Source organism: Lycium barbarum, chromosome 10, assembly GCF_019175385.1.
Source record: "Lycium barbarum isolate Lr01 chromosome 10, ASM1917538v2, whole genome shotgun sequence".
Taxonomy (NCBI): Eukaryota; Viridiplantae; Streptophyta; class Magnoliopsida; order Solanales; family Solanaceae; genus Lycium; species Lycium barbarum.
Genome location: NC_083346.1, coordinates 121,674,982 through 121,745,520, shown reverse-complemented (window position 1 = coordinate 121,745,520; position 70,539 = coordinate 121,674,982). Strand labels below are relative to the sequence as shown.

General features: G+C 34.6%; 5 protein-coding genes across 20 annotated transcripts in view; 3 read left to right on the top strand and 2 right to left on the bottom strand.

The window, feature by feature from the left end:
• Positions 1-6,272, top strand: part of LOC132612632 (uncharacterized) — a 16,198-nt gene extending 9,926 nt beyond the window's left edge. For all 4 annotated transcript variants that reach the window (XM_060326745.1, XM_060326744.1, XM_060326747.1 and 1 more), the window contains exons 10-18: positions 394-450; positions 538-672; positions 753-818; positions 1,142-1,255; positions 1,991-2,152; positions 2,642-2,770; positions 3,533-3,634; positions 5,252-5,322; positions 5,418-6,272. In XM_060326745.1, the coding sequence (XP_060182728.1) occupies positions 394-450; positions 538-672; positions 753-818; positions 1,142-1,255; positions 1,991-2,152; positions 2,642-2,770; positions 3,533-3,634; positions 5,252-5,322; positions 5,418-5,766 (1,185 nt within the window). In that variant the 3' untranslated portion in view covers positions 5,767-6,272. The remainder of the gene's footprint in view (positions 1-393; positions 451-537; positions 673-752; positions 819-1,141; positions 1,256-1,990; positions 2,153-2,641; positions 2,771-3,532; positions 3,635-5,251; positions 5,323-5,417) is intronic.
• A 6,084-nt stretch (positions 6,273-12,356) lies between these two features.
• On the top strand, positions 12,357-21,490 carry LOC132613811 (pentatricopeptide repeat-containing protein At2g41720). Of its 9 annotated transcripts, none has more exons than XM_060328059.1 (11): positions 13,166-13,409; positions 15,242-15,414; positions 15,792-15,897; positions 16,660-17,769; positions 18,674-18,779; positions 18,883-19,087; positions 19,848-19,980; positions 20,062-20,166; positions 20,321-20,441; positions 20,880-20,967; positions 21,092-21,490. In XM_060328059.1, the coding sequence occupies exons 1-10, from the start codon at positions 13,194-13,196 to the stop codon at positions 20,933-20,935; spliced, it is 2,331 nt and encodes a 776-aa protein (XP_060184042.1). In that variant the 5' UTR covers positions 13,166-13,193; the 3' UTR covers positions 20,936-20,967; positions 21,092-21,490. The 9 variants fall into 9 exon arrangements, with proteins under 9 accessions (XP_060184045.1, XP_060184042.1, XP_060184041.1 ...); XM_060328064.1 differs by adding an exon at positions 14,491-14,549 and having other exon boundaries at positions 13,353-13,409; positions 20,880-21,490; XM_060328063.1 differs by adding an exon at positions 14,446-14,549 and having other exon boundaries at positions 13,374-13,409; positions 20,880-21,490.
• A 3,899-nt stretch (positions 21,491-25,389) lies between these two features.
• On the top strand, positions 25,390-47,531 carry LOC132615613 (ABC transporter A family member 1). Of its 3 annotated transcripts, XM_060330221.1 has the most exons (40): positions 25,399-25,675; positions 29,142-29,221; positions 29,531-29,708; positions 30,194-30,276; positions 30,546-30,762; positions 31,426-31,640; positions 31,756-31,816; positions 31,957-32,043; positions 32,505-32,737; positions 32,817-32,931; positions 33,025-33,114; positions 33,606-33,826; positions 33,920-34,032; positions 34,595-34,701; positions 34,963-35,025; positions 35,357-35,443; positions 35,889-35,987; positions 36,062-36,246; positions 36,886-36,940; positions 37,043-37,114; positions 37,339-38,046; positions 38,130-38,308; positions 39,085-39,295; positions 39,872-39,955; positions 40,360-40,401; positions 40,492-40,588; positions 41,030-41,157; positions 41,232-41,336; positions 41,616-41,762; positions 42,330-42,593; positions 42,758-42,893; positions 43,311-43,390; positions 43,552-43,659; positions 43,868-44,018; positions 44,212-44,348; positions 44,446-44,520; positions 45,028-45,331; positions 46,163-46,296; positions 46,513-46,571; positions 47,123-47,531. In XM_060330221.1, the coding sequence occupies exons 1-40, from the start codon at positions 25,559-25,561 to the stop codon at positions 47,202-47,204; spliced, it is 5,709 nt and encodes a 1,902-aa protein (XP_060186204.1). In that variant the 5' UTR covers positions 25,399-25,558; the 3' UTR covers positions 47,205-47,531. The 3 variants fall into 3 exon arrangements, with proteins under 3 accessions (XP_060186206.1, XP_060186204.1, XP_060186205.1); XM_060330222.1 differs by lacking the exons at positions 25,399-25,675; positions 29,142-29,221 and having other exon boundaries at positions 29,568-29,708; positions 30,198-30,276; XM_060330223.1 differs by lacking the exons at positions 43,868-44,018; positions 44,212-44,348; positions 44,446-44,520; ... (2 more) ...; positions 46,513-46,571; positions 47,123-47,531 and having other exon boundaries at positions 25,390-25,675; positions 43,311-43,386; positions 43,552-43,590.
• Positions 47,532-51,142: 3,611 nt separating this feature from the next.
• Positions 51,143-53,936, bottom strand: LOC132614596 (heat stress transcription factor B-3). The gene is made up of 2 exons (XM_060329081.1): positions 53,283-53,936; positions 51,143-51,852 (listed from the first exon to the last, which is right to left on the bottom strand). The coding sequence occupies exons 1-2, from the start codon at positions 53,553-53,555 to the stop codon at positions 51,358-51,360; spliced, it is 768 nt and encodes a 255-aa protein (XP_060185064.1). The 5' UTR covers positions 53,556-53,936; the 3' UTR covers positions 51,143-51,357.
• Positions 53,937-59,868: 5,932 nt separating this feature from the next.
• On the bottom strand, positions 59,869-69,018 carry LOC132614343 (short integuments 2, mitochondrial-like). 3 transcript variants are annotated; one of them, XM_060328768.1, is made up of 9 exons: positions 68,806-69,018; positions 67,021-67,125; positions 66,127-66,204; positions 65,554-65,695; positions 65,368-65,438; positions 64,468-64,564; positions 63,690-63,907; positions 60,942-61,211; positions 59,869-60,784 (listed from the first exon to the last, which is right to left on the bottom strand). In XM_060328768.1, exons 1-8 carry the CDS (start codon positions 68,938-68,940, stop codon positions 60,957-60,959), a joined length of 1,101 nt encoding a protein of 366 aa, XP_060184751.1. In that variant the 5' UTR covers positions 68,941-69,018; the 3' UTR covers positions 59,869-60,784; positions 60,942-60,956. The 3 variants fall into 3 exon arrangements, with proteins under 3 accessions (XP_060184751.1, XP_060184752.1, XP_060184753.1); XM_060328769.1 differs by having other exon boundaries at positions 59,869-60,277; positions 68,806-69,017; XM_060328770.1 differs by lacking the exon at positions 65,554-65,695 and having other exon boundaries at positions 65,368-65,433.
• Positions 69,019-70,539: the final 1,521 nt, after the last annotated feature.

The following is a 70,539-nucleotide window of genomic DNA, read 5'->3' as shown; positions in this document are numbered from 1 at the left end:
GTTATAGCCTCTGTTTGACCAAGCTTCCAAAATTTGCTTATTTAGAAAAGTGTTTTTTGTCAGAAATAATTTGGAGAGTAGCAGTTCGTGTTTGACTAATCAATTTGAAAATCACGTTTGCTTATGTTGGAGCAGTAATTTGTGGTTGGCCAAGGTTCCAAAAGTGTTTATGTGGAAAAGCTACCTTTTTATCTTCTGAATAACAGTTTCTGTTACTACTCAAAGCACTTATTTTTTACCTAAAAGCTTGGCCAAACACCTCAACTTTCTAAAATAAGCACTTTTTGACTTTACATAAGCTTGGCCATACAGGACATTAGTCTCAAGTGGCTACAGATGATCTAATTTCTATGACAACCTTTCCTCATAGTAATGTTGATTTTGTGCTTGTAGGCTACTCATGGGGCTGGTCATCTTGAAGCATATCACATTCTAAGTAGAATATTAGAGGTCTGTATTTAGTAGCCATTGGAATTTTTTCTTACCTTCTTTGTGGTGTAATTGCCTGATTGACTCGAGCTTATGTTGTTTTGGCAGAAACATTCCTGGTTTCGCTCTTCACATGTTGAGCAGCTGATGGATTTATTGGCTAGAGTGAAGCCCCCAACTGATACAAAATCACTTTCGAGTCGCTTTGCCTGCTACAAAACCTTGTTGATTGATTCAATACAGGTACGCTATCTATGACCCTTTCTTCTTCGAACAATTCATTCAGCAACTAACACGACTGTGATCCTGTATGCTATTTGCAGGGTAATGACGAGGAAAACACACAGGCCTTTCTCATACTCAATGAGATTATTCTCGCATTAAAGGATGTAAGACCTACATGATTAAGCTAAATAGTGTCCTTAGAAAAAATGATTAAGCTAAATAGTGTAGTACAAGTTGATTGGATAAATGGTTTCTCTAAGTTGCTGCGTGGTTTTAGCATTTTTGTTGCTTCCCATTTTGTTTCATGACTTCCCTTCCTCTTGACTGTCTTCTTTTTAACCAAGTTGTCATATTTTACCAGTGTTCAAATTAGAGGCCTTACTGTGGTTGCTGTATATTTTTTCTTCCTTTCCGTGGATTTTCACTTAGATATTTAGCATTAATAAGATGTTACTTCTTGATAAGGTTAATGACATTTTTGATGCAGTCCACAGAAGAAGGTAGAAAGACAGCATATGATGCCCTTATCGGTCTGTGTTCTAGCTTGAGAGATTCATCATCTGCTAAGTCGAACGAATCTTATAAGAAGTTCGTTGATATGGTTAGTAAATAAATGACTTTGCAACTATTATGTTCTTGCATTGTATGTTTACTGGCATCAAATATGGATGTTCTTGGAAATTCATGAAAGTAGTTATCTCGAGTCTATGCTTTGGTGAAAATGCAATAGACATGGATAGGGCAATAGACACCATATATTTTCTATTATAAGAAACAAAACCTCTTTAATGAAGAGCAATGTGTGAATATGTTGTGGCTTACGTATTGACATCCTGAGATGGAATGTTGATCTCCATGCGTTTCTTTTTTGAGTAAATTGTGTGTTGTTTTGTGCAATGGCTCAAGGGGTTTTGTTAAAAATGGATGCATCAGAATTTCTCTTGGTTTTTGCGCTCTGAAGTGCCCTCTGCTAATTATTGGCAAAATTTTAATGTGTGAGTTGCTTTATTTTGGTCATAGCTTGAGCCTGCCTTACTATGTATAGTGCAGTGCTACTTTATTTTCTCTCAGTTTCTGCTCTAAAATCGTTTAGACTGCTAATGATATTCTTTTCCTTTTGCATCATATCGATATCAATGATACTATCTGTGTTTCCTCCAAAGGTTCCATCTTTAATCAAAAGATGCAACCATTTAGTGGTGCCTTATATTACAGAGAGATCTGCGGGACTATCTTTCGAGCAAAATGACCTGTCTTAATTTTGCCATGTTCTTTTCCCGTGGGCTTAATAATGTTTGAATATGTTTCTGAGGTGAAAGATGCTGACATTATGCAGATTTTAGCTTACCTTTCTGGTGCATCACCGCATATAAAAAGTGGAGCAGTCTCGGCACTCTCTGTTCTGGTTTATAGTGATGCTGATATCTGTCTCTCAGTCCCTGATTTGGTCCCTTCGATTCTGACTCTGCTGCAGAGTAAAGATGTCGAAGTTACAAAAGTAAGCATGCTCTATCCATGACAAGATACTGTGGGGTGTCAAATAGGTGGGTTGGGTTGAATTTGAGCAGGATAAAACGGGTTGAGTTAATAGACCCCCCAAAAGTCACTTGGGCTGAAATGGGCTAAAAAGTGGGTCATGAGCCAACCCGCCCAAGTCTTACTAAGTTTTAATTTCTTTGTTTGTTCTTTATAATTTTTAGTACCTAATAAAACTATTTTTTTCCTTTATTATGGCTATATATAACATATCTAATATTAAAAAAAAAAATCTTTTTGAAAATCTTTTGACAAGATTTCTCATGGGTCAATTTGGGTACATTCCATCCCATTTTTTTGATGGGCTGAAATGGGTTAAGCTAATAAATGGATGGGTCAATGACCAACCCAGACTTGGGACTGGTTGGGCTGGTCGTTTTCATGGGCCAATTTTGCCACCCTTACAAGGTACTATTCTATTTTTTGATGCTTATGAACTTGCTATTTGTAGGCTGTTCTGGGATTTGTTAAAGTATTCGTATCTAGTATTCAAGCAAAGGACCTGCATAATTTGCTCTCAGACATTGTCAACGGAGTTCTACCTTGGTCATCTGTGTCACGCCATCATTTTAGATCAAAGGTTTGTGACGATTCTTTGGTTGGACGTGAGACTAGCTATGCATTTATAAAGCATGACAGCACATAATCTTGCTCAAAATATGCTGTACTTTTGAGTTCTTGCACCGGATCTGGCCCCCTTTTGTTTTGTTATTAGCTAAAGGCACCTGAAATTGACGCAATCTGCATTATTGCAGTATACAATATACACAAACCATAATTTGATACCTTATTGATTCTTCTAGTTGCAAGCTTGCTTTATATCTGCAATTTACTGATTTTCTTGTACTAGCTGTTTCTTTTCGTCTCCTGAAAAGTTTTGAAGAGGTAGAACTTGTTGAGAAACAATATCATGTTGAAGTCACATCATGGTTTTCTTTCTACAAGAGAACTAATTTGTAAGGCAACCCTATTTTTACTTAACCAAATAAAATTTGTAAGGCAACCCTATTTTTTTAATCAAAAAAGGTTGATCATTGGTTTTGGGTAAGATGCCAATAGAAAGCCAATTGACACATTATGATATTCTCACTCTTCTGGACAAATTGGGTAACTCTTTTCACTCTTGTATGCTTTGCTCCTCCAAGATACTTTACTTGTCCGCTTTAGCTCATATAAGAGAATTTGTGTCGGCTCAGATCCCTTAGGGATTGAACTAAGGTTTTGCTGACATACCTGTCAGTATCTGTTCCCTTCTTTTTACTTAAGTAAGATGTTCATATACTTTTGAAAGATGTGTTATGTCTGTTTTTGAATAAGTCAATGTTTCTGTGCCATCTGAAAGGTCATAGTCATCGTGGAGATCTTGATGAGGAAGTGTGGAGTTGCTGCAGTCAAGTCGGTTGCAGCTGAGAAGTACAAAAATTTCCTTAAGACAGTCTCAGAGGTATGTTTCTCATTTAGACATATGGCCAATGCGTAGTCAAGATTTTCAGTTATATGGATCTTTTGGCAAGCCTTGGCGGATCCACGATTTTCACTAAGGGAGTTTGAAAAATAAAAATGTAGTGCCTGGGATGTGAACCTGGAACCTCAAGGTGAATTTTGAACCCCCTAAACCACTAAGCAAACTTCTAGTCTTGTGTTCAAGGGGATTCAAAATCTATATGATCATAAAAAAAAAAATACCTTACATATACAATGTAATTTTTTGCCGAGGGGGTCCGGGTGAACACCCTCCTGCCCCCTTAGATCCGCCCCTGTTGGCAAATGCTATTAGTTTTTGGTGAGACAGACACGTATGACTGCATGATTGATCATGCGTTTGAAAGTAGGAAAAGGGCCAAATTTACCCTCCAAGTATAGTTTATAGTTTAAGTTAGCCCTCCGTCAAAGTTTAAGGTCAAATTTGCCCTTTCCGTCAGCATACTTGTTAAAATTGCCCTTATTATGGATGGAAGTGTGACTAGGACTCCTCATCCGTCCACATAGGCGCCATGTGTAAATATATTTGTTTTGTCTTTAAATCATGTGTGTTATTGTGAAAACATAAATGGGTCTCCTTAGAGAATCAGTTGCAGAGTAACACTAACTGATTGGTGTTAGAAAACAAAATTTTACTTATATCTATAAATTAAAAATAACAGGGCTTGGAAGATGTGTCCCTGAAGGCAGAAACAGCGCAGCAATTTAATTCCACTCTTCAACTTTCATTATTTTAGAACTATCTATTTTTTTTTTTGCCTTCTCTTTAATCTTGTTTTCACGCTTGTGCTGGCTGGACCTACCCTCGCCGGGAAACGTCAATGGCAACCACAAACGGCAACTCTAACGAAGCTTCACCACGATGGACCTGATCATCCCATTGTTCCTCCTTCGTCACTGCCAAGAACTCTGCAAGCGACCAGTCGCTGTGAGACCACCAAATCTCGTCGGAAATTATCACCATGCCGGCGGCCATGGACAAATCGAAGCAATGAAAGTGTGTACAGAAGGAAACTGTAGTAGTAATGTCGAAAGCGAGAACAATATTACTAGTATTAGTGGTGGTGATGGACAATTGGGTGGAAGGGTAATGGCTGTGGTGGGAGTGAAGAGTTGCTGACGTGGGCTTTGGTTAAGGTCGCTCAGCCTGAAGATCATGATATGTTCTTGATTCGTATTCTGGTAAAAATTATGCTAAAAGTTGAACAATCTGATATAAGAATTAAGAAGACCCATTATGTTTTTACACTAACACTAACATGATTTAAAGAAAAAACAAATTTATTTACACATGGCGCCTATGTGGAAGGATGAGGAGTTCTAGTCAGATGAGGAGTTCTAGTCACACTTCTATCCAAAATAAGGGCAATTTTAACAAGTATGCTGACGGAAGGGGCAAATTTGACTCCAAACTTTGACGGAGGGCAAATTTAACTATAAACCATACGTAGAGGGTAAATTTGACCCTTTTCCCTTGAAAGTATAGTGCCTGAACTATGATATCAAGTGTTCCGTTCATCATATTGAGATGTCATGTTATGCTCTAAATGTTTCCGTTCGCTGGTTTCTTTTGCCACAGAATCGCCATGGCAAATCAAGCTCTAAAGAAGATGGTACCAGTGAGACGGAATCAACTCCTTCGGATTCAAGGTTCGATCCTTGTGCTCATTTCACAGATCTTTTGCTTCTTTCAGATACTTTGTGGAGAAAGAAATTTGATTTAATCTATTAACATCTCCTTATAGGCAGCATAAAAGGAAGGATAGAGAATCTAGTGATTCACGCCGGGAAAAAGATTCCAGGGGGCCTCACAAAAGGAAGAAATATGAGGAAGAAAAAGATTCATCCTCAAATTCTGCTGGCAGGAAGCCGATTAAAAGGAGAGAATTCGGTAATCGCAAACAGGAAGGCGATAAAGCACCACCGCAGAAGAGAGATAACGGAGGCAAATTAAAGAGGGGCTTCCCGGGAAAGGGAAATATGGAAAGACGAAAATGGCCAGCTAATGATGTACGAGGTTCACGTGCTGCATCTATACCATCAAAGCACAAAGGGGGTCAGAATAGACGACAGAAAACTAACAAAAACAGCTAGCAAACATACTGACCTTGAAAAAGGAAACAGTTTGCAAGATCCCTCGCATATAGAATGGAAGAACTTGGAGATGAAGAACAAATTCTTATATCAAAAGTAGACGGAAATGATGCATGGCTTCTCCTCGGAAGATGGATTCTTGACATCGTAACAGTTGCTGCTGTCGGAAGATTTCAACAATATGTCGATGCACAAATTATACTTCATATGGTGCAATTTTGGCTTATGTACCATCTGTTCCTAAGTTCTGCTCTGAGAACTTGGTGGCAATCAAGTTTTGTATTTATTAGGCAGTTTTGGACTAACTTATAAGATGACAATCTTATATATGTACTTGTATCTCCCAGTTGTAGCTGGGAACATAATGGCTTTTTATATTAAGACATGACATAGCTATTTCACTGTCTAGAAATGATATTGAATGGGGTGAGACACTATTTTTGAAATATTGTATATTCTTGGACTTGTCACCTTTGTGTTATTGACCATATTTTAATTTCATTCCAGCTTATTTGACCCATACTTTATATCAAAGATGAAATCACTTAAGTTTTTATTTTGCCCTTAATATCAAGTGTTCTTTAAAGTAAGCAATATTGATTATATAACATAGAAAATATATATTTTAAGAGCTCAAACAAGTGATTATTGGTTGATATTATAATTGTTTAAATACCAATAACATTAGCTTTGCTTTGTTCTTAAATAGTGTGTGTATTTATTAAAGAGTGACGACGGTAAGTTAGTAAAAAACACTTTTTATTTATGAATTTTAACGGGCGTGCAAAAAGAAAACAACAACAACAACAGCCCAGTGAAATCTCACATCTTGGGGTCTGGGGAGGGTATAATGTACGCAGACCTTACTCCTACCAAGGTAGGATGGCTGTTTCCGAGAGACCCTCGGCTCAATAGAAGCATAAAAAGGGGGTCAGATAAGGTTAAAAGATTTAACACGATATTGCAATGAAATAATGCAAGCGACACAGTAAAACAGGATAATCAAGGAATTCAAAGCGATATGGAAATGCAAATCACGAAAGCGGCACAGATAAAATAGAGTAATCAAAGTACAGAAAGTAGCAAATAATAACATAAATCAAAGCACAAGAAATTATAATGCGCTAATGCGCCTACTAATAAGGAAAGATAACGAGACTTATATACTAGCCTTCTACCCTAATGTGGGTCCTCCACACCTTCCTATCTAAGGTCATGTCCTCGGTAAGCTGTAACTGCGTCATGTCCTGTCTAATCACCTCTCCCCAATATTTCTTTGGCCTACCCCTACCTCTTCTGAAACCATCCATGGCTAATTGAGATGAACTCTAGATGATAATAATTTAATTGATTTAAATACATGCTACTAATAAATACTTAAATTCGGAAATCTTTCGAATAAAAAATTTCTTGCCTTTACTACTAAATGCACTAGACATTTTTCATTCATTTCAAGTACGATAGAGTTTTTTCACCATTAATGAAGTCATAATTCTCTACTGCATGTGGTAGAAGTTGAACAACCCGTAGTACCAACTTACTGATCCGCATAGTTCTAGCTCAAATCTAAAATACCAAATCACATATATAAAACTAATCCAATATGATTGATTATAATAAAACATTTCTAACAATCAAAATGCTAAATTACCGATCTGAGATTTTCCAAACTTATATACTATGTGCTTAGGCTTGCATACACTTAACTAAAAAGGATATTGTCTCTATCCCATAATAAGTGTCACTTTAGGAAATCAAGATAAAAATTAGGTAATTTTTTTCAACTCTACTCGTACACAAATAATAACAAGTTAAAGTAAAATTTAAATATATTGAAAAAATCACATATTAACTTAGTATTATTGAATTCTTAATATAAAAAGAATATTACTTGTGCATACTCTAATCAAGAGGAAGAAGTAATATTTTTTATATAAGGTTGATTTAGTAAACTTCACTTGCATTATGAGTTTCTTAAAATACAAGGAGGGAGTATATAACAAAAATTATACTTTCATCCAAAATCCTTCACAGTCCAGGATTTATCCTCAAACAACACAAACCCCAAAAAAACAAGAACTTCCATGTCTACCATACAAAATCCTCATATCTCCACATTCCCAAAACACCCAAATCCCAAATTCAAAACCCATTTTACAACCAAAAAGAGAAGCATTACACTCTGCCAAAAACAGCAAAAACCCAAGAAAGACAACACCAATCCATTTCAAGAAAAAAAGCTAGCTTCAGTTGACTATGACAAAGGGATACACAAAGTAACTGTGAGAATTAATGGATTTCGCAAATCTGATTTTCCTAAACACCAAAGATTAAGGGTTGAAAGTGATAGGTTTCAAAAAGATTGGGCTGTTTCTGAAATTCTTGAAAAGATTATGAAACTTAATCATTGGGATGATATTCAAGGTGTCTTGAATTGTTGGGCTGGAAGGTTTTCAAGAAAGAATTATCCCATTCTTATAAAGGTAATTATTCATTTTGGTGTTTTAAAAGATTGGATTTTTACACTTTATAGCCACCCTATACATATTTTATATATTTTTTTTGTATATTTGGCTAGTGAATGTAATTATTTTTTGCTCCCCGGCCAAATGCGTAAATTTTCCTGATATGATATGAGCTTAAATGACCGAGTGAGGATTAATATAGCTGACATCACGAAAGAACTTCCCCAATTCATATAAAGGTAGGATTTTTACACTTTATAGCCATCCACCAGGATAATAGCCGACAAATGTATATGATATACAAAAGATATAAATATATAACAAAAGTGTATATTTTTTCTGTATATTTGGCTAGTGAATGTAATTATTTTTTGCTGCCCGACCAAATGTGTAACTTTCCCTTAAAATTTGATATGAAATAAGCTTAAATGAATGAGTGGGGATTCATATAGCCGACTCTAACTTATTTGGGACTGAGGCGTAGTTGAATGTTTTAAAATATAAATTATTTACTAGGAATAAAAAAGTTAGCTTCTGTTGACTATGACAAAGGGATATACAAAGTAACAGTGAAAATTAATGGATTTCGCAAATCTGATTTGCCTAAACACCAAAGATTAAGGGTTGAAAGTGATAGGTTTCAAAAAGATTGGGCTGTTTCTGAAATTCTTGAAAAGATTATGAAACTTAATCATTGGGATGATATTCAAGGTGTTTTGAATTGTTGGGCTGGAAGGTTTTCAAGAAAGAATTATCCCATTCTTATAAAGGTAATTATTCATTTTGGTGTTTCAAAAGATTGGATTTTTACACTTTATAGCCACCCTATACATATTTTATATATATATATATATATATTTTTTTTTTTTGTATATTTGGCTAGTGAATGTAATTTTTATTTGCTCCCCGGCCAAATGCGTAAATTTTCCTGATATGATATGAGCTTAAATGACCGAGTGAGGATTAATATAGCTGACATCACGAAAGAACTTCCCCAATTCATATAAAGGTAGGATTTTTACACTTTATAGCCATCCACCAGGATAATAGCCGACAAATGTATATGATATACAAAAGATATACATATATAACAAAAGTGTATATTTTTTCTGTATATTTGGCTAGTGAATGTAATTATTTTTTGCTGCCCGACCAAATGTGTAACTTTCCCTTAAAATTTGATATGAAATAAGCTTAAATGAATGAGTGGGGATTCATATAGCCGACTCTAACTTATTTGGGACTGAGGCGTAGTTGAATGTTTTAAAATATAAATTATTTACTAGGAATAAAAAAGTTAGCTTCTGTTGACTATGACAAAGGGATATACAAAGTAACAGTGAAAATTAATGGATTTCGCAAATCTGATTTGCCTAAACACCAAAGATTTTTTTTTGATTAAGCACCGGGTGTCCGGGTCTCTTTGAGCCCCGACTAATCCCGGGGGTGCACAGGCCCTCGGCAAGGAGTTTCCCGCAAGTGCACCACGGGTAATTCAGGGTTTTACCCCAGTCCGATGGCCCTCAGAAATTGTTTGCACCCAGTGGGTTTCGAACTTGAGACCTTGAAAGGGAGCAAACCCCAAGGCCCAATCTTTTTGAAACCTATCACTTTCAACCCTTAATCTTTGGTGCCTAAACACCAAAGATTAAGGGTTGAAAGTGATAGGTTTCAAAAAGATTGGGCTGTTTCTGAAATTCTTGAAAAGATTATGAAACTTAATCATTGGGATGATATTCAAGGTGTTTTGAATTGTTGGGCTGGAAGGTTTTCAAGAAAGAATTATCCCATTCTTATAAAGGTAATTATTCATTTTGGTGTTTTAAAAGATTGGATTTTTACACTTTATAGCCACCCTATACATATTTTATATATATATATATATATATATATTTTTTTTTTTGTATATTTGGCTAGTGAATGTAATTTTTATTTGCTCCCCGGCCAAATGCGTAAATTTTCCTGATATGATATGAGCTTAAATGACCGAGTGAGGATTAATATAGCTGACATCACGAAAGAACTTCCCCAATTCATATAAAGGTAGGATTTTTACACTTTATAGCCATCCACCAGGATAATAGCCGACAAATGTATATGATATACAAAAGATATACATATATAACAAAAGTGTATATTTTTTCTGTATATTTGGCTAGTGAATGTAATTATTTTTTGCTGCCCGACCAAATGTGTAACTTTCCCTTAAAATTTGATATGAAATAAGCTTAAATGAATGAGTGGGGATTCATATAGCCGACTCTAACTTATTTGGGACTGAGGCGTAGTTGAATGTTTTAAAATATAAATTATTTACTAGGAATAAAAAAGTTAGCTTCTGTTGACTATGACAAAGGGATATACAAAGTAACAGTGAAAATTAATGGATTTCGCAAATCTGATTTGCCTAAACACCAAAGATTTTTTTTTGATTAAGCACCGGGTGTCCGGGTCTCTTTGAGCCCCGACTAATCCCGGGGGTGCACAGGCCCTCGGCAAGGAGTTTCCCGCAAGTGCACCACGGGTAATTCAGGGTTTTACCCCAGTCCGATGGCCCTCAGAAATTGTTTGCACCCAGTGGGTTTCGAACTTGAGACCTTGAAAGGGAGCAAACCCCAAGGCCCAATCTTTTTGAAACCTATCACTTTCAACCCTTAATCTTTGGTGCCTAAACACCAAAGATTAAGGGTTGAAAGTGATAGGTTTCAAAAAGATTGGGCTGTTTCTGAAATTCTTGAAAAGATTATGAAACTTAATCATTGGGATGATATTCAAGGTGTTTTGAATTGTTGGGCTGGAAGGTTTTCAAGAAAGAATTATCCCATTCTTATAAAGGTAATTATTCATTTTGGTGTTTTAAAAGATTGGATTTTTACACTTTATAGCCACCCTATACATATTTTATATATATATATATATATATATTTTTTTTTTTTTGTATATTTGGCTAGTGAATGTAATTTTTATTTGCTCCCCGGCCAAATGCGTAAATTTTCCTGATATGATATGAGCTTAAATGACCGAGTGAGGATTAATATAGCTGACATCACGAAAGAACTTCCCCAATTCATATAAAGGTAGGATTTTTACACTTTATAGCCATCCACCAGGATAATAGCCGACAAATGTATATGATATACAAAAGATATACATATATAACAAAAGTGTATATTTTTTCTGTATATTTGGCTAGTGAATGTAATTATTTTTTGCTGCCCGACCAAATGTGTAACTTTCCCTTAAAATTTGATATGAAATAAGCTTAAATGAATGAGTGGGGATTCATATAGCCGACTCTAACTTATTTGGGACTGAGGCGTAGTTGAATGTTTTAAAATATAAATTATTTACTAGGAATAAAAAAGTTAGCTTCTGTTGACTATGACAAAGGGATATACAAAGTAACAGTGAAAATTAATGGATTTCGCAAATCTGATTTGCCTAAACACCAAAGATTAAGGGTTGAAAGTGATAGGTTTCAAAAAGATTGGGCTGTTTCTGAAATTCTTGAAAAGATTATGAAACTTAATCATTGGGATGATATTCAAGGTGTCTTGAATTGTTGGGCTGGAAGGTTTTCAAGAAAGAATTATCCCATTCTTATAAAGGTAATTATTCATTTTGGTGTTTAAAAAGATTGGATTTTTACACTTTATAGCCACCATATACATATTTAATATTTTTTTTTGTATATTTGGCTAGTGAATGTAATTATTTTTTGCTGCCCTGCCAAATGCGTAAATTTTCCTGATATGATATGAGCTTAAATGACCAAGTGAGGATTAATATAGCTGACCCCAAGAAAGAACTTCCCCATTCTTATAAAGGTAGGATTTTTACACTTTATAGCCATCCACCAAGATAATAGCCGACAAATGTATATGATATACAAAAGATATACATATATAACAAAAGTGTATATTTTTTCTGTATATTTGGCTAGTGAATGTAATTATTTTTTGCTGCCCGACCAAATGTGTAACTTTCCCTTAAAATTTGATATGAAATAAGCTTAAATGAATGAGTGGGGATTCATATAGCCGACTCTAACTTGTTTGGGACTGAGGCGTAGTTGAATGTTTTAAAATATAAATTATTTACTAGGAATAAAAAAGTTAGCTTCTGTTGACTATGACAAAGGGATATACAAAGTAACAGTGAAAATTAATGGATTTCGCAAATCTGATTTGCCTAAACACCAAAGATTAAGGGTTGAAAGTGATAGGTTTCAAAAAGATTGGGCTGTTTCTGAAATTCTTGAAAAGATTATGAAACTTAATCATTGGGATGATATTCAAGGTGTCTTGAATTGTTGGGCTGGAAGGTTTTCAAGAAAGAATTATCCCATTCTTATAAAGGTAATTATTCATTTTGGTGTTTAAAAAGATTGGATTTTTACACTTTATAGCCACCCTATACATATTTTTTATATATTTTTTTTTGTATATTTGGCTAGTGAATGTAATTATTTTTTGCTCCCCGGCCAAATGCGTAAATTTTCCTGATATGATATGAGCTTAAATGACCAAGTGAGGATTAATATAGCTGACCCCAAGAAAGAACTTCCCCATTCTTATAAAGGTAGGATTTTTACACTTTATAGCCATCCACCAAGATAATAGCCGACAAATGTATATGATATACAAAAGATATACATATTCTATACATACTAGTGATTTTTTTTTATATATATATTTGGCTAGCGAATATAATTATTTTTGCTGCCTGGCCATATGTGTAACTTTGCCTTAAAATTTTGATAATGAAATGAGCTTAAATGAACGAGTGGGGATTTATATAGCCGACCTCAACTTATTTGGGACTGAGTTGATGTTGTTGTTGTTTTTGGGTGTTTTTAAAAGATAAATTATTTACTAGGAATAAATGGTTATGATTAGAATGGAATAAGAAATGGATATAAGTAAAGAAAAAAAGTTAGCTTCTGTTGACTATGACAAAGGAATGCACAAATTAACTGTGAGAATTAATGGATTTCGCAAATCTGATTTGCCTAAACACCAAAGATTAAGGGTTGAAAGTGATAGGTTTCAAAAAGATTGGGCTATTTCTGAAATTCTTGAAAAGATTATGAAACTTAATCATTGGGATGATATTCAAGGTGTTTTGAATTGTTGGGCTGGAAGGTTTTCAAGAAAGAATTATCCCATTCTTATAAAGGTAATTATTCATTTTGGTGTTTTAAAAGATTGGATTTTTACTCTTTATAGCCACCATATACATATTTAATATTTTTTTTGTATACTTGGCTAGTGAATGTAATTATTTTTTGCTCCCCGGCCAAATGTGTAAATTTTCCTGATATGATATGAGCTTAAATGACCGAGTGAGGATTAATATAGCTGACCCCAAGAAAGAACTTCCCCATTCTTATAAAGGTAGGATTTTTACACTTTATAGCCATCCACCAAAATAATAGCAGACAATTGTATATAATATACAAAAAATATACATATATAACAAAAGTGTATATTTTTTCTGTATATTTGGCTAGTGAATGTAATTATTTTTTGCTGCCCGACCAAATGTGTAACTTTCCCTTAAAATTTGATATGAAATAAGCTTAAATGAATGAGTGGGGATTCATATAGCCGACTCTAACTTGTTTGGGACTGAGGCGTAGTTGAATGTTTTAAAATATAAATTATTTACTAGGAATAAAAAAGTTAGCTTCTGTTGACTATGACAAAGGGATACACAAAGTAACAGTGAGAATTAATGGATTTCGCAAATCTGATTTCCCTAAACACCAAAGATTAAGGGTTGAAAGTGATAGGTTTCAAAAAGATTGGGCTATTTCTGAAATTCTTGAAAAGATTATGAAACTTAATCATTGGGATGATATTCAAGGTGTTTTGAATTGTTGGGCTGGAAGGGTTTCGAGAAAGAATTACCCCATTCTTATAAAGGTAAGATTTTTACACTTTATAGCCAACCACCAAAATAATAGCCGACAAATGTATATAATATACAAAAGATATACATATTTTATACATAATAGTGTATATTTTTTTATTTTTTTTGTATATTTGGCTAGTGATGTAATTATTTTTTGCTGCCCGGCCAAAATCTGTTAGTTTCCCTACAAAGATTGATATGAAATGAGCTTAAATGAACACGTGAGGATTAATATAGCTGACCCCAACTTGTTTTGCACTGAGGCGTATTAATAGTTGTTGTTGGGCTTTTTGTGAAGTTGTGGATAAGATTATGAAGCTTAATCATTGGGATGATATTGAAGGTGTATTGAATCGTTGGGCTGGACGTTTTGCAAGAAAGAACTTCCTCATTCTTATAAAGGTGATTATTTTTAAAAGATTTTTTTGGGCAAACTTAGTCTCATTTTTGAATAGTTTAAGGGCAAAATTGACCCCTTTTTGCCGCTAGTAGGAAGGATAGTGTTGAGCTATTTGGCTAGTTGGATGGCATTTTTGAGCTAGTCGACTAACAGCAAGGGCATTTTTGAGCCAAAAACGTAATGGAGGGTAAAATTGACCTATTTCGAATAGTTTGCGGGTATTTTTGGCCCTTTTTCCATTTAATTATTGATAGGAAATGAGCTTAAATGGGCGAAGCAGGGATTCATATAGCCGATCCCAACTCGTTTGGGCTGAGTCGTAGTTGTTGTTGTTGGGTGTTTTAAAAGATAAGTTATTTACTAGAAATAAATGGGTATAATTAGAATCGAATGGGAAATGGATATATAGTATTCACATGACTGACCTGGATTCATTTTAGATCATGTATTAAGAAAATGATAAACGTTTAGTGTAATTGATTCTTGAAAGCTTTATATTTTTCCTGAAGAATTAACTCAAAAAGCCACCCATCTCCAAAAAAATTTCCTCTTGCTCTATGTAAGTTTTCATGGTGATGTGTTTATTTGGCGATTATAGTGTTTTGGTGGTGTTTGGAAAAGAGTACTCAATTAGGATACTGAAAGGGTAGTTTCATAGAAAGTCCTAATAGTTTCTTTGTTAAATGTGATGTAGGAAATTACTCAAACGGGTTCGATCGAGCATAGCATTCATGTTTTCAATTGGATGAAAAATCAGAAGAATTATTGTGCAAGAAGCGATATCTACAACATGATGATCAGGTTACATGCTAGACATAATCGGGTTGATCAGGCACATGGCTTGTTTTTCGAGATGCAAAAGTGGAGGTACTCTTATTCCTTTTAACTTTCTATTGATTTTTCTTTCTTTCATTGGTAATCCAAATTGACATGGTTAAGACTTTTGTCATAAGTAATCTAAATCAAGATGTCTCGCAAATTTGCATTAATACCACGATTTAAGAAATGTGACTACTACATAACAAGAAGCCATGATATAACCTATATTGGAAGGGCAATTACAGGAAGCCATGATATCAATTTGATTGCGTCTCTATCTATTTACACCAATCTGTACCTGCTAATCATGTATGTCAGACCTTTTTTTTCCCCTTGATATCATCTATGTCAGATTCATTGCATGTCCTCTCTCTCTTTTGTTTTGTCTGGTTATACATGTTCATGATGCCTGTTATTTATGGTAGGTGCCAACCTAATGTTGAGACCTATAATGCCCTTATCAGTGCACATGGTAAAGCTGGGCAATGGCGTTGGGCAAAAAATATCATGGAAGACATGCTGCGCGCTTCTGTGTGTATTTACTCCTCTTTATTACGATATCTGTGCATATTGATGTGAGTTTTTCTTTTTATTCTTTTTCAATTAGCTTCGACATTTAGATAATGTTAAAACTTTTCTTCTGTTAGATTTATTTGTTGCTTTAATAAGGCTAGCCTTGAAAGAATGTTCTTTTTCCATGTTTTAGCTTTTCTAATATCCCCATAACTTGCTCCAACTTGATTTCCCACGTAAGTTCATCTGAATTTTGGTCAAAATTTCTGGCGTTGATAGTTGGTTCATGGATGTAGAGTAATTGGGAGAGCTATAGCATTACTAATAATTTGTGGAATATCCATGTATAGATCATCTTCCCTTACTTGACGGTTGTTTCTGTCAACGTAGTAGTTTCCTTTGATGTTTTTTTCTCTATGTAACTCTGTTAGCTAGCTCGGATAGATAGATTAGGTCATAGTATCCTAACACACTTTGTAATTCCTTTTAAAGAGTGAGAAATTAATTAATAGTCAATAAGAGGGAATCTGATTGTCTATACATAGTTTTTCCTAAAAATATTTTTTTTTCCTAACAATATTTCCGGCACATTCTATTTTTATTTTGTATAATGTTCGTTTGGATGAATTTAAATGGAGAAATGTGGTCAGTGAGGATCATAACTCCTTGTTTGTGTTTTTAGTTTTCGTTTTTTGTTGTTTTAGATCTTTTTGCCCTTGTGTGCTCATGCTTTTTTGCGACATATTTATCTGAAGAAATTTGCTTGCGGAATTGCTGCAGATTCCACCAAATCGATCAACCTACAACAACTTGATAAATGCATGTGGATCTAGTGGAAATTGGAGAGAGGCTCTTAAAGTTTGCAAAGAAATGACTGAAAATGGAGTTGGACCTGACCTGGTGACTCATAATATTGTGTTATCTGCCTATAAAAATGGTTCCCAGTACGGAAAAGCCCTTTCCTATTTCGAACTAATGAAGGGAACTAAAGTCCGTCCTGACACTACGACCCTTAATATCGTGATAAACTGTCTTGTAAAGCTCGGAAAATATCAGGAAGCTGTTGAGATATTTAACTCAATGAGAGAAAAAAGAGCTGAATGTGTTCCCGACATAGTCACATTTACCACTATCATGCACATGTATTCTGTTTCTGGCCAAGTAAAAAACTGTGAGGCTGTTTTTAACACAATGCTTGCAGAAGGTCTGAAACCTAATATTGTTTCATATAATACCTTAGTAGGTGCTTATGCTTCAAATGGGATGGCTCGGGAAGCTTTGTCAATCTTCGATAAGATGAAAAGTAATGGCATCCGCCCTGATGTAGTGTCTTATACCTCTCTACTCAATGCTTATGGGAGATCGGAACAGCCTGAAAGGGCCATGGAAACATTTGGAAGGATGAAAAGGAACAATTTGAAACCAAATTTGGTTAGTTATAATGTACTTATTGATGCTTATGGATCTAATGGACTTCTAGAGAAGGCTGTCCAAGTTCTGCATGAAATGGAATCTGATGGCTTACAGCCCAATGTTGTTACTATTTCTACCTTATTGGCTGCAAGTGGCCGTTGTTGTAAAAAAGTGAACATTGATTCCATCCTACAGGCTGCGGAAATGCGTGGAATCGAGTTGAATACAGTCGCCTATAACTCTGCTATTGGGAGTTATATGAATGTTGGCGAATATGAAAAGGCTTTGACCCTATACAAGTCAATGAGGAAAAAGAAAGTTATGCCTGATTCTGTAACATATAATGTGTTGATAAGTGGTTGTTGTAGAATGTCAAATTATTTGGAGGCACTTGAATTTCTTGATGAGATGATAGATCTGAAGATTCCTTTTACGAAGGAGGTGTTTTCCTCTGCAATATGCGCTTACACTAAGCAGGCAAGTGCTTGAACAAAACTTTCCTTTTGAGTAGAGAAAATGACAAAAATAGTCCCTTGTGTTTTAGGGTAGATTCAAAATAGTCCCTTCAGTATGTTCTAACAGTTTACATTACCAGTTTTGAAAAAAAAAAAAAGTATGCACTTAAACAGTTTTGCTTCTTTAAGTTTGCCAAAAGATTTAACGCTTTTAGTTTGTCAGAAAATTACCGAACTTTGTCTATTAGATTTGATGGAAACTATGAAAAAAAAAAAAAAGATTAGCGGGAACTCACATTTAGAGGTACAAATTTTTGTAATTTCTGCTATTTTTTATTTATTTCTAGAGTTTGGTGCACAATAGCTTCCCTACCTCCCAAGGTTGGGGTAAGGTCTGCATACACAGTACCCTCCCCAGACCCCACCTTGTGGGATTATACTGGGTATGTTTTTTTTTTTTGATGAAAGATTATACTGGGTATGTTGTTATTGTTGTTGTTGTTGTTTCTAGAGTTTGGTGCAGCTTTTGAGGAGTAAGTTTTGCTATTCTTTTTATATCTTTTAGTGTCTAGTGCAGTTTTTTGTGTTGCATATTTTAGGATGATGAGACTTTGTTGATATTTATGGTTAAGTCATTTTTTTCCACCGCTTCGGTCAAATCTAACGAACATAAATTGTTAAATATTTGACAGAGACTACTACTATGCATCCACTTGATGTCAGCAATGAAATTACTTACTTCATCAAAAAAATATTTGACGGAGACTAGAACTGTTAAAATTTTTGGCGAACTTAAGGGATCAAAACTGTTTAGTGCATACTTAAGGGACTATTTTGAGCCTACGCTCAAACATGAGGGACCATTTTTTTCATTTTCTCTCGAGTACAAAACCAAAAACTGACCATGCTCCTTACCACATTCTCAGGGTCAACTTGCCGAGGCAGAATCTATGTTTTCGACGATGAAAACGGAAGGCTTTCAGCCTGATGTCATTGCCTATACAACAATGCTAAATGCATATAGTGTTGGAGGTACATCGTCCTTACTTTCCATAAGGATATGTTGGCTGCATGCACTGACCCATATAACTAGGACCAATTTTTTTTTTTTTTTTTCAACAATTTTGTCTTGCAGAGGACTGGGAGAAAGCTTTTGCAGTATTCCAAGAGATGGAATTGAATGGCGTTCTTCCTGATGCTATTGCTTGTTCAGCTCTAATGAGGTCTTTTAATAGAGGATGCCAGCCTGACAAAGTTTTGCTTGTGGCGGATTTTATGAAAGAGAGAAATATCCCTTTCACCGAGGCTGTTTTATTTGAATTGGTCTCAGCCAGTAGCATGTAAGTCCGTAGTTTTAGATATGTGTGTGTGCTTGCTTATGCATATGGACTTGTATATATAGAGAATGCTTGCATATGCCTATGGACTTGGATATATAGAGAAAGTTAATGTTGGAATTTGTGCATCTGCATAGTAGTATTTCCTAGGATTAATGGAAGAAGTTTCTATTTTTGGCTATTAAGTGCTTGCATTGGTAATATAAAATACTCCCCCCGTCCCAATTTATGTGGCACACTTTCCTTTTTAGTCTGTCCCAAAAAGAATGTCACCTTCCTATAATTAGAAACGACTTACTCCCTTTCTGTTTCCTTATTTAAAAAAAAAAAAAAAGAGGAAATTTAGAAACAACTTAACTTTAAAATTCGCCTTTTACCTTTAATGAAATGATTTATAGCCGCACAAATTTCAGAACTCTTCCTTTCTTTCTTAATCTTTGTGCCTAGTCAAATGGTGCCACATAAATTGAGACAGAGAGATGGCCAAGCATTATACTCGAAAATCGTTGAAATTCGAAATGCTGGCATATGTCTATGAAATAAAGTGAAAAAGTCAAATAGAGATTTTTAATAACTACTAAATTCTTTTCTGAAAATTATTCAACATACCACATAAAGCTCCTTTTCTGTTCGGGCTGCCATTTTACTATTTTCATTTATAGGCTATACATGTAGTTATTGTCTTGTGCCTGGTATCTCCAATTATCAGACTATATTCTGGTGTGTCATTACTCGCTGATGATAAAACTTACTCTTTTTGAAGATTACGAGATTGGAGGACGATTACAGAAATTATTACAATAATGGAGGCATCACTCCCTTATGTGTCTGTTGGAATTCTAAACCAGCTTCTGCATAGTATTGGAAAATCTGGAAAGACAGAAACCATGATAAAAGTAAGCCGTATACTTTCTTCAATTACTTGCATTTTAAGGCAATACCTGATGCATCTCTTCCTCTTTTTTTCACTTATGCAGTTTTTCTATAAGGTAGTCACATCAGGCGCAGAAGTTAACTTAGTAACCTATTCAGTTCTGCTGAAAAATCTTTTGGCTGCTGGAAATTGGAGGAAATATATTGAGGTAGTACCTTAAGAACTTCTGGTTATTAAATCTTTTATCTGTTAAGACGAACGGTCCTCTTGTAAATAATTCCTTTATCTGGTTAATAATGCAAACCCATGTGCTCTATCTTTTCTAACATTGATGGGTCACCCAACTTGACCTTCTCATGCAGGTGTTGGAATGGATGGAGGATGGAGGACTTCAGCCATCAAGTAATATGTATGACGATATACTCTTCTTTGCTCAACGTAGTGGAGGGACCGAGAATGCTGTTGTTATAAAACAAAGAGTTGGTAAGCTTTGTTTGCAGCACTTGTTAATATGCACTTTCCTTGAGGTTACCTATTTCTGTTGATAGAACATAAAAATAGCATCTCAAGCTTCTGGGAAGCCAAAAGTGTCTCTTTTGAATAAAAAAAGTGCTTATTTTAGAGTGTTGGGGTGTTTCGTGAAGTTTTTCGAAAAAACTAAGTGCTTTTGAGTTGTAGTAGAAGTTTTTCAGAAATTGGAAAAAGTTGCCTTTTGGTACCTTGGCGAAGCACAAATTGGTGCTCTAATGTTGGTAAAAGGGGTTTTCAAGTTTATTAGCCAAACATAAACTACTCTCTCTAGAAGTACTTTTTCGAAAAGCACTTTCCAAAATAGACTAATTTTGGAAGTTTGGCCAAATAGGCTATAAATCTCCTCAGAACTTCAAAAATGATCTCGATATTTTTTTTTTCATTTGACAGAATCCTTAAGAAAGAAATCGCGAGATGAAACAACAAATGAGCTGCTTTGGAGATGATCGTTCAGTTTCAGTCCTAGATATATGGCTATGTAAGTCAAACTTCGTCCAGGAGAAAACTTATGCTCTTTCTTCATCGGATCGTGCAACTAAAAGCTAACTGTTTAGAAGTTACTGATTTGGTTAATCTGATGGAACATGATCATGGCTTTGTAGTCATCTTCATCTTTGGTCGGTGGCTTTTGAACTCGTTCTGCATGCTCATATTCCTGTCGACCAGTTACATCAAGATTCAGCTGGATGAACCAATTTTCAGACCAAATATTTTAGATGAAGCAGCAAATATAGCAGCCCCCCAGCATTTGGACACGAGTGATCGAAAATCATGGACACAGCCTCAATGTTTTGCCGGCTTATATTATTTTTCCAGGTTTCTTCAACTTCCAAAAAAAAAAAGCTGTAAATTTTGTTAATGCTATAGATAATGTCAACATTATAAATCGTCTTTTATAATGTCTATTGAGGTGATGGTTAGAAGAAGCTAGGCTTGTTATGTCTAGACATAAATTTGTTATGATGAGAGTAATTGAATTTCTCATATTGCTTGATATAAAACCAAGCGACTAAAATGCTTGCTATCTTTATTAATTTGTGATCCATTGCTATGTTTGATACAAGATAAAACTCACTGCTTTATCCAGAAAATGGGAAGGATGAAAACAAAGGTAAATGGAACCAGAGTTAAAATATATCAAACTATTTCTCAATCTCATTGTCTTATATGGTAATATAATTTCTGCATAACTAGTAGAACTTTTGATTTCTAGTATTAAATTCTACATCTTAATACCAATTCAATCGATGTATAATATCGGTATAACCGATACCTGTATACATATAAATCTTTTTTTGTTTACATTTCAAGGTATGAGAAAGGTTTGCGTATACTCTACCCTTCGCGGACTTTATTTTGTGGGTTCTGTGTATGTTGTTATTGTTGTCCCCGAAACCTATATACTATTTTCATAATGATAGAATGTGAAACAAGAATTTAGTGGTAAAAACTGTTTGTAATGGACCATACAACGATCTTTCTATTATTTATAGTTTTTTTTTTTTGTTTGGTGGGTGGGTTGGGATTCTCTTTCAAACATTGTTGTTGAAATCCAATGGGGCCACAGACCACTAGAATAACCTTAACAGCGATAGGGCATATACTAGGTTCCTTTTGCAATCAAACAAATTGAACACAATTTCCAAAATAAATTGGTAGATGAAAATAATATGATTTGATGTGATTGCGACCTTTTTTTGCACACCATGATTAATTTCTTGCTTGAAGCTTCAGCAACTAAGGCACTTCGTAGAAAAGCAATAGCTAAAATTTGCTTACATCCAACTTTTCTTCATTGCAATTCTAAGTTACCTTTTAGAAAATCGATAACAGTTAGATCTCAGTATCAATGAATTTTCATTTCTTTTCTTTTGCTAGTTGCTACATGTTGCTCATTATCATTAACAAAAATTTTATTTAAGTTTATCACTAAACTATGATAAATTAATACACAGTTTATCACTAAATTATGATAAATTAGTACAGTTTAATGTAAACACTAATATGTTTTTACCTTATTCTCATCCCATTGACTTCGTCAAATAAATGCTACGACAAGATTGTAATATAAGGCTGCTATATATGAGGGGAAACTTTAGCATATTTCTGATTACCATGATTGGGAAAAAAGGAAAATATATAACTCCATAAGGACTACTATTAATCATAACTTAATTATGATTTACATATTAATCATAATACTAAATTTACTTGATGAAAGCAATTGATTGTTACTATTGATATCTCTTGCCGACGTTGATATCATATAATCATATAAATATAATATTTGCAAATCGGTCGGCCGCTTGATATTTGTTTTTTTATCCCTTTGGCACGTTCCTAGCTTGTATAAAGTATGATTGCACTAATCATATGTTTTATAAGCTGAAGATTAGGAGGATTAATTATATAGTAATCTTAGCATCCAAAAGAGGACCAATTGAAATTTATATTTGCACTAATTAAGTAATAATTTATACTTAGGTCTTGCACTATTTATTTCTGTTCGCCCGAAACGTAGTATCCAAAACAAAAACTCCTATATCCCTACTCATTTTACTTCCATCATTCATTTTTTTCATAATAAAAGCAATAGAATCCTTTTAAATTAGAAAGAGCTAACCACAAAATTAAGAAAAACATGAAGTGTATTAGCTCAATAAAATTTTACTCTCTTTTTAAAACTAAGTGAAAATATGTTGAAAATGGGTTGTTTCAATTTTTAACATTGTCATAAAGACATAAACTACAATAGAGCGGGAAAAAAAAGGGACCACTTGGTCCAAGGTAGTTGTTATTAAGGGACAAGTTGCTATAAAAAAAGGGGTGTACACTTGCCTAAAATGGTGTTCTTCTTATCCAAACAGACAACAAAATAAATTAAATGGTTAAGCTTTGATCGCTATAATAATCAAATATCTTTAGTATTATCTTTTGTAACGATTAAAGCTAAAGACAGGAACCAAAAGTATGAATTTATGGATTATACATGAATTAAAAGAAAATCAGCTAAATAAATTCTTGATAAATATTTACACGTATTAAATGAATTTCTTAACATTAATACAAGGTTTTACCTAAAGCTTTTGGATTATCCTGAATTCGTAACTATGACTCTAGCTCCGACCTTGATTAAGGCTGATAAATTCATCGGTCCATACAATTGTTCAAGTATTCGGCAATTGTTATGGCCCGTACTCCTTCAGGTGGAACTCTAAGCATCTAGTAAAATACGCGAGATAGACGTAAGTTAAAAGAGTTGTCACAAAATATTAAAAAGAATAATGAAAAAAGAATTTAAAAAAAAAAAAGACAAACAAAAACAAGGCTCGTGACAATATAGGTGCTTTGAATAATTATACTGTTTGATATTCTCAAACGATAAACTGATTGTGACATCCAAAAGCCGCCATAGACTAGGTTGGTTTCTTCCCACTTTCCTTATTTTGGATTATATTTTTTCTTCTTCTCCTTTTTGGATTTAATGTATGTGACATTTATCAAATATTCATATATTACAAGTTGGCTGGACATAGAGATTAAAATATTATTTGATCGGTATGCTTTCTCTATAAATAAGGATCATAGTATAATAAAACGTGAAATGAGAATAGAATATTTAATTTGTCAAAGAAATTATGTATAAAAGGTAGTATTTTGTTTACATTTTAGACTTGATTAAATATTTAGTGAAAAGTCAAGTATGTTGACATGAACTTAACATGAGATCTCCGAATATTTATCCACCCACCACCCTTTTTCTTTTCCTCCTGATATCTGAGACATAATTTAATCTGATTAACCTGAATTTCGGTAAAAAAAAATTCATTTTGAAAGTACATCGTTTTCAATTAAAAGGAAGTTCATTCATAATATTCGAATTCTAGACATTTAGTTAAAAATAGTACTTACTAGTTCATCATAATCATTGTATGTTTTATCTTCCATCAATTACCTAAAGAATGTATCAAATGAAAGTATTTTAAACATAAAAAAACTACATATTTCAAGTCTATGAAATTTTGAATTATCAATTTTTTTCTCCTAATTCTTGAAATAAATTAAAACAAATATATATTGTTGAACCAGTTGTTATTTATTTAGCTTTTGTCATCTTATAAAATGACATTTGGGTAGGCGACTAGGCGTTAGTTGAGATGATAACAAAAATGGTCCCCTATGTTTGAGGGTAAGTGCAAAATAGTCCCCTAAGCATGCATTGAACAATTTTTGTCCTTTAACTCTATTTATTAGATTTAACAGAACTATAAGAAAAAAAGAAGTAGGTAATTAGAGGAACTAACATTTAGAGGTACATTTTTTTTTTTTTTTAATGATTTTTGTAATTTTTAATTTATTTTTAAAGTCCGGTGCAAATTTTTGAGGAGTAATCTTTGCAATTTTTTACTCATTCCGATTCAAAAAAAGCGTTCACTTAGTTTCTTGCACACCTCTTGAGAAAAATACTAACCCCTAGAAAAAAAACAGGTATTTCGAGTTTTTCGACTACTGCTACCTTTAATTAATTACTACCCAATCAATGTAGTATCTTGATCACAAAAAAAAACGTCACTTATCTAAATAAGGATAAATTTGAAAGAGAGTAATTAATTCTTATTGATTATATAAGTTGACACTTATTTTGAACCAAAGGGAGTATATTTTTAGTGAACAGTTTTTTGTGTTGCATATTTAGGATTTCTTTTTTTCTCATAGTTTGATAAATATTTGAAAGAGACTAAAAGTGTTGATTCTTACAAACTTATAGGACCAATATTGCTCAAGGTATACTTAAAGAACCATGTTAAACCTACCTTTAAACATAAGGGACAATTTTCTCAATATAAGGTTGAGAACAGTGTTCACTGACACAAGTGAAGAGAACTCACTTCCAAATGTCCATTGCTTTAAGTGATTCTTCTTTCATTGCCACCTTTTTCACGCATACCCCACCCCCACCACTACCTACCCACCCACACCATCCCCTAACTGAAAAAAAAGAAAAAAGAGCTGATTAAAGTTGGGTTTTGTTCATTTTAAATTCTTGAAATTTTAAAGGGTTTAACAGAATGATGGAGAAAAATAAGGAAAAAGAAGATATGAGGAATTCAAGAAGACAACTCAAAGCTATGCTTAGAAAGAATTGGTTACTCAAAATTAGACACCCTTTTGTTACTTGTGCTGAGGTTAGTCAGCTCATGCAAATTCATACTTTAAAAAGAGTTTATAGATAGGAAAAAAAAAAAGATGCAATTTTTGGTGTGATTAAGGAAAAAAGAATTGAGTTTTTCTTTGTGGGGTTTGCTTGAGTTTTGCATATTTTGATCATGGATTGTTTGTTGTGCCTAAAGTTCATATCTTTATCCAAGATTATATTTTGGTGTTCATAGTTGCTTTATTTGGTGATCATTCTCTTAGGAGTTGTTATAAATGCACCCCCCCGCCCAAACCCCCCCCCCCCCCCCCCCCACCAAAAAGAGAGAGAGAGAGATTCAATTTTTCTTTTGATGAAGGAAAAAAGAACTATTTTTTTTATTTTTTATTTTGTTGGTTTTGTTTTTGAATTTTGGTATATTTTTATCATGGATTATGTGTTGCCTAAAGTTCATCCAAGATTCTTTTTTGGTGTCATGTCTTGTTAATTAGTAGTAGTACTTCTTTTATTTATATGATGGAGTGAGGAGATTATAATGCTATGTTTGATGATCATCCTCTTAGGAGTTGTTATAATCCTGGAGAGTTGTAATGTCATTGAAAAAAACAAAAAAATATTCAATTTTTCTCTTTATGAAGGAAAAAAGAATGAGTTTCTCTTTTGCGATGTTTGCTTGAATTTTGTAATTTTTATTTTTTTATATCATGGATCATTTGTTGCCTAAAGTTCATATTTTTATCCAAGATTCTATATTTGGTGTTCAAATCTTGTTGTTAATTAGTAGTAGTACTTATTTTATTTCTATGATGGAGTAAGGAGATTATAGTCTGTTTTTTTTGGTGATCATCCTCTTAGGAGTTGTTATAATCCTGTAAAATTGTAATGTCCATTGGAGAAACAAAAAATGATTCAGTTTTTCTTTTGATGAAGGAAAAAAGAATGGGTTTTTCTTTTGTGGATCTTGCTTGAATTTTGGTATATTTTATCATGGATTATTTGTTGCGTAAAGTTCTATCTTTATTCAGGATTCTATTTTTGTTGTTCATGTCTTGCTATTGATTACTTATTTTCATTATAGGATGGAGTGAAGAGATTATAGTCTGCTTTATTTGGTGATCATCCTCTTAGGAGTTGTTGTAATCATGGAAAATGATAATGTTCACTGAAAAACCAAAAAAATTGGGCCAAGTGGTAGTCAATTTTCTTTTGATGAAGGGAAAAATAATCAATTTTTCTATTTTTGGTTTTGCATGAATTTTGGTATATTTATATCATGGATGGTTTGTTGTGTCTAAAGTTCATATCTTTATGCAAGATCATATTTTTAGTGTTCATGTCTTGTTAATTACTTATTTTCTTTGTATGATGGAGTGAGGAGATTATAGTTGCTATGTTTGGTGATCCTCCTCGTAGGAATTGTTATAATCCTGGAAAATGGTAATGTTCCCTAAAAGAAAAATATTTCAATTTTCTTTTTTGATGAAGGAAAAAAGAATGAGTTCTTTTGTGAGTCTTGCTTGAATTTTGGTATATTTTTATCATGGATTTTTTGTTGCCTAAAGTTCATATCTTTATCCAAGATTCTATTTTAGTGTTTATGTTTTGTTGTCAATAACTGTTTCCTTTCGATGATGGAATGAAGAGATTATAGTTGCTTTACTAGGTGATCATCCTCAAAGGAGTTGTTATAATCTTGGAAAATGATAATGTCCCTTGAAAAACCAAAAAAATTGGGCCAAGTGGTAGTTAATGAACGCAAAAAGAATCAAGTTTTCTTTTGTTGGTTATGCTTGAATTTTGGTATATTTTTGTCATGTTGCCTAAAGTTCATATCTTTATCCAAGATTCTATTTTGGGCGTTCATGTCTTAATTAGTGCTTATTTTATTTCTATGATGGAGTGAGGAGATTATAGTTGATGATCATCCTCTTACGAATTGTTATAATCCTGGAAAATGGTAATGTTCCCTAAAAGAAAGATTTTTCTTTTTGATGAAGGAAAAAAGAATTGAGTTTCTTCTGTGCGAGTTGCTTGAATTTGGTATATGTTTGTCATCAGTTGTTTGTTGCCTAAAGTTCGTATCTTTTATCCAAGATTCTATTTTTGGTGTTCATGTCTTGTTGTTAATTACTACTTGTTTTCTTGCTATGATGGAGTGAGGAGATTATCGTTGCTTTATTTGGTGATCATCCTCTTAGGAGTTGTTATAATCCTGGAAAATTGTGATGTTCCTCCAAAAAAAAAAAAAAAAAAAAAAAAAGAAATTCAATTTTTCCATTGATGAAGGAAAAAAGAATCAATTTCTCTTTTGTGGTGTTTGCTTGAATTTTGGATTTTTTTTTAATCATGAATCATTTGTTGCCTAAAGTTCATATCTTTATCCAAGATTCTATTTTTGGTGATCATGTCTTTGTTAATTACTTATTTTCTTTCTATGATTGAGTGACGAGATTATAGTCTGCTTTATTTGGTGATCATCCCATTAGGAGTTGTTATAATCTAAGTTACTCGGACTCTTCTAAAATGTCGTGGGGTGCGTGTCGGATCCTTCAAAAGTAGTGTATTTTTGGAGGATCTGACATGGATACGGCAACACTTTCGAAGAGTCCGAGTAACTTAGGTTATAATCATGGAAAATGATAATGTCCCCCCGAAAAACCAAAAAACTATGGGCCAAGTGGTAGTCAAATTCTCAGTATTTTGTGTGTAGGGGGGGGGGGGGGGGTTGCTGGACTAAAGAGAAGGGAAACCGGATTATGTACACGACTACAAGTTGCAGTTGCTTTGGATTTTACTTACAGTTTTGCTACTATTAAGGCAATCAAGAGTTTTCAGTTAAAGTTGTCCAACCAATTAGAAAAACTAAACCTTGACAGGGGGGATCAACGAAATTCTACGTAAATGTCCTTGTAAATCAGTGTTGGAACATTACAAATCCTTGCATTATGTAAACTACTAATATAGTTCAAACTCTGTTAAATCACAGTAGGAAAAAGAACGAAAAATGAACTCCAGATTTCATGGTTTTGGTTTCTACATTACATTGGGGATGCAGATTTAAACAATTTAGTGATCGTGGCATTGCTGTAGAATCTGTTTCTTTCCCCTTCCTGTGATTATCCCTTCTTTAGTTACTTGAAAGTTTTACTCTTTTAGCAACTGTTTCTGCTTAACCATTTAAGTAATCCGTAATTGTTTCCTTTTTTTTTTTTTTTTTAATTTTTAAATAAATTAAAATTGCAAGAATGTGAGGTGAATTTGATTACAATGACAACAACTATGCCTCAGTTCCAAACAAGTTTGGTCAGCTATAACTTGTTTGGGACTGAGACGTAGTAACTTGTTTGGGACTGAGACGTAGTAGTTATTTTTAGAATCAAATTCTCTTAAATTTTATGTTCCCACTGCTGTCATAGGTGGGTTATTGAGATGCAAGGCTTGTTATTGAGAGAAGAGGGGCTAATGATTTCCTTGTTAAATAAATCTTTTAATTGCAGATTTTACTCCCCACTCTAGTAATGCTGTTGTTGATTGCTGTGAGGAGTAAATCTGATATCCGCATCCACCCAGCTCAGCCGTATGTTTTCCTCAACTTTCTTTTAACTACTCATAGTAAATTTATGTTCATGGCATTTCTCTGTTAGTTTGCATTGTACTTATGTCTTTTGTCAAGGGTGAAAATGGAGTAGGACTAAGTTTATTTAGGAAAGCATGAAGCTCTTTTTCCCTTCACTATTAGCTAAGTGAAGCAACATGATTTGTTTTCTATAATGACATTTTCCATGTGCCTCTATAAACATTGTGGGATATTGAAGAGTGGCGGATATATTCCCTGTACTCACGTCAAGATTCTTCTATTTGAAATTGTTAAACACTGATTATGCAGGTATATTCGGAAAGGGATAGGGATGCTTGTGGAAGTTGGAAAAGGTGATACTTCTCCCCCTTTCAACCAAGTTCTGGAGCTACTATTGGCCAAGGAGGAGTATTTGGCATTTGCACCTAATACAGCTGAGACAAGGACGATGATCAACATTTTGTCTCTAAAATTTCCCCTACTGAGGGTAAATTCTGTGATTTACGTCTTACTGATATTTCTTTACGTTGTTTTCACTAAATGTTGAAATCGGGTCATATTTTCTCCTCGTGAAAATTTTCAAAGTATTAAGATGATGGTACTGATCACTTGTCAATTTGATGTGTCTCTAATGTGGAAAAGGACATAATAACTTCCAAGTAAAGTTTATTCTTTTTTATTATTTTTATTTTTTTTATTTTGTGTTCTGACGTAAAAGTGTTCCATTTTAAGTCCACTGGCTCTTGGAGAGTTCTCGGTTATTAAAAAAAAAAAAGTATTCCATTGTAAAAACTGATATAAAGAGAGTGACAGATATCTGCTAGACAGGGATAAAACTGATACTGATCAACATTTTGTCAATACAAGCATGTTATGAATAACTCAATTTACTGTCTAGCCATCTCTTAGTTTGGTGAACGTCTTCTAGACTTTTTTTTTCCCACATGATGCTTAGGATTTGCTTTTTTGCAGCTAGTTACCAGAGTTTACAAAGATGAAGGAGAACTTGAATCATATCTACGTTCGGATCTTTATGCTGCATATGACCAAAATAAGTGAGTTATCTTGTCCCCTTTATTTTAGTATATCCTTTATAGAAGGACATGGCTTGAAAGTTGGTTGTGATGATTATTTTTAATTAGGTAGATAATACTATTAATGTTTTGGAAAGCTCCGCTGAATGTTGTTTTACATTTCAATGCTAAATTTGTGAAAATAAGTTTTTGATACGTACTGTCTGATGGAAAATATTTGTGTTGGAAGTTCTATGTACCTTTCTTTATGGTATATCCGAGTTATCTTTCTTTTTCTTGCTTTTTTGTAGGAACATTACAAACCCCAAAATCAAAGGAGCAGTAGTATTTCACGAGCAAGGTCCTCAGTTATTTGATTATAGCATACGCCTAAACCATACATGGGCTTTCTCAGGATTTCCTGATGTTAATTCCATAATGGACACAAATGGTCCGTTTCTGAATGACTTGGCATTAGGCGTCAACACCATACCAATTTTGCAATATGGTCTCAGTGGGTTTTTAACAGTAAGAGTTTGTTAACCTCTCTGTTATCTTTGGGATCCAATGGTTTTGTTAGTCCTTTTAATTTATTTATGTTCACATTTTATTGTTAGTCCCATGGAATATTTGGTTTGAATTTTTTAAGTGATGTACCCGATCCATGCCTATAGGGTGAAGACATGATAAGTTAGTAAATATCTCGCGAGCTAGTGGAAAAGACTGATTCAACAAGATATGCATCGCTTGCATTTAGATCTAAAACCTATTGCATTTTTTCTCTTTGGCTGCTTAATCTTTTGGATGAAGTGGATAAACTGAGTTAAATATGACCTTAGGCTTATTTCTTATCCCGGTACAATTATGTGTGATAAAAGTGACTAAAGTCCCCAAAATCAATTGGCAGGTTGTAGCTTAGGATTTTGTTTCCACCCCGATAGCCACATATAGCACTAGTTTTTTGTTGACATTATCAATCTCTTTTCTGTATTTCCTAATGGTCTTCACATAGTTACCATAGTTGGAATCGTCCGACTGCACAAGTATGAACTCGATTAAGATTACTAGGGTTGAGGAGCTATATGAATTGGTTAAGGTAGTTGGATGAGTTGTCTCGTTCTTAGGTGCAGGCCACTTGCATGATGTGAAACTGACCACATGTATAATTTTTTTTCCTTTTTCCTTTTACAGCTCCAACAAGTCATGGACTCATTCATAATATATGCTGCTCAAGAAACTATGACAAACTCACTAAGGTTGCCCAGCGAATATCTTGATTCAGATTCCCAGCTCAAGATACCATGGACTCAGTTTAGTCCTTCAGAAATAAGACTTGCTCCTTTTCCAACTCGTGAATATACAGATAATGAATTCCAGTCCATTGTCAAGAAAGTCATGGGAGTGCTGTATGTGAATTCTATAATTTCTCTTCTTCTTGAGTTCATTCTGACTTTCTGCACTTGAGTTCATTTTTCCGTGCTTTCATTATTCTTTCTCATGCTCTGTTATTCTGGTTTGTAGGTACTTGCTGGGGTTTCTTTATCCGATTTCTCGTCTAATTAGTTACTCTGTCTTAGAAAAGGTATAGCATATCTGAAAAAAAGAATTGCTTAGTTTTTTGTTTTGTTTTTTTTTCCCGAGAACTTGCTCTTCATTTGCTAACAAATTGTAGTTGTCGAAGTATTTTTCCTAACATTTATTTTTGACCGTTTTGACCTGTAGGAGCTCAAGATAAAAGAGGGTCTCTACATGATGGGTTTGAAAGATGAAATATTCCATCTCTCTTGGTTTATAACATATGCAATTCAGGTAAAAATGCTACAGTTGTCTCCCTAAAAACTAATTCCCCCAACATAAGATAGATGTAATTGCGAGTTCTCGCTCACATGACACCCATTAAAAGAGGTGGAAAAGGAACAAAAATAAAAGAGATAAGCTTTCTACTGTTGTATGAATCTATTTACTATTTACCTCTAAATCTTATGCTAACAAATGAAAATAAAAAGAATTAACTCCTTGAATTTTTTTAGACATGGTGTCTCTTTCTTGTATCGTTCATGAATGAATCACTACAGTTTCTTTTTCTCCTGTCTGATTTTAGCATCTGATTTTTTTTTCCTTACTTTCTGATAAGATGGCCCAGTCCATAAAACCCTTGTCATGAACCACGTAATGTCTGAGTTATACTGCTTTTCAGTATTGTTTGGTATATTGATCTTTCAAGACATAATAACCTGTACTGTCTGTTTACTACTCTGTTTTTTTGGCAGTTTGCTCTTTCTTCTGTGCTACTTACAGTATGCACCATGGGTACCCTCTTTGAATACAGTGATAAGACGTTGGTGTTCGTGTACTTCTTTTCCTTTGGCCTAAGTGGAATAATGCTCTCATTTATGATTTCCACGTTCTTCACGAGAGCAAAAACTGCGGTAGCTGTCGGGACCCTTACTTTCATCGGGGCATTCTTTCCCTATTATACTGTCAACGACGAAACAGTCTCCATGTTAGTCTTCATTTCATGTGATTTCGTAGTTGTTGCAATTTCTGCAGTGCATAAAACTCCTTGTTTATTTTTCGTGTAGGATAGTAAAAGTGATTGCTTCTTTTCTTTCACCTACGGCCTTTGCGTTAGGATCCATCAATTTTGCTGACTATGAACGTGCTCATGTTGGACTCCGGTGGAGTAACATGTGGCGGGTATGTTCTTTCAGATCTCTATCTGCTTTTTTTGTTCATTTCCTGTACTTTTACTTACTTTTACTGCCTTGTTTACTTATATTGAGACTACAGGAATCTTCAGGAGTGTGCTTTTTGGTCTCTCTCCTGATGATGTTACTTGACAGTATGTTATACTTTGCAGTTGGTCTGTATCTTGATAAGGTAACTCTTCTGGACTCTGTTAAAAAATCTTAAAAAAATATCTTCTCAATTCTGCTTTCTTCTCCCTTTATTTCCCAAATGATCCCAGTGTTATAGTTGCTAGCTTTTCCTTTTTCCTTGTGCTTTCTCTTAACACTTCTTTTGTTTAAAATTAAAAAAGCTTGCACCCAAGAGTGTGGCCTAGTGGTCGATGAAGTGGGTTGAGAACCATGAGGTCTCAGGTTCAATCCCATTAGAGACAAAAAACACTAGGTGGTTTCTTCCCATCTGCTGGTGGGAGGTGGCAGGTATCTCATGGAATTAGTCAAGGTGCGTGCAAGCTTAGCCTGGACCACGGTTAAAAAAAAAAAAAATTTAAAAAGCTTATCACAACTGGATAATTTTTGGTTGCTGTAGGTTTCACCTATTCTAACTGTTTGGAGTATTCAATAAAAGCTGCTATAATGGTATCATTTAGGATGAGTTTTGAGAAGTTTTACTTATCCAATCAGGTCCTCCACAAGGAGAACGGATTTTGCTACCCATTGCGTTCCCTGCTTCAGAAGTGCTTTGGGAGGAAGAAAAATAATAGAGATATTTATGCATCCACCTCAGAAGTCAAGTTCGCCGATAATTATGATGAAACAAGTGGTACTGATTTTATAAAAGATGTATCAGGACCAACTCTAGAAGCAAAGAGCTTGGACATGAAGCAGCAAGAATCGGATGGCAGGTAAATTTGCATCTTCTGAATTTCTAAGATTTTTAGTGCATACATGCAATAGGTGTGTGTTTGTCTTACAGTGTTACTTTTCAATATTTCCAGATGTATTCAAATCAGAAATCTGCGAAAGGTGTATGCTACAAACAGGGGAAGCTGTTGTGCTGTTAATTCTTTACAACTGACTTTGTACGAGAATCAGATTCTGGCACTTTTAGGTATCCATGATTGGTTGTCTCTGCCAGTTTTAGGATCATTAATCTCTAGTTTACCTACAAGAAGCTGGTCAATAGCCCTCAAAGACAAACGGGGGTTGAGAACAAGTTTTGCTGGATCAATGATCAGTTTAATTTTGTGCAAACTTATTTGATGTGCAAAAACATGTCGAACTTTTGCTTTTACCACCATCTTATAATTTCCTTATTATGACACACAGTAGAGTTGGTAGGACTGGAATGTTATGACTCATTTTTCTCTTGGTTTATAAGATCACACAATGATGTCATTCATAGAAAACCATGTACTTTTGTAAGGTTTTCTACTTTTTGCTATAGTTCTAGTATACAGGTGCATTTAATCCCTTTTTGTGATGAAATTTATTACTATGAACTTGCTCTAGCGTTTATTCTGTTGAGACTTCTGTTTTTCATTTCACAAATCCTTCAAGGAAAAATGCACCGTTTCCTAGTTCTCTTGAATTTCTCATATGCTTTTTTCCCCTTGTTTGCTCATTAATTTCTCTTGATTTTGTCGATTGAATATAACTTCTTTATTTTGAAGGACACAACGGGGCTGGTAAAAGCAGTACAATATCCATGCTTGTTGGTCTCATTTCTCCTACTTCTGGAGATGCTCTGGTGTTAGGGAAGAACATCTTAACTGACATGGTAAATCACACATCGAGATCCTCATATTATGACAAAATTTAGAGCCTTGAAATGTTGATATCAGCCACTAGGATTATCTGTGGTGTGTGTGGGCGTTTTTTAGTTCCTGTTCATCGAACCTCAAAGAAGAACTCGTTTATTGGATCATTAAGCAATGAAAATGATCGTGGTTGTTGTCATTCTCTTATTGTTCATTTTGAATCTCTTCTGTTCAGAATTTCAGATACTTTGCTTATCTGACTTAGTTTGTTGCTTTAACAGGATGAAATACGGAAGAGTCTGGGAGTCTGCCCTCAGTATGATATTCTTTTCCCAGAATTAACTGTAAGCAAGTTATTTGCAGTCTATCACTATGAAGTTTGCAGAGGAAATAGGGAGCTCTATTTATTTTATCTTTGACAACACTTTTAGATCTCACCTGATTAATATCAATTGAAAAACCATATAGAACCAAAGATTTCTGAACTCTTCTGGTGAATCTATTAGTTCTGCTACATAATGACGATATTCCTATCAAGCCTTCGATGCATGATTTTTATGTTTTTAATTTTTGTTTCATTTTTTCTTTTAGAGGTTCACATGCTCTATGCTTTTCATTCTGAGCGCATAGTGTCCCTTATTCATGACCATATTATGCTTAAATGATTTTTTCCAGGTGAAGGAACATTTAGAAATATTCGCTGATTTAAAGGGTGTTTCAGAAGACTCTAAAGAAAAGGCTGTGGCTGAAATGGTTGATGAAGTGAGTTTTTTCCTGAGCACTATTTGCTATTACGGTGCAATATCTCGTAATTAAATCATCGTTCCTGGACAAAATATTTGGTGTCCTTTTTTCGAGTAAGATGAACTAGTGGATTTTAACCTGATGGATAGAGCACCAGATACTTTTGGAAACCAAAAAGGCTGAAAGAGGTCCTATGTTGTAGAATAAATAGTTAAAATCTAAAGGTTCTTTTGTAAAGTGTATGGCAATACAAATGAACTTTGCAGCATAGAGCCTTCACATAGGATGAGTAATTATTGATTGCCTGAGAAGCTGTTTCTTGATAATTTTGACAAATGTAGCTGCTCTCTTTCCCCTTGGTCCTGTTTGTTAACTAATTTCTTCCATTACTTAATTCAGAACTCATCCTTCTGTGCTTAATAAGCTGACTATCGACAGGATTTTGTTCTTTATGTTTCATAAGGTTGGATTGGCAGACAAACTTAATACTGTTGTTAAAGCTCTTTCTGGAGGTATGAAAAGGAAGTTGTCCCTTGGGATAGCTCTTATAGGGAACAGTAAGGTTAGTACAGGTTAAGCACGTTTGTTCATTGATTGTACCTTGAAACTTAACTGAAAATTTAGTCTACTTCTTAGGTTATTATTCTCGATGAACCGACAAGTGGAATGGATCCATACTCTATGCGGTTAACTTGGCAGCTGATCAAAAGAAAAAAGAAGGGAAGAATCATATTACTTACAACACATTCCATGGATGAAGCTGATGTGCTAGGAGATCGGATTGCTATCATGGCCAATGGTTCTCTTAAGTGCTGTGGAAGGTGCTTCTCTTTGCAACTGAGAACTTCAGTTTATTTTAGAAAAGTTACACATTTGGCCAGTCGTCCAAAAATAATTACATTCGCTAGCCAAATATACATTATTATGTATAAAAATGTATATGATATGTGTATTATACATAAAATATTTTATGTATATTCCGAAGGGGAGCCTTGGTGTAACTGGTAAAGTTGCTGCCATGTAACCTGGAGGTCACAGGTTCTAGCCATGGAAACAGCCTCTTGTAAAATGCATGGTAAGGCTCCGTACAGTGGACCCTTGTGGTCTGGCCCTTCCCCAGACCCCGAGCATAGCGGGAGCTTAGTGCACCGGACTGCCCTTTTTATATGTAATGTATATTATACATTAATATACAAAAAATATACATTTGCTGGCTATTATTTTGGTCAGCGGCTATTTATGTCAATTTCTTTAAAAATTTAGCTCCAGTTTGGGGTTATAGTCTTATAGAACACATGGCGCTAGGAAAGATGTGCTCTGCTACCCTTACAGGAGTGGCCATCTTGAGACTACTTAGCCCTCGCTGTAGCCATGAGTTAACGCTGAGGAAGTTCATGCTTTTATAATTTAATATGTCCTTTGTGGAATTTCTTTAACTCAAGTTTCCATTTTCTCGACAGTTCAATCTTCTTGAAACATCAGTATGGGGTTGGTTACACTCTCACTCTGGTTAAGGTATGCTCATCTTAGCTAGATTAATATGATTCATAAGTTGGGCCCTTTCTTTCTCAAAATAATTATTTCTAAGATTCCTGGTGGTATTGCTACTTTCTTCAGACTGCGCCAGGTGCCTCAGTAGCTGCTGATATTGTTTACCGTCATGTACCTTCTGCAACATGCGTGAGCGAAGTACTTTTCTTTCTTAAGTATTTAATTTTTCCCTTCCTTTGCCCTTCTAGTTCATTCTATAATAGTTTTCATATTAGTCTGTTTTGACTATGGAATTTGATTTAGGATGCCGACTTGTGTGTTGAGCGCAATCACATAAAAAGAAAGGATGAAAAGAAATTTTTTCTTATGAAAAGAAACTTTTTGTTAATCATGCCAAACAGTTAAACTTTCTACTGTTTTAGGTTGCTGCAGAGGTTTCCTTCAAGCTTCCCCTAGCATCCTCATCTTCCTTTGAGAGCATGTTTCGGGAAATAGAGCGCTGCATGAGAAGATCCAACCCTAAATTTGAAACAACAGACTATAGAGAGGTTGGCAATTTTAGCATTGAGAGTTATGGCATATCTGTCACAACTCTAGAGGAAGTGTTTCTGAGGGTTGCTGGTGGTGACTTCGATCAAGCAGAGCTCGTTGAAGAGAAAACGGATCCAATTATATGTGATTCTGCTGATTTAAAAGTGTGCCAAACTAATGCTTCAAAGATATTCTTCCCTTCCAAATTATGTGGAAACTATTGTGGTGTCATTTGGCTCATGGTGACCTTAATTGGTTCAGCTTGTAATCTAATCTGGGCTGCAGTTTCAAGTGTCATTAGGGTTGTGACGATGCAGTGCTGTTGCTGTTGTATACTGTCAAGATCTACGTTCTGGAAACACTCAAAAGCCCTACTTATCAAGCGAGCGAAATCAGCTCAAAGAGATCGGAAAACAATTGTTTTCCAGCTGTTAATTCCTGCTTTCTTTTTGCTTCTTGGTCTGCTGTTTCTTAAGCTTAAGCCACATCCCGACCAGCAGTCGGTCTTCCTCACGACCTCGTACTTTAATCCTTTATTAAGTGGTGGTGGTGGAGGTGGTCCCATTCCTTTTGACCTCACCTTGCCTATAGCAAAGGAGGTCTGTTTAGTATTTGAGGTCGCATCTTTGCTCTTTCTGATAATATTGGAAGGTTCTTCACCTACCATGCTTTGATTGTGCAGGTTGTCGACCATGTCCATGGAGGCTGGATCCAAAAGTATCATGAGACAACATACAGATTTCCTGATTCTACTAAGGCACTGAACGATGCCATAGAAGCAGCAGGATCCACTTTAGGCCCTGTCCTACTTTCGATGAGCGAATATCTGATGTCTAGCTTTAATGAATCTTATCAGTCGAGGTGAGTTACTCTGAAAGTCATCATCAGCTTCAAAGGATTTTTGTACACTTTGTTTTTTTATTTTTGTAGACTGGGTTAGTATTTTACTAGTGTTCCCAAAGTAAAAGTATCTATAGCTCATCGCTGTTGTTGTGTTTTCCGATGTTGTAGCCCCATGTTATTCGCAGTTGATGTCTAGTCTAAGCTTGTGGAAGGTGGGGGTGTAACAGTGTCCCACATCTGTCGAGGCAATGGTCTGTTGTCTCCTTATAAGTCTCATGCAATCCCCATCATTTGCGCTAGTTTCAGAGGTTGAGTTAAGCCAAATGTCCATTTTTCCCTAACGTGGTATTAGAGATTCATTCCCATTCTCCTCCATGTTGTTGTCTTTCCTAATGGGAGTGTCTCACATTGGTTGAAGTGTGTGATTACCCAATATAGAAACAGCTTAAGCTGTTAGAGTGAGTACATTGTTATTAAATTAATAATTATGTTTTCACACGCTAACGTCAGTTGTTCACGCGCTTTAGTATCTGCGAAGAGGGCAGCTGAGGTTCAGTTTTGTATCTTTTACTCTATTACGACCCTGGGCATCTTTTATGGTCAGGAACCTCTATTGTCTCTAGACTATTTCAAATGCATGAAGTCTCATCACAGTCCAATTGTATGTGATGTTTGTACTATACATTCTACTTCTTCCTGATTTGCCTACAATGATTATTTATTTGGCTTAATGGGTCTGCCAAATGAATTAAATTTTCCTTCTTCAAATCAATTTCATGCTTATTCTATTGCAGGTATGGAGCGATAGTCATGGATAATCAGACTGGTGATGGGAGCCTTGGGTACACTGTTCTATACAACAGTTCTTGCCAGCATTCTGCTCCAACATTTATCAATTTGATGAATTCAGCAATACTCAGGCTAGCTACAAATCATGAAAATATGACAATTCGCACTCGTAACCACCCTTTGCCGCAGACAGCAAGCCAGCATCAGCAACATCATGTATGATTTGCTATCATCTTATCATTGACAAAACTGTAGCATTGTATGTCTGTCAAAGCATATCTGTTGGTTAATTGTTTCAGCTGCAACATTCTTTTACTGATTATTTCTCAAAGAGCGAGCAGTGATGAAGTCATGTTTGGTGGGCAATACATTATTTTCCTCCTGTAAATAGATTTAACATGATAATCTGTCAAAGTAAATCTTGGGTTTACTGGTGTTGCAGATTGTTTCGCGGGTTAAATTTACAGATGCTGCATGCAACTAGTAAAATATCATCTATAACATGTCTTATCTAACAATTCATTTTGATATCTTGGAGTTTTGTGACTGTATCTTTACTATACTTAGACTTTGTACTTAAATCTTGTGCGGGTTACTAATTTGTGAAGCAAGTCTTTTACCACCCACACACACTCTTTTTAACCATAAATAGTTTGGTGAGATAACAAGTTGTCAATTTCCATTTCCCAATAATTGAATATTGACTCTATTGCTTTATGATACATCTGTCAATGATGTAATTCTGAATTTGCTTCTTTTATGGTTATTCTGTAACCTTCTTTTGTGTTTTAGGATCTCGACGCCTTCTCTGCTGCAGTTGTAATCGCTATAGCCTTTTCTTTTATTCCTGCCTCATTCGCTGTAGCGATTGTCAAGGTAAATATGCTCTTTCTCCTAGCAAATTGTATTGCAATGCACATAGGGTGCTCCTTGTATCGGAGTATTAGGCTAGTAGTAACCAGTCTTTATACTGATATAGTAGTTTATATTTTATAGTTAAAGAAGGAGTATCTTTAGGTATCCTGTAGAATATTTTGTATGATTCTCTTTATTCAAGTCAATGATTTTAGACTTGTATGAATCCGAACACATATTCACTTGATATTCTGACATTTCTCACACACAACAATAGCACTCATCGATGATTGGCACGTTTGATTTGTTCTGGATGTTATTTTTTTAGTTTATCCTTGGTAGAGATTCTGTAATTTGCTTGAGTTGTCAAGTATAACTTTGCTGGCGGAAACCAATAGTATGTATATGTGTTTTCTTTTCTGCAGGAACGTGAAGTGAGAGCTAAGCATCAACAGCTAATCAGTGGGGTATAGTTGCTCTCTCTTCAACATATTTAGTCTATCGCACCTTTTAATAATTGCTTTCTAATGATGCTTTAATGCTCCTGAATTCTGCAGGTGTCTTTACTCTCATATTGGGTTTCCACATATATATGGGATTTCATCAGCTTCTTATTTCCTACATCTTTTGCATTAATCCTCTTTTGGATATTTGGTATGCTTCAGCTTTTCCATCTACATAAAGGAGTTTTCTTCGGATAATTGATAGTCAAGAATTTTTAATTAATGTCTTAGAAGTTTAAAAAGAACTTTGGAAAAGCTTTACTCTGCTTAAATTGTAACTTCGCTCTTCTTAGATTGTAAAATATCTGTTATAGGTTGTATTGTTTTTTAATGAGATATCATGTGGAAAAGTTTCAGATTTCTGCTAACATGCACATTGAAAACATTTCAAAGAGCCATTTCATTTATAAGATATCATTTTTTGATAGAAGACTTCAGGTGAAAATTTGAAATACTTGATGGGTCTAATGAAATACGGGTTGTTCCGTTCAATACCACATAAACTTGTATCATCTTTGTTTGTTCACGCTACCTTATTTTTTGAAAATCTGATTTTACGCTACCAATATCTTAAAAAGAACTGCCTCTGTAGGTCTTGAGCAATTTATTGGAAAGGATTCTCTCATCCCAACAATTCTGTTGTTTCTTGAATATGGACTAGCCATTGCTTCATCAACATACTGCCTCACATTCTTCTTTTCCGAGCACAGCATGGCTCAGGTATACGTTTTGCGGGATATCTGAAGATTTGAGCTGTTGAATATTGCTGATTCTGATATCATTTTTATGTGCAGAATGTTGTCCTCCTCGTCCAATTTTTCACCGGCCTCATTCTTATGGTTCTATCCTTCATAATGGGATTTATAAATTCTACAACACACTTAAATTCTCTGCTCAAGGTTGGAAGGCCTAAAATATTTCTTTTTCTGATATACTATATTATATTATATGCTTGGTAGTTATGGTTTTAGCTTTACACCACTGTACACTATGCTAGCACCAATGGAAATAACAAATGAAATACTCTAGTTGGATTGTCAAGTAATATATTGTTTCATTTCAAGAGACTCACTATCTAAATGCATTTAGATAACGTCTCTTCTTGTATTCACTAGCACATATGTAATTAACTCTCTCAAAATGAGTTATCCTACTAATAAGGGAAAATCTTTTTCCAGAACTTCTTTAGACTGTCACCGGGATTTTGCTTTGCTGATGGATTAGCTTCATTGGCTCTTTTAAGACAAGGGATGAAGAATGGATCTAGAGATGACGTTCTCGACTGGAATGTGACTGGTGCTTCTATATTATACTTGGCTGCTGAGGTAGCCATCTGGTCTGTTGACTCTAAATAAACTTTATTGCAGCTTGATCATCTCACAGCTATTTCTTTCTTAAGAAAAAAGTCCATGTGTGCTATATCTTCCGGTAGAGTTTTTGTTTAGACTATCCCCTCTCTTTCTCTCCTAATGTTATGAAAAGAGATGGAATTCATTGTTGACAACATGTGACTTTCAAGATCACTTACCTCCACCCGATCATATTATTTATGCTTAGATATATGCTTAGATTAGGTGCACTTTCTACCTCCACTGACACGAACAGTTAGCCCGCTGGTTGCAAGTCCGAACCCAGCCACACCGACAAAAGCCTGATATTTAAATGGAGAAGGGTAGAGGGACAGGCCCATTATCCACTGAGTTTGGATAGCCCTATGCCACTGTTCCTTGGGGATTTAGTTATCATCACATAAAGAAAAAAGAAAAAAGAGAAAAAAGTTACTCGATACAGCCATCATTTTCACCATCTTCTGTACACACCTCATTTATAGCCTTTGCTAAGATCTTTTAGGTTTAAGATAACCTTTTGATTTTTGATATCCAACAATGCAGGCCATTGTGTATTTCCTTTTAACTCTGGGGCTTGAATTCTTGCCTCAACAAAAAAGGAGTCTTTCCAGATTTCATGAGTGGTGGAAAAACTTAGGAAAATCTAGGCGTACTACTTCATTTGGATCTTCAGAACCTCTTCTGCGAGCATCCTCAGGGGATGCTACTTCTGAACTCGATGAGGACGTAGATGTTAAAGCAGAGAGAGACAGGGTTTTATCTGGCTCAACTGATAATGCTGTTATCTACCTCCGTAATCTTCGGAAGGTATGATTTTTGTCTTTCCTGTAGTTCAAAATATTTGAGTGTTAACTCTTGTCGAGAATATAATTAAGTAAATAAATGTATGCTCTATCTAACAACTTAAGCTTTTAAATGAGATGGTCACACACTTCAACAAATCTGTTCAATTATGCATGCATCTTTTTCAGGTTTATCCTGGAGGGAAGTCCCAAGTTCCAAAAGCTGCTGTTCATTCGCTGACTTTCTCTGTCCAAGAAGGAGAGTGTTTTGCGTTCTTAGGAACTAATGGAGCAGGGAAGACGACAACGCTGTCAATGCTATCTGGTAAAATTCTGATCTGCGGCATTACATAATGCTATATCTTGAGGTGATTTTGCATCCCGCTGTGAGAATATGCGTCTTTGTGATAATAGAGGAAGTTTACAGAACCATTTTGTACTTATATTCATTTAATTAACAGCCTGGCTACTGACAATCTGTCTCTCTTGGTGATTGGTTGGTTAAAGTTTCGTAAAATTCCTCAAGTACTTTAATTATGCTCTTTTTTTAACATTTCAAGTTTTTATGACGCAAACATGAAGGGAATTTCATTCTAACAAGTTATGTCTGTGCTTTAAACTACTTATCTTGTTCCTACCTGCAATTATTGTGCTTACCTCCTACTGCGCTTCTACTTTCGTCATCTTTTTGAAAAATAAACCAGCATTGGGTCAAATATTCTCTTAAAATTTACTATTGCAGGAGAAGAATACCCCAGTGATGGAACGGCATTCATTTTTGGAAAAGATATACGTTCAGATCCCAAGGTTGCTCGTAGGCACGTACGTATCATTCTTCTTGCATAATGAATCCAGTTCCATTTTTCTGTATCAGTGATTTACTTATCATAAAAATAAAATAAGAAGAAAATTAGATATTGGGTATCTTCAAAATAAAATGTCAGCTCTATAGCTAATGTACTTTGTATGTTTTCTCCATGCAGATTGGATATTGTCCTCAGTTTGATGCTTTACTAGAATTTCTGACTGTCCAAGAACATCTCGAGCTCTATGCAAGAATTAAAGGAGTATCAGAGTATGATCTGGAAGATGTATGTCTCTCTTGATTTTATATGTCCAAAAGTATACTCGAATTTGATGTTATCATAATTCAGCTAAACTTTCATGACTGCAAGTTAGTCAAAAAACAATTCTGCCGTGAATTAGTACTTGAAAGAGAGTGAAAATCTTCTTAGGTCTGTTAGCTGAAATGGTCTTTGTTGACATCAAATGGTTTTTGACTCTAGTAGATCTTGACAGGTTGTTATGCAAAAGTTGCTCGAGTTTGACCTGATGAAGCATGCAAATAAACCATCCTTTGCCTTAAGCGGAGGGAACAAGCGCAAGTTATCTGTTGCAATTGCAATGATTGGAGATCCTCCGATTGTCATTCTTGATGAGCCATCCACAGGTTGTTAGTTACTTCTAAATTGCTTTGAATTCTGGACTCTGAATTAAACTTAATAATATCTTGCATTACTAAATACTGGCAATCTATTTTTTTTTCCACATTTTCTCTCTCTTATCTCTTAGTTGATTCAAGTGATAAACTTTGTGTAGATACTTCTCTTACAAAATCTTGATCTATATTATCATTTTTCCAGGTATGGATCCTATTGCCAAACGGTTCATGTGGGAAGTTATATCTCGTCTATCAACTAGACAAGGAAAGACAGCTGTAATTTTAACTACTCACAGCATGAATGAAGCTCAAGCTCTATGTACAAGAATTGGGATAATGGTATCTGAGCGGTGTGCTTTACATTGACTACATATATCCATCTTCCAAAGGACTAAAATTTAATGATTGTTTTCCTCTTATTCCTTATGCATCCAAGGTTGGAGGCAGGTTGAGGTGTCTTGGTAGTTCTCAGCACTTGAAAACTCGCTTCGGGAATCATCTTGAACTAGAGGTACTTGTGACCCTTGTTTTTCTGCACTCATTTTTCAAACATCATTATCTGCAACTGTACATTCTTTCTAGGGCTGGCAAAATGGTCAAAAAAGAATGAGTAACCACCCAATCTGACCCATTAGATATGGGTTGGATAACTGAGTTTTTAAAAAATGGATCAAATATGGATATTTTCCACTGAAAAATGGATATCCAGATGGATAATATGGATATCCGTATTATCAATACCCATTTGTGTGCTTGTTATTTTTCATGAGTTCTTGTTTTCTGGGAGCATAAATTTATTTTGGCTTTTAGCTTGTGTTCTCACCTGACTATTCCTGAAACCATGGATAAATGGATATCCATAATATCCTTCGGTTAACCCATTTCTTATCCGTGATAAATATGAGCGGGTCGGATATTTATTTTTATCCGTTTTTGTTTTACCTGTTTTCAACCCACCCATATACGATCTGACCCGCTCGTTCGCCACTCGTAATTCTTTCTGTATCTTTATCTTCAGGTTAAACCAGTTGAAGTCAGCTCTATGGATCTGGAAAATCTCTGCTTAATAATTCAAGAAAGGCTATTCGATATTCGTCCTCACTCTAGAAGTATACTAAATGACATTGAAGTTTGCATTGGAGGTACTAACTCTATAGTCTCAGAAGACGTGTCGGCGGCAGAAATAAGCTTATCAAAGGAAATGATCATGGCTGTTGGACGGTGGTTTGGCAATGAAGAAAGGGTGAAAGCATTAGTATCGGCAACTGACGATTCTTGTAAGATTTTTGGTGACCAGTTGTCAGAGCAGTTGGCTCGTGATGGTATGTCAACCTGTATCCTTAAGTTGCCTCCAATGCATGCCTTTTGGATTTTGTTTTTCTTCCTTCATAGTGTATGGCTCAAGAAGAAAGTAAATACTAGTCGGTTTCAATTTAAGCGGCTTAGTGTGACCAGATACGGAGTTTAAGGAAATAAGGGAAACTTCTGAATCTTGTGGCCTTAAACTAAAGATGTGTATAATATACCAAAATGCCCTTTGAATCTTGTGGTCTTAAATAAGCCACGTAGAATGTCAGAATTAGACGTTACCAAATATAGAAAGAGGCATTCTTTTTGAGACAGACTTAAAAGGACATTTAGACACTTACATCGAACTGGAGGGAGTACCTTAAATTGTCCGTGTCATAGGGGAATGTTAAGCAATGAAACAACACTAAAAGAAGAATATTCAGTTTGTGATCTCTCAGAGTAATCCAATAATTGATTTCTCAAATACCCTCTGATAAATTTTGAAGGAAACTCCTCCTATTTTCAATGTTTTGTTATATCAAAATTCAGTATATGCGTATGTTTTCAGTCGGGAAAATCCTTTATGATCATCTATATTGGTTAACGCTAGTATGCTGGGAAACAATATAACAACTCCATTTACTAATCAATAGATTTTTCTGACCTGAAACTGTTTATAATTAGGAAATTAGCTAACTTGCATCACATCTTTTTGACTATTCCCGGTACACAAACTTGATTTCTCTGCTTTGGCAATGAAATATTCTGTGTCTTCTCTTTAAATGATCCTCACAAATAAGTGCATCTTATGAGAATTAATAATGTTTTATATCCTTGCTCGCCTCTTTCTGGAATCATGCCAGGTGGACTCCCGTTGCCGATATTCTGTGAGTGGTGGTTGGCTAAGGAGAAGTTCACCAAAATCCATTCATTCATTCAGTCTTCATTTCCTGATGCAACATTTCAAGGTTGCAATGGATTAAGTGTTAAGTATCAGGTAATGCCATTCGAACATGTCAGAGTTTTTTTTTTTTTTTTTTCCTTTCAATCCGTAACTCCTTGTTGGTTGACATATAAGATGATGTTGTTTCACCATCCATACAAAACTGTTGATGTGCGCTTCCTAACCAAGAGTGCTCGCAGACAACTATTACTTTAACTTTAACCTGTGGACATCATCTTCAGCAACTGATGAAATCTTAAATTATTTCAGTTGCCTTGTGGAGAAGGTCTTTCACTTGCTGATGTTTTCGGGTACATAGAGAGGAACAGGTACGCTTTCCTTTGTACATAATTTTTTACAAGGCTGAATAAATCAACAACCCCTTAAACTTGCCAGTAAATTTCATTTACACACTCGAACTATACATGTTTCAATTGAACACCTAAACATAGGATGAAGTGTTCCTATTAAGACACTTGTGGCGCCTCAAATTTTAGAAAACTTTTGCGTGTATTCTCAAGCTCTCACTACGTAGTCACGTAAAATATGCCATCTCTTTTAATTATACACATCAGCATCAAGTGGAATAGTCCTAAAGTTTTACGGCTTATTGAGGCTAATGCGTATAATTAAAGAATGTGACATGTTTTAATTGGTTAGCTTATCTACGTAATGGGGCTTGAAAACACGCGCAGAAACTTTTCCAAAATTTTAGTCGGAAGTGCCTAATAAAAACACTATTATGTGTTCAAGTGCTCAATCGGAACACGTCATAGTTTGCTGCCAAGTTTAAGGGGTTATCCATGTATTCGGCCTTTTTTACAATGTATTTTCGTACTCACCAAATGCTCATCAAGTTGCAAATTATTGGAATCAACAGAAACCAACTCGGGATATCAGAGTACAATGTCAGCCAATCTACGCTTGAATCAATATTTAATCATTTAGCAGCAAGCTCCTGAATACTACCACGTCTGATGGCATTGTTCCCCTCTTTTTTTTTTCCCGGTAGAAGAGGGTCTGCTTATTCTGAAAGATCGACATATTTTTTTCGGTACTGTCCAATAACATGGACATAAAAGGTGTAAATATGCCCCGAATGACAGACTGCTGATGGCCTAAATTTGTTCTTCTGGTTATATTCCCTACATGTAACGGTTCTTTCACTCTGTACAGTACATATGATCACATTTATCCTAAAAGCATGTAGATCATGTTATTGTACTCGAGTGTAGCACCATGAGTTGGTAATTGTGGGAAACTGGAGAGTGATTTTTTTTTTCTGGTCACATCCCTTTGCTTCAATTGTGGTTCTCTTTGCTCTCTCTCTTGCAACTAGCTAGTGTGATATGTCCATTATGATTTGTGAGTGCCACCTTTCATGACCCCTACAAGGTATATTCTAATGCCATCAAAGAAAAAAATCTCATGGAAAGTGATTTTTGGCTTTTGGTTTCCCACTTGATGTTAGGTACCCATAGGGGACTCAGACTAATCTGGATTCTCGCCATGTAAGGCCGTCTGTTAAGGGGGAAGCGCTCTCGACCAAGATCTTTTTCATTTTCAGGACTTAAACCCGAGATTTCTGGTTGAGGGTGGAGGGATCATATCTACTCACCACAACTCTTGTAAGTGTTTAAAGTGTCTTGCTTCCATGAATACATGGGTGTGGTTTAGTGATTAATGGAGTATTAAAATCTTAGCATAGGCCAAGAATATTAGATCAGTATACGATGGTAATGGAAGGTATTAGATACTCAATGAATAGTTGAGATGTGGTCAAAGTGGATGAATTGCACAACGAAATCCATTGAGATGTGGTCAAACTGGACGAATTGCGCATCGAAATGGTGGAGTAAAGTGAAGAGCATGAAAAGGCATAACACAATTTTATGTGGGATAAATCCGTAAGGTCTGTTAAGCCGAAGCGAATAATGCTAGTTACTCCCGGTATTTTTGGTTTTTAAGTATCATATTACTCTTTCGAGAGCATGTCATTAAAGATTAAACTAGAATTGCTAAAACTACAAGAGTTCTTAAACACAAAAATGTTAATGAACAGTAATATCAAACTGCAGGACAACTACTAAATTATTGGAAAATAAATTAATTAAAACAGCCGACAAAAAGATTTACGACTCGTATGCAATATCTGACAAATGCAGAGGTCAGAAGGTACAATAAATTTATGTCACGCCAAAGAAAACGTTTTTTTCTCATTTGTTATGGGTAGTGGATAAAATTTGGTCGGAGCACTATAACGAAATGTACTTTCATATTAATTTATCATGATTAAATATCAATAAAATAAAAATATATATGAAATAGTAATAATTAAGTGAAAAAAATTATGCACAAAACACATATCATTAATCGTTCATTCATTAGGTGTAAACACCACGTGTTACTCACTCGAGTGCTTACATCAACCATAATGTATACACCACTTTGCCTTGTTGTGACTAAACTTATTTAATATACATTCTGGCAACATAGTAAATTTGAAGTAAATACCAAGTGCACGTGTTTTAGCTTTCATCCTAAATAAGCATATGAAAGTAACTTTCCCTCCCAAAGTAGGTGAGGCCAATTTTCACATTTTAATCTCAGCATTGAAAAGATCCAGCTAGGCGCTAGCTATTTGAATAGCTGGTAAACACTATTCTTGGAGTATGTTACATAAGATAGAGTATTTTTGTCTTTAAAAATTGTGGAACATAATTTATTAAATAAAATGATGATCTCTCTAATAGATTAAGTTTTCAGATTAGAAAATCATACATTTTGATACAGTATCAGAGAGGTTTTAGGTTTGAATTGCACCATCACTTGTTTCTCAAAATAGAATATGATTTTCACGTGTTTGACGCATAAAAACGGATCAGAGTAGCACGTGGAGGAGCATTTAAAAATGAATGAGGATTTGAGCGTCATGAGATGAAATATTAGTTCACACGCTTTATTAAGAAAAAAAAAAAAAAGGAGTAAAATCATTTGGTTATCAATAGAGAGATCATTATGATGACTGGAACTATAATAAATTAATAAGAGATACTAAGTTCAGATAAATTAGTAACTTCTGCATAGATTTATATTTATAGTAAAAATATTCATTTAATATGACAATATAATATACATATATACCTTTTTAACTGCGAACAAAAACAATTAAAATGAGCTGCGTGTTTGATGATAAGTTCAGAACCGATAATTTTTGAATTTCGACTCCATCATTGAATAATATTTAGCCTTCACTTTCCAGCCGACTTTGAAAATTCTTGTACCTTTTTCTTAATTTCCTTCTTTTTGGTATGATCATAATAGTTAAGTCTTCAAATCAAATTTGGACTCTAATATACAATGCCTTCAAGTTTTTGCTGCTTTTGAAAGTAACTTTAAATTTCATCACGAATAAAGTGTTTTAAAAAATATTTGGACTCTAATATACAATGCCTTCAAGTTTTTGCTGCTTTTGAAAGTAACTTTAAATTTCATCACGAATAAAGTGTTTTTAAAAAATTTAGTGATTGATCTAGAAGACAACATCTTAATTATTCTATATTAAGTAATCCGTGACATCATTTTTGTTCTGTATTTCAATTTCATTGAACATTGTCTTGTCACTTTCCTCTTTCATGTCCCACATAAAGTTTGAATTTTGAAACCTTCTAATCAATGATAAAGATTTTGACCATCTCTAAATTTCCATAAAGTCATGTGATGCCACGTTTATTCAAGTTTTGAAGAAGTTTGAATATTATATCAAACAATATCAACGCGAGGGGTGAAGCTATAGCTGGCAAAGGATGATTAGCTGAGCACTATTCGTCAAAAGTTATACTTAGTAGTCGTTTGGCCATAGAAACCAATAAGAATTTCACTTTTTATGAAATTTTTGAAGTTGGAGTTGGAGTTGAAGTTGTGTTTGGCCATAGTTTTTGAAAATAATATTTAGTTGTAGAAATGTATTTTTTCTAAAAAACATACAATATGATTTATACCCCTCAATTTCTAAAAACTAGCAAAATCACCCAAAGCAATTAATAAACATGACCAATGCGAGAAATATAACAACTATACTCAAGATTAGCTCATGGAGTGCTCAAAACCGATGGTTTCTTTCCATCAAAACGCTGCAACTGGAAGATTTACTGGTGTACACAGAAAATATAACATCTCTAAACATAGCTTTGTTGTAAAATTCTCACTTGCTTCTTTTCTTTTAGAGGCTTTTTACCACATATATGTTGACGGTTGTTGGAGTGGAGAGCAACATAGCAACATAAGTTGCCTCTGACTAGTGAAAAAAGTTATATGAACTTTTAGGATGAAAATTGAGCAATATAAAAACTTTTAGGATAAAAATTGAAAATAGAAAAACAAAAGTAATGGTCCAACACAGAAAATGAAAAAAGTGAAAAACAAGGTTTTGATTGTTTTCAAATTCCAAATACAACTTGAAGTTGTATTTGAATTTTTTTTTTGGCCAAACACTATAAAGTGAAAAAAGTGAAAAAAATTCAGAAAAAAAATGAATAATTCTCAAGGCCAAACGAGTGCTATATATTCTGTATATATAAATCAAGTATTATATATACACACACATAAATATACCTACACATTAAATCTTGAACACTATTCGCAAATTCTTTTGGCTCCGTTACTGATCGGTGTTATTGTAACATGTTTGAGTAGTCGATATATCAGCTGAAACATTCGAAGATCTCATTCCCACTCATTCCCACTGCATCGGAGAAATACCTCTGCACCGATTGATCAATGATAAGAAAGATAGACTAGGGGTGAGGGTTTGCGACGTGATATTAAAGTATGAATGGGAGATATACGTTCTAACTACGGGTAGGAAGCTTAATAAAGCAAATTAATTTGGAATGTATGATAACGTTAAAAAGGTTGTATGCTGTGTTAACATTTCATGTGAAATAATAACACTTGCAAAATTTATACAACTTATGTAAACATCAAGTATATATCTCCACTAAAGTAGTCACTACATGCTAATTAAATACTAATAATTTGCATGAAATGATATGAATAACACAGTACAATTACATTTATTAATTAACCACTTGATTTTCTCTCTGAATTTCCAATTTATTTGCATAATTGAGAGAGGAAAACACTAGCTATTTCGTTAAGTTCAACTCTTTTTCTCTTCCTCTCCATCTCTTCTTGAACTTCCAATCTTACTCCAAATAACATTGGCCTCTCATCTTGTTGCTTTTCTTCTCCTTCTTTCTCTGGATTTTTAGCACATATGCTAACAATATCAATTAATTCTTTGCACTTGTTTTTCATGAGTGAAAGCTCAGAACTAAGGACTCCATTTTCCATTTTCAACCTTTTATTTTCGTCGACAAGATTTGTATATTCAGGTGATGATGAAGTTGATGATGCCGACCTTTGATCTTCTTCTATTTCTTTCATGTTACTATTTGCTCCCTGACTCAATCCGCCATTGTTGTTGTTTCGAAGTTGCCTGTTTGTCCATGCTTTTCTTCGACGAATCTCACATAGTAAATCTCTTTCGCCCTTTCTGAACTTGTCATTGCTGAACTCCCAACGACTTGTTGCAACTTTACGAAAACCCTATATCATATATACAAAATGGACGATCAGAATAAATTTCAAGAATCATAAAGAAAATAAACTTACGATTCAAAATTTGAAAATGTTATCATATGTAACTCGTCTCGAACTTAAATAACAATTTATAAATGTTGATAATTCCCTCAAAATTAAAGAAAAAAACTTTTTCACTAAATAGATGAGAAACTTTTCAATCCATATTAATAGTGTAGTTCTTAAACCATTAGTATGAGATGAGGGTATAAGGGGACATTATCGTTTCCACTTAATTATTAGTGAAAACATGAGTTATTAAAAGGTAATAAATAGCGAAAACACTATTATTACGCATGTTAATTGAAAAGTGTACAAATAAGACAAACTTAATCCAAAGTGATTAACCATTATTAGTGCTTTGCGTGTGCTTTTGACAATTAGCAATACATCTTATCTTGATAACCTATAATTATTATAACCTAAGCTCTAAGTGTGATTTATGTCAATAATATAATCATTATTTTAATGGCTAATCCAAAATCATGATCGATATAGTTCTGTTAGTTGAGCCCACAGTAGATCCTTCGTCAATTTTGTTATCACCAACAAGAATAATTCTTTTATTTTTTAAAACAAATCAATTACTATTTAATTTACGCATAATCAAACGTATTAAGCTACTCTCAAGTCTCAAGCTACACGTATCTGAATAGGATATATATATATATTTCTTATACTAATGCTTTAATTTAGTGCTATTTGATTTGCTATTAATAAATAACACTTTATCTGATATGTTATCATGAGATTAAACAGTCATTGAATAGTAGTATTGGTTTTAAATAAACCACTTTCATAGATGAGTATGTGGTTATTACAACAACAAAAATTACATACGTACTTCCGCGTCGTCTTAACCTTAAATTAAACTAATTAATGTCGGCTTTTATATCAATTATTAGTTAAAAATACTTTATTTTTGATAACAATAATAATTAAAAAAACTCTTTTGGTTGTGTGTGGATGCGCGGTGGGAGGCTGGGGTAGGAGGTGCGCGGTGGGAGGCTTGGGTAGGAGGAGGAAACTAAAAACTTTCTCGCATTTGATATTTATACTAAAATGCTAAATCAATTAAGTATTTTAGTTCTTAAGGAGTCACAAATTAAAGTGGAAAAAACGACGATGTAACTCACAACACTATTAGAAACATACAGTTTTTGACGAATGCTCCCATCAAAAATAGTTTCCGACAAACTTTCCTCGAAAAAATGCATTTTTTTCAAAGACATTGCCTTGGGAAATAATTTCCGATGAGCACATTTTTAACGAATCATTATGTCGAAAAAAACACGTGTTCCTAGTATTCTACAAGTTTAAATACTACTATTTGTATTCATCGATATGATAGTAAATTTTTAAAAGCAGTACTAAAATGATAGTAGTAATAAACTTACATAGGTATTGAGCTGCCGGACAAAGCTAGAGAAGTTGCTATGCTTAAAGAGAGTAGGAAGTAAATCCCTTGCAAATTCTGCTGGCTGCCACACAACAAACGCCGATCCATCGGAATTCCAAGAAACAACGTCGTCGGTCGCCGGATCTTCCACCAACATGTAGGTTTTCAACAAGAAAGGTGATGGTGATGACTTCCTCACAGCATACTCTAACAACAAATTACTTTTTTCATCACTTATTTGAGCTTCTTCTAATACCTCCATTACCCTCATAATAACACACACAAAAAAAAAAGAGAATTCTTTTGGTTCAGATATTCACGACCAAGAAGTACTGAATTATCTCTTTCAGATAATCCTTGAAAGGAGAAGGAAGGCTGGAATATTTTCAAGAAAATTGGTGAAATGAGTAGAGAAACACAAAATGAATCAACCCTTTTTTGGGTGTTTGAAAAAAAAAAATCTAGAAAATTTAAATGGTTTGTTAGATAGAAGAGGGGGTGGAGAAAAGAAGAAGGGCAGTTAAGAACTCCCAATCCCAACAATAGAAACCCAACACGACTCCGAAGTTCATGAGAAATGCAGGAGAGTTTTTTTTTTTTTGGGCAAATTTTGTTCTCTCTCTTCTTTCAAAGAAACTTTTGCAAGTGTATATGCTTACCTCTTCTTATATACTACTACAAGAAGAAAGAAAAGTCATATTCTAGATTTATGTAGTCATTTGTTTAACATCATCAAAAGATTGCGGTGGGATAGATGAGTTAGATCCTTATCCAGCTTTAATAAATTGGAAATTTCGGGTTCGAGCTAGCTAGGGGCGAAGTCAAGTGGGTGGAACCCCTCGACGAAAAAATTATACTATATATATATATATATATATATATATATATATATATATTTCTTAATGTATATATAGTAGATGTTGATTCTCCTAAGCTTCAATGTGTGTTTGCTTTTTTATATTTTGAATCCCCTTAATGAAAATTTTGACTCCTTTACTAATTTGAGCACATTACTAAATTACTTGGATTTTTAACGAAATGAAATTCGTCTTAAAATAGCTTGTCGGAAATGTTGTCGACTGAATCCAATATTTCCTATGGAACGGTGGTCGAAACACTACAAAAAAAATTGGTCATTTGCGGAGGTTGAAAGTTGTAAATCGCGGGGGTTTTTTCCGCTATTTGCTAAAGGAAGTTAAAACTTTCGCGAATTGTAACTTTCAATCTCCACAAATTGTAATTTTTAACCTTCGCAAATTACTCATTTATTTGTAGTGAAAATTCACACTTTTAATAGTGGCAGCCTTGATAATGAAGAAACTTTTAATAGGGAAGCTTCCCCTCAGTGGACCTTATGCGGAGGATATGCCAACAACTTTCCAGTATATATTGATTGGTTATATAAAAAATAGTTATTCTAATGACTAAGAGTTTATGTCCAAGTACGGCTTATAGATTCTTTACACTATAAAGTTCAATGGTGGAGTCGCGAATTCTAATACGAAGACTTAGAAAAGGGGAATGCAAGAATGTAACACCTAGAAGCTTTTATTATATTAAGGAGGTTCAATAATTTATATATACCAAATATTTATTTTTAAATATTTTATGTATACTGTATAAATTTTGAACAAAGAGAATTTAATTGGACTCTTCCTTGCCGTTAGCTCCAACACTGATCATGTTAGACTTATAACAACAGGTTTTTCATAACAAGTTTAATATGATCATAACCTGAAAAATAACATGCCATAACCGATTAAGTTTACTAATCGTGTAAAATTTAATTATTAGACATTGTCGCTGTATGACTTAAATTGTTATTTACTTAATTGTTTAACTTGAACCCATAGTTTGAAACTGGATAATATATTGTCTTCTTTGTGTAAAATACCTTATTGCTAGGTGTATCTTTTTGTCTATATGAAGGTGTGAACATAAACATGTTAGTTATATATTATTCAATGATTCAATCAATGTAGAGACAGTAGTTACTTGCAAAACTGGCTTAGGTTGAGAATATTATTTTAAGACTCAAATACCAACAAATTCTCAAGTTAGGAAAAGAATTTCAAATTGGGACTGTACAAGAATTGAATCATTTATGTAAATTGAATTGGAGGAATGTATGATATTCTAAAAAAATCATGCTCCAATTAATTACTCTATATGTTAGGCAACATGAAATTATTAATTCAGACTCAGCTATAATATAAAGTAAAATAACACTCGTTTGTAAGATAATTCCATGTTCTTTTCTGGCTCATTTGATGAATTTAATGTCCGCATAATTATATATTAATCTAATCTTCAAGTTTAATTTGGTATCTAATACTAACAAATATACATAACTAGCTAGGAGATAAGGCTTCAAATTCCATCAGCCCTAAAAAGATATAATAGGTGATTTTTTTTTTTTTCGAGTTACGTGTGAGTTGGCCCGACACCATCGTTATAAAAAATAATATTTTCTCAAAACAATCTAACCAAAACACGACTTTCTCCTTTATTATTTTCCAAAAATTAACTTCAAAACTAAACCAAGAACAAATAAAAAAAGTCGGTTTAGTTATCATCATTCTTAGATTTGTTGACAAAATCAGCAGTACAAGTGATTCCTTTCATATTGATGATTAATTTAGTAAATTCTGCGTAGGGCCTATACATACCCGATTTTTTTCTTTTTTCCTTTTTCCTTCAAAAGGAAGAAGATAGAACATCGAAGGTATTGACTAAAGATATATGTATATTTTTTTTTTTCAATTTAGTACAGTAAGTAATATTTTTCAACAATATTGACCAGTCAATTATAGTAGGAAACAATTTGACAATTAAGATAACTTAATGAGTTGTGTCAATGCGGATAATGTCATAATAATTTGTCTTCTTCTAAAATATATTCTTTGGCATCGTTTGTTTTGCATTTTTCATTCAACTTAGACGAGCTGAAATATACTTTCTTTCTTATTATAAAAATTTAAAATTAATATCTAATGTGCAAATTGCTTTTCCCTTTGGTTTTTTCGTTGGAACCAAATGGCTTTATTGACTTCTTGTGTTTTTTTGTCTTAAAAAGTTATATTGGAAGTCATAAACTGCTCTTCAAGTTGGGGATGTAATATCTACAGTAGAGTAGTTAAAAAGAAATGTAAAGTTCTTTAAAAATAAACTAATCATTTTCAAAATAAGAACAATACTTATGAGTGTGGCATAGTGACCATGGGAGTGGAATGACATTACAAACTAGATGGGAGTTCAAATTTCGATAAAGGTACCGGATATAATAGTTGAAGTGCATGCAATCGTTAACCGGATGTCACGACTCAAATATTTGGCACAAATTATCCACGTTGGCCCAGCATGCCTCACAGGTTGTCCCTTGGGCTACATCATTATCCAATCCAAAGCATGCATATATGAACATGTGTTATGCCTTATAAAATTCTTTACTTTCCTTTTCATTTTGATGTTGAATTCGCCTAAGATATCATGCGCACAATTTTTTCAGAAGCTTATCAACCTAGAAGTATGTCAGTCCTTACCTCCTCGTTAGCCCGCCCTCCGTCAATCGTCATGAACGTCAGACATATCTATAAAATATATGCAATATACAATTAAAGAAACTACAATAAGAACTTATCCATAATAACAGTAATTGCTAGTAAAATTTTACTATTGGAACTAAGTTTGTCTATTTTGAGTATTTATTTTTCATTTATTGTTGCCATATTATGATTTTGCATTATTACAACTTGCATGAGGCCAAGGAGAAATCCTACCAGCAAGTACCTTGCATTTGAACAAGGGTAAAGTGATTACAATTTAGGCTTTTCTATGATCAATGATATCTATTAATTGTGAATGTTAGTTGCCCCATCATTTCATTGGGAATATCAAATCTTTAAATAATTGAATTGGACCAAGTTAATTGCTAGAACGGGTAAAACTCTAGTAATAGAGGTTCGAATTAACTAGATATTCTTCAAAGGCTTCTAGATATACTTTGGCATAAGTTAAAACACACACTCTTTCTCTTTAATTACTTTCCTAGTCCGATTAATTCAAATTCGCCTCGCGCAAGATCATAAGAGGAGAAACATTTTGTACCAAGAATTTTTTTATTTCCAAAATCTAACCCAAAACTTCTAATTAAGGGGGAGAAATCCTGATGAAATGGTGCCTACTAACAAAATTTTGGTATCTCATCATAATTACTGATGTGATTAATTTTGATTTGCATCGCATAGAATCCATTAAAAAAAAAAACAATTTCTACTAAGAAATTCTCCATACCCTGTGCTCGAACCTAGTGTTGTGATCCGACATCCCATCACGTCCCCTGACGGTCAATTCATGTATAGTTTATTCCTTTGTTTGTAGTTGAGAATTTAAAACAATACAATGTTTATCATACGATACTATCTCAATTATAGAGGGTATGATCTAACTTTTCTCCACGTATAGAGTTGGAGCATAAATATTATATTGGACAAGTTATGTGTACTTTAATTACAAAAAGTTAAATCGACAAATGTGATATAAAAGTATAGCTAGATTGTACTAAATTTGCATGTCTATATATTTAAAGGAACTTAATACAAACTTGAATTACTCTAAAAGAACAATTCTCATGCTTTTACCAATGTCCTTAATTAATTAGATCAATTAATTAATACATTTTAAACATTACTCTCTTTGTCTCAAAATATTTATCGCATTTTTTATTTACACGCCCATTAAGAAAACATTTGTAAGGGCAGCATTTTGACAATTTTACCCTCTTAACATATTTCATCATGTTTTCTCTCCTTAATAAATATTTACTCCATTAATGGTGAATCCTCTTAAATATTGGTATGTGAACTCACAAAATCAGCACATTGATGTAATTAATACAAGGACAAAATGGGAAAAATCTAATTAATTTTATCTTGGGTTAATAAAACAACAAATATTTTGAGACGGAGAGAGTACTAAAAACCCACTAACTTCCAACCGAAATTTCCGAGGTAGTCCGTCGCAAATTGGCTTGAAGGAAGCTTTTCCAACGACTGATTCATTATTTGAAGTGTATAGGTCCGCACACAATCTCGAGTTAATATACTATAATAACTGAATTCACAATAAAAAATTTATAAATATTTAGCAAATTCTTAATACGTACACTGAGTAAAAAATACTAAATTTGAGTCAACTCATAGATTACATTCTGAATTCGCCACTGTTCAAACGAACACTCCGGCAAAAACGAATAAATAAACGCTTTTCAGCAAGGTATCTTATACACGAGAACCAAAAGAATAAGATGTTGAAAAATTGATTCATGGAACTTGGACGTATTGAAAGTTTCTAAAGTTTGGTTGGGTAGCTGAATTTTCTGACCCCCACACCCCACACCCCACACCTCACACCTCACACCCTATCTCTTTATTTAGTTCTATAGACTCATTTGTTTTTCTATAATTTTTTATTATTATTCCGTTAGTTTCAATTTATGTGACACTATTTGATTAGGCACAGAGTTTAAAAAAGAAAAAAAAAATCAATTTGTGGTCCAAAACAAATTTTGTATGGCTATAAATCATCTTATAAAATTAAATTGTATATAAATATATAAAAATAATATTTTTTTAACAGATTAAAAAAGAAAGTATCGCGTAAATCGGGACAAAGGGAGTCCTACATATCTACATGTTTGCTGTTTAATTTCTTAGTCTAAGTAGCTCTCCTTTCTTTCACCAACCACACAATCTCTTTAATTTCTTCTTTTCACACTTAATTCAATGCCTTCTTTCAAGGAAGGAAAGGTGTGAAAGGAGTTTTATTCTTGGACTTATCAGAAAAGAATTTGGGGGGACACATGAGGTCCCTCTATCCTTATAAAAGACTCAGTGTTCGAATTTTGCTAAGTGAAAAAATTATTGATGGGAAGTGTTCATGATCTCTAATTGGTCATACGTAATTTAAATATGAATTGATCGGGCTTGTAAATTTTAAATACCGAGTGATTATATATGTCAAAAAGAAAATGTCATTTTGTCTTGAGTGATAGATTCAGGACTTAGACGTTACGTGTTCTTATCTAAGTTGCGGCGCCTTATCTATGGGGCCCTATGCGATTGGATTAATCAGGCCAAAATATTTCAAATATAGATTTAAAAAAAAAATAAAAAAATAACCAGTATAAAAAGGGTCATTTTTCTCAGAGTGACTGATCATGAATTGAAACGTTATGGCTTTTTGATTCGAAAAAGTAGGTTCTGAATTAATATATAGTATCAATTTGCTAGGCAGGCAAATCTATTGTTAGATCCTCTTACTTTTTGTCCCAATCACTTTATATAATAACGTGCCCTCGTGATTGCTTGCTTGATTTCATCGAGAATTTCGCATATGATAGTTTATTACTTATTCGAATATATGTAATTAATTACGCAAAGTGCACTATTAATTCTTAGTTAATAATTTAACTTTGATTAGGTAAACGCATAACAGTTTAAACTATTTTTAAGAGTAAAAACTGTAAACAAAAGCCAAATATTTAAGCAGAGAAGGGTAGAGGGTCGAACCCATTATCCACCGAGTTTTAAACCGTGAACCTATGCCTCGGATATATCTCGATTATCAAAAAATTAACAGCAACCTGAATAATTCATGGAAAATAGTGTAGACATGTCTATTAAAGAGAACTTCCAAACTAGTACTACTACATTAATAAACCTAAGCTGGTGTTGATAAGGGGTGAAATATTCAAGAAAACTATGGTACAAAATTATCATATTAACATTGATGATACCTTTCAAATGGTGTTTCAAGATGCAGAATTAGATGCATCAGGAACATCATCCAGGATGAAAGGACCAAGTTTGCCTGTTCTAAATAGAGCTAGGAATTTTTTCGACACCATCTTGTGAGCCTTTGATGTCTTATAAGATATCTTCAGAGCTGCCTGCAATGCTTCAAACTGCTGATCTATCAAAGTCTCCAACTCACCTTCATTAACCAAATAATTGGCAAAATATTAGTATCAGTTATGCAATTTTCTCTTATACAGTATGTTGTTCACCAATGAGTATCATTCATCTTCAGAGTAGTGTTTACTGTGCAAAGATAATAAATTACAAATGGTGTTCGGTAGACATTTGTCAAGGTTCATAAATGGTTCGAGCAAAAATCTGATAATATCCAATAGACAAGTAAACCTTATATTCAATTTTTCAATAATATGCTCGTGTGCCCGTCTCCAAGATCAGTTAAGAGAGTTCTCAAACCAAGCATTTCTAGCTTACATATTGCATCTGCATGACTAAATAATAGCAATCTACCCTAAGGCATCAGACTAGTAATAGGAGCGTAGCACGTGATATTGGATTTAGGCACACGTCATGGATCCAAATCGTGTCATAGCCAAAAGCCTTATATTTAATTGAGAAAGGTAGAGAAGGCAGGCTCATTATCCACCGAATTTGAATTGTGCACCTATGGTCCTCGGGAATTTCTCTGTAGAAATAAACATAATAGCAACCTAAATTATACAACATGGAGTCACAGATATGTTAGTTTCAAACTAGTACTAGATTCATTAACCTGAACCGGTGTTGACAAGGGGTGAAAATTCAAGAAAATTATACTACAGAATTATCAGCATTGATGATACCTTTCAAATGGTGTTTCAAGATGCAGGATCAGATGCATCAGGGACATCATCCAGGATGAAAGGACCAAGTTTGCCTGTTCTAAATAGAGTTAGAATTTTTTTTGACACCATCGTGCGAGCCTCCAATGCCTTATAAGGTATCTTCAGAGCCGTCTGCAATGCTTCAAACTGCTGATCTATCAAAGTCTCCAACTCACCTTCATCTTCCAAGTTACCAACGAACTCCGAGAGTGTGGTGCATAGCGTGCGTTGGACTTCGCTGATCATATCCTACACACAAATAACACATGATAACAAACATAGAAGAGGAAGATGAAGACAAGGAGCTTCTTCTTGAGCTAAATGGCATGGATTACTTTGTTTCGGATTTCAAGACATGCCAAATAAATAAATGGCAAAGGATCAAATTTCCCCCCGAACTATGCGAAATTGAACCGATTTTCCCTTCGTTAATAGTTGGGTTCAAATATGCCCTCCTGTTACTAAAATGGTCTAAATACTGCCTTTATTTCAGAAAGAGGAAGCTTAGCACCCGGTGATACCACGTGTCCTGCAATAAAGGATTAATTTTTTAAAATGTAGGGCTAATTTGAACCCTCCTTCTCCCTATTTTTTAAAATGTAGGGCTAATATGCCCTCCTGTTGGGAGACTTGGAGCACTCTGATAGGCATCGCGACTTTGGATATTGTAGGAGTATAAAGGTTGAGGAGGTTAAGGGAGCTGTTCGTAGGATGCGCAGGGGAAGAGCGACCGGACCTGACGAGATTCTTGGGGAATTTTGGAAGAATGCAGGCAGGGTGGGCTTGGAGTGGCTGACTGGGTTGTTTAATGTCATTTTCAAGACAGCGAAGATGCTGGAAGAATGGAGGTGGAGTACAATGATTCCCGTGTACAAGAACAAGGGAGACATTCAAAGCTGCAACAACTATACAGGTATCAAGCTGCTAAGTCACACTATGAAAGTGTGGGAAAGGGTGGTGGAAATAAGGGTGAGGAGAGGTGTGTCAATTTCAGAGAACCAGTTTGGATTCATGCCGGAGCGCTATGACTACAGAGGCCATCCATATTGTAAGGAGATTGGTGGAGCAGTATAGGGAGCGGAAGAGAGACTTGCACATGGTATTCATTGACCTAGAAAAGGCCTACGACAAAGTGCCAAGAGAGGTCCTATGGAGATGCTTGGAAGCTAAAGGTGTACCTGTAGTGTACATTAGAGCGATAAAGGACATGTATGATGGAGCTAAGACTATTGTAAGGACGGTAGGAGGAGACTCGGAGCACTTCCCTGTTCTGATACGGTTGCATCAGGGATCAGCTCTTAGCCCGTTTCTATTCGCCTTGGTGATGGATGAATTGACGAAACAAATACAAGGTGAGGTGCCTTGGTGTATGTTGTTTGCGGATGACATAATCCTGATTGACGAGACTCGCAATGGAGTTAACGATAAGCTGGAGGACTGGAGACAGACGGTGGAGTCTAAAGGATTTAAATTGAGTAGGACCAAGACAGAATACTTGGAGTGCAGGTTCAGTGGCCTACCGCGTGAGGCTGATGAGGAAGTGAGGCTTGGTACCCAGGCCATTCAAAAGAAAGGAAGTTTCAAGTATCTTGGGTCCATTATACAGAGAGATGGGGATATCGACAACGATGTTTCACATCGTATTGGTGCAGGGTGAATGAAATGGAGGCTCGCCTCCGGAGTGCTGTGTGATAAGAAAGTGCCACCAAAACTTAAAGGAAAGTTTTACAAAGTGGTGGTTAGACCGACTTTATTGTACGGGGCGGAGTGTTGGCCAGTCAAGAAATTTCACGTTCAGAAGATGAAAGTCACGGAAATGCGAATGCTGCGGTGAATGTGTGGGCACACTAGGAGGGATAGAATTAGGAATGAAGATATCCGAGACAAAGTGAGAGTGGCATCGGTGGAGGACAAGATGCGGGAAGCGAGGCTGAGATGGTTTGGGCATGTGAAGAGGAGAGACACAGATGCTCCAGTGCGGAGGTGTGAGAGGTTGGCTATGGATTGTTTCAGGAGAGGTAAAGGGAGGCCGGAGAAGTATTAGGGAGAGGTGATTAGACAGGATATGGCACAGTTTCAGCTCACCGAGGACATGACCTTAGATAGGAGGTTGTGGAGGACTCAGATTAGGATAGAAGGTTAGGTGGCTTATCCTTTCACCATAGTAGTTGTAGTTTTGCTCATTTGTTTATTGCCATTTGATTTTTGCATTTGATTGCTGCTTATATTTGTTGGGCCGTTGTACTTTGGTTATCTTATTTATCTATAGTAGTTAATGCTCCTTTCTTTCTGGACTGTTCTACCATGACTTTCTCGCTTTTGTTATTCCTTGTTCTCGTATTGTTTTCGATATGCTTGGTCCTATTTGACCTTTTGTCTTGTTTTCCTCTCTTGAGCCGAGGGTCTTTCGGAAACAGCCGCCCTACCTTTCAAGGTGGGGGTTAGGTCTGCGTACACTCTACCCTCCCCAGACCCCACATGGTGGGATTATACTGGGCTTGTTGTTGTTGTTGTTGTAGTACTACCCTACCGCCAATCACCCTTTCCACTAGGATTAAAGTAGTTTTTTTAAAAACTTCATTTTAATAGAAGTTTTATGGTTGATTGAATTAATATTTGGTCAGATTTTATTGTGTAATCATACACTTCCCAAATTGTATACACAAGTAACTACATCTTCTTGGTACTTTATCAATAAAACTTTGACCTTATAAAAGAATATATTACCTCTATGTAGTAGATATCAGATTTGTTGGGCGGCTTCCTTCGTTTTGGTAGAAGATCCTTGAGATTATATTCAGGTTTGTCACCCAACTCATGATGAAGGCCCTCAGATTCCCTACCAATCAAGTGTCTCCAATGAAGAGGAGTTCCTCGAGTGTTTAGAACTGCCAACAGGTATTGAACAATTCGCTCTTCACCAACTACTGAATCTTTGAAGGACCCTGCCCAATCATACAGGTACTGAGTAAAGTCTATCATAAAAGGATAACCATAATTTCTTATGGGCCCTACTTCAAATATCTCCATTCTTGTCTCATTTATGGTGGGCTTATCATTTAACCTTTAGCATTCCCGAGCATACTTTAGAGCAAAAACAGATAATTAGATTTAACAAAACTAAGTTGCCTGAATTGATGCCAAGCATCTTTGCTCTCAAGAATGGAATGGACCGGAGAACTTTGAAGACCAAGGGCTAGGTTAACAGAATTACCTATTATCCCTTTTAGTTGTACTGTGGGAATTGCTGTGAGTGTGCTGGGACATTTATGTGCTAGATAAGAAAAGAAATGAAAGATGCCTATAAAAATATACAACAAACCAAATGCAGCTGGTTTGGGGCGAATATAACCCATTTATGTCTTGTGTATAAGTTTCTGCTAAAGCAAATAAAATTTGTTCGTCAGTGGCTTGAAGATTTGCCTCCCCTTAACACACACAATCTTTAATCCCAAATAAAAATTTCTCGGTAAGATAAAAGAACTCTAGATAAATAGAATTTAACCTGCTAGAGCCAGCTTTAACCCTGTTTCCATGTCTGGAATACTTGGAACCAACACTCCTGGAGTGTCCAACACATATATGCTAGGTAGATGTGCAATCTGTATACAGTGATGCATTAGCATCAGAAACAATAATACGCAACAGCAGACAATTCATTATAACATGATGCCAAATACATATACCATAAAATCAAGAAGATCATCTGAACTTGAGGACTTAAAGCACTGAATCAATGGAAATTATGGCCACGAAAAGAGGTACTTGGTTCCAGACCATCAAAGAAGAGTTGAAAATAGCTTTACTCTCATCACGGCAAACTTGATCTTGAAATTCTTTTGCCAGTTTTAAGTTCTTTCTCTCTTGTTGTTGGAATGAGATCAACTAAAATTTATTATTTATCTCGGAGAAGGGAACATCTTTGCCCATCCGACGGGAGTTGGCTGTCTGATTATGACTGCACTTCCTCAGTCTATTCTTTAATTCCAATTTTCTTGTGTATTCGGATGTAATTGGACATCTTCTATCAGGAAGGTCACTGTTTAACCAAAAATATGCATATTCTTAAGCTAGACCTTTGCAAATATCCTGGCTTCTCCTCAAAGTGCAAAAGCATAAAAGAGAGGGAAAGGAGACAGCTGCAGAGATGTAGGCTTCTGCTTAGGCATTTAATGTATCAGAGAACAACCAACTGAATTCAACTGTAATCTCTTGGGCTTCACAAAATCCTTTTTTCCGAGTCAAACAACAAAAGAGTAGAACAAATGAATGATGTATAATATGCAAAACATAACATTGCAGGATATATTCCCTACAAATTTCTTCCTGTATAATTCAACAGCATGTGGAGTCAAATACTAACAAAAGCATAATCGGACAACCTAGTTGTTTAACTATTTCTTACCTTATATCCAGCAATATCTTGAGTAACACCAGGCAAAGGCCCCACTGTAGCCCTCTTCATCTTCTCCTGTACTAAGACAAAGGTTAGAACCATCAGCGCTTGACGCAATATGGCAACATCCCTAAAGAACAATGTATACCATACAGAAGCACAAAACAGAATCACTAACAAAAACAATTGTCTCACCCGGAAATCGAGACAATGCAATTTGATGGATGGAATTGATAAAAGCTGATTTTCCGACATTAGGAACACCAACCACCATGACAAAAAGAGTAGGTTCCCTTGTAATAACTTCCTTCAATTTAAGCTCCACAAGATCGAGAAGCTTCAATACATAAATAATAAAGAACACTTCAGAAAATCTTGAAGTATAATTGGAGGTAAGGCATGTCTGAAAACCTTACTGCAAATTTAGCCTCGGGAAAATATTTTGTTCGATAGGGCCACAGTTTACAGCAACCACCGTTTTTTTTTTTTTTGGGGGGGGGGGGGGGGGGTGTGGTTTCACTAAGTGGGAACCAAATAGTTCTAAAATATAAATAATCATAGATCTTTTCAGGCTAAAATGTAAATTTAGAGCTGATGAAATCACTCTGAGAATACTAACAGAAAGATCTAGTAGCACTCATTACATCTGATAACAGCGACAAGGTGCTCAAGAATAACCGATTCTGCATCTTTGACATATAAAACGTAATACAAAGCCATGAAACGACAAGCTTCCGGCTAAATGGCATGGATAAAATGTTAGCTAACCTTTTGCACAGAACTTCTACTGTGTGCATTTATTGGAAGGCACTCTTGTTTACATGAATTGAAATATCGGATCCACCTCTGCGTAGAGTTAAAAAAGTAAATTTAACTGTTAAAATTGTAAACATCATTGAACCAATCCTTCAACAAGCACAATTTGTTAAGAAGGGGGGGTGGAGAAGGTCGGATTAGGGCAAAAGACTTGTGTCACGTAAAAAACAAAGCACTCCATCAAACACTATATCAGTTTCATAATTTTAATGAAACTAGCATGCATAAGTCTTCGCATAAATATTTTCTAGATTATTTTGTTTTATTTTATTTAGTATGATGATGATATGAAATGAGCTTAAACTAAGACGTGGGGTTCATATAGTGGACCCCAACTTGTCTGAGACTGAGGCGTAGTTGTTGTTTGGTTGATTATTAAGACAGATGACTACCGCTAAAAGTAGAATCCGGGGAATGGGCACCAGAATGGTGTTTTGATAAATATCGATTATTGAAGGACAATACTGAAATCAAATTAAAGGCCATGGTTTTTCTTGAGTGTTTCTCTTCATGCCAACTATCCTAAAATGGAATATACAACCATTTATTGTTCATTTATTATCTGTCATTGCTGAATAATTTGTAACAAACTTTATGCACACAAATCCTGTTAAGAACCTGTATTTGAGGACAACAGAACTTTCATTTTGTTTTCCAACTCAACAAAATCACTTTAAATTGTACAACATGGAATAAGGGACAAGAAAGGTTGGATATAGGTTGCTACTCTTCTAAATCTACTGAATTTAAACTGCCAAGAAGGTTATAGAAAAGAGAATTGAGAAAGGACTAGCATTTCCACTTAAACATGAAGAGATAAGGAGATACAAAAGAGAGAATAGGTACATGCATGATGTTGGGGTTGGCCAAATCTTTCTTATTAAGAGCAATCACCCGTCTTTTCCCACAAAGCATAGGCTGCAAATCTTCATTCGCTGAGGACAATGGTATCTGCATAAAGCCACAAAATTTAAATGTGTTTAGTCTGAAATTAACTTAACCACTCAGTCCCCTAAACTTGATTTCAAACTAGTCGGGGTCAGCTATAGCTATTCCGCTCTATTCGGCCCATTTCATCACAACACTAACTGATCTTTCAGGCAAATTAGGAGTTCTCTAAAACAACTTCTAACTTAACCACTACTTCATAAATAATTTTTTCTCCGGTAGTGTCCGGGTACCTTGCGGCTTGCGCGCAACTCAACTATTCCACCGGATACCTGCTACCTGCTACCTCCCACCATACTATTCCACCCGCTACCTCCTACCAGCACAAATACAGTCAAACCTCTCTATAACAACATCGTTTGTTTTGATATTTTTTGTTGTTATAGTGAAATGCTGCTATAGAGAACATATAATATAACATAAAGTGAAAGATCGATTCCACAACTATTATTAATGAAATTTTGTTATAGAGAGGGACCAGGTAACTCACCGGCCAGGACTTAGACAGATAGGAAGAAATCACCTAGTACTTTTTTATCTCACCTGGAATTTGAACCTGAGCCACTACTTTATATTATATATCAGTTATCACGTGTAAAATTCACTTTTTAGAGCTAAAATCCACATATTTTTCCAAGAAAAGAGATTAACATAAAGTTGATGATTCAAATCAATTTTATTTAGTATCAAGCCCTGTTTAGCCAAAGTTAGGTTATTGCACATGAAAAATCACTTCTTTAGCTAAAACCCACATTTTTTTTCAAGTGATTAACATGAAGTTGATTATTCAAGAATTGCTTATTTAGTACTTCTATTTACTATTATGTCCTGTTTGGTCTGAATCTTGAATAATTTCAATCAGTGTCTTTGTTATCAAGCATAAAAACCACTTCTTATTAGCTAAAACCCACATAAAAAGCACTATTCTATATCAATCACACATAAAGTTCACATTTTAAAGCTAAAATCCACATATTTATCTAAGAAAGTGATTAACATAAGTTGATTATTATTTAGTCCTCCATTCAACATCAGTTTCAGAATTTAATATTAAACCTTGTTCAACCTAAATTATTGAATAAGTATCAAACAATGTGGTTTTCACTCATAAAAAACACTTATAATTTTTTTTCTAAGAGAAGTAACTAGTATAGATAATGCTCCTTCCGTGTTTACTTTTACTTGTCCACGCACTAAAAATAAATTTTCATTTTTACTTGTCCACAACACAAACTTTTTTTTCTTATTTTACTCTTAACATTAATGGTTCTTTTCCAAATTACTCCCTCCGTTCACTTTTACTCATCTACTTTTGACTATGTCTACCTCTTAAGAAATAATAAGTAAAGTGTCTAATTTACCAATATATCCATATTAATTAATGCATATTCTTATTGAATTTAAAAAATAATTTAAAGTGAGTATTTAATATTATGAATAAAATAGAAAAAAGAAACTACCTTATCTTCATATGCTAAAAGTGACCAGTGACAAGTAAAAATCTACTTTTAAAATGCTGAACATATAAAAGTGAATGGAAGAAGTATGCTTCAAGTCCAATGAGACTATATATCAATTAAAATGGATATTGCAGTAAAATACATATTTCATTTATTAAATTTTAAGGACGTGCAAAATCAAAAGTGGAATGCAGAGAGTATAATGAAATATTCACGCACTTACACGCGCATCACGAACTTCAATAACAAGATCGACGAGTTTGACGCGCCGGTGAACGGCGCGTGTAGCAGCAACCATATGAGGAGGAGGTAACCAATTAATATTATTCAATCCCATTTTCCTTAACCATCTTTTCATCTTCAATATGCTTCTGGAAATTACGAATTTGAGTTTGAATATATGTATATTCTTTGCTTAAAGTTCAGATACCAAATGAGCCATATATATATAATACTTTCCCTTTTTTTTTTTTTTTTTTTTTTTTTGACGATTTGCACGGCTAGTGCATACACCATTTACAAATTCGCGCCCCATCCTCTTATTTTTCACTTACTTTCCTTTTTGTGTGTTCTTTCTATATTTAGTAAATTTACAATTCAAGATAAAATTTAAAATCATAAAATTTAAAAGATTACACACATTTTTTATTTAAGGTCATGAGTATATACTCTTTTTTTTGTTTGGTTGCCCGTATCCACATTGGAGCGGACTATTTCGAATTCGCGCTGCATAGGGCCCATTCGGAGAGCGCTCGCTACTAAGATTTTTTTTATATCCAGAACTCAAATTCGAAATCTTTAGATGGGAGAGTAACAGTCTCATCTACTATACATACCACATCTTTTGATGATTATATAGAGTACTCTAGAGACACTTCCATGTGGTGTTCATTTTCATAGTAAATAAGTTAGAAGATTTATCCTGTCCAAATTTATTCTGGCAAGTTGAGTCCATCAAATTTAAATTGTGGATTAACCAATGAATCTAGTTTATTATCAAAGTTATTCTTTTTTACCTACATGTATGGTTCCTCTAGTATATTCATAATTTCATTATGATCAATTATTTAAAAAGAAAGAGAGGTAGTGTTACACCTCGGAAAATCCTCCGTTGATACGCAAGTGAATGAACTAGTAAGGAGTACGAGTATGCGACATGTTCATGAGTGAGTGATGACGCTCGACGAACCCTAGAAAAGATTTCAAAGATGTCAGAGATGGGGGAAGAGGATTTCCAAGATAAGGCAAAGTATTTGATAAGTATCGGAAAAGAATTTCGAGTAACGAGTTAGCAAGGACTTAATGAAGTCTTGGAGAAGAGTAATAACGTCCCTTGGATTGGTATTGAAGTGTTGAACAAGTGTTAAGAAGGTTCCATAAGGATTGGAGATCAAACGAATCGACGAAACGAACTTCGGATTCACTGGGATTATACGGCCAAACATACTGGCTGTATAATTTATACGGTCCGTATGTCTGGACCGTATAACCAACCCAGCTTGGCCAAACTCTCTGGACCAAACATACGGCCAGGACATACGGTCCGTAGATTTTATATGGACCGTATGTTGGTCCGTATATTTGGTCGGGGCAGCTTTTGCTCAATAAATGTAAGGGACTAAGTTGATTTCATTTCATTTCCTTTTCACCCCCCTCTCTCTAAAAACATCTCTCTACATTTGTTTTACAATTTTTCAAGGATTATAAGCCATCAACAACATTAAACAAGTGAATCAAGAGTAAGAACCCATCAAAGATCATCTAAAGTCAAGAAAACCAAATGGAGGAAAACTAGGGTTTTTGCTCTAGTGGAGTATTATCAACTAAGGCTTGTTCCTACAACTTCTAAGGTAAGATTCATTATATTTACATGTTGTTTGAGGTATTTGAAAGTTGAAATGCTTGGTCATTAGAAGAGAATAGCAAAATGAGTTATAAATGATGAATAGTGACGTGT

What these genes read in the sequence shown, in the direction of transcription:
- LOC132613811 (XM_060328059.1), top strand. Translation starts at nt 13,194, where the DNA reads ATGCACAAATTAACTGTGAGAATTAATGGATTTCGCAAATCTGATTTG. An exon ending in AAGACATGCTGCGCGCTTCT is followed by an intron (nt 15,898 to 16,659) that starts GTGTGTATTTAC and finishes GAATTGCTGCAG; the next exon opens with ATTCCACCAAATCGATCAAC. An exon ending in AAATGCATATAGTGTTGGAG is followed by an intron (nt 18,780 to 18,882) that starts GTACATCGTCCT and finishes TTTGTCTTGCAG; the next exon opens with AGGACTGGGAGAAAGCTTTT.
- LOC132615613 (XM_060330221.1), top strand. Translation starts at nt 25,559, where the DNA reads ATGATGGAGAAAAATAAGGAAAAAGAAGATATGAGGAATTCAAGAAGA. An exon ending in TCAGATTCTGGCACTTTTAG is followed by an intron (nt 34,033 to 34,594) that starts GTATCCATGATT and finishes TTTATTTTGAAG; the next exon opens with GACACAACGGGGCTGGTAAA. An exon ending in AATGAATCTTATCAGTCGAG is followed by an intron (nt 38,309 to 39,084) that starts GTGAGTTACTCT and finishes ATTCTATTGCAG; the next exon opens with GTATGGAGCGATAGTCATGG.
- LOC132614596 (XM_060329081.1), bottom strand. Translation starts at nt 53,555, where the DNA reads ATGAGGGTAATGGAGGTATTAGAAGAAGCTCAAATAAGTGATGAAAAA. An exon ending in TCCGGCAGCTCAATACCTAT is followed by an intron (nt 51,853 to 53,282) that starts GTAAGTTTATTA and finishes TATATGATATAG; the next exon opens with GGTTTTCGTAAAGTTGCAAC.
- LOC132614343 (XM_060328768.1), bottom strand. Translation starts at nt 68,940, where the DNA reads ATGAAAAGATGGTTAAGGAAAATGGGATTGAATAATATTAATTGGTTA. An exon ending in CCAACCCCAACATCATGCAT is followed by an intron (nt 66,205 to 67,020) that starts GTACCTATTCTC and finishes AACTCTACGCAG; the next exon opens with AGGTGGATCCGATATTTCAA. An exon ending in GTTAAAGCTGGCTCTAGCAG is followed by an intron (nt 63,908 to 64,467) that starts GTTAAATTCTAT and finishes ATGATTGGGCAG; the next exon opens with GGTCCTTCAAAGATTCAGTA.